This window comes from Coregonus clupeaformis, chromosome 8 (genome assembly GCF_020615455.1).
Source record: "Coregonus clupeaformis isolate EN_2021a chromosome 8, ASM2061545v1, whole genome shotgun sequence".
In the NCBI taxonomy this organism is placed as follows: Eukaryota; Metazoa; Chordata; class Actinopteri; order Salmoniformes; family Salmonidae; genus Coregonus; species Coregonus clupeaformis.
The window spans coordinates 16,327,261-16,395,990 of NC_059199.1; the positions used below are offsets into that span (position 1 = coordinate 16,327,261).

At 43.6% G+C, this 68,730-nt stretch overlaps 3 protein-coding genes and 2 long non-coding RNA genes across 5 annotated transcripts; all 5 read left to right on the forward strand.

Annotated features, from left to right (window-relative positions):
* Positions 1 to 11,832: 11,832 nt before the first annotated feature.
* Positions 11,833 to 12,871, forward strand: LOC123491362. The gene is made up of 3 exons (XR_006661298.1): positions 11,833 to 11,904; positions 12,144 to 12,407; positions 12,634 to 12,871. It is a non-coding gene; the product is annotated as an uncharacterized LOC123491362 (long non-coding RNA).
* Positions 12,872 to 13,012: 141 nt separating this feature from the next.
* On the forward strand, positions 13,013 to 17,934 carry LOC123491441 (low affinity immunoglobulin gamma Fc region receptor II-c-like; the record flags this gene model as incomplete). Its single annotated transcript, XM_045222221.1, has 11 exons — positions 13,013 to 13,109; positions 13,205 to 13,483; positions 15,837 to 16,085; positions 16,320 to 16,436; positions 16,545 to 16,569; positions 16,655 to 16,752; positions 16,918 to 16,968; positions 17,292 to 17,354; positions 17,481 to 17,555; positions 17,690 to 17,752; positions 17,915 to 17,934. Coding segments are annotated over 11 exons (1,125 nt in total), but the record flags the coding sequence as incomplete, so codon positions are not given.
* On the forward strand, positions 16,917 to 17,354 carry LOC121561943. Its single transcript, XR_005999357.2, has 3 exons — positions 16,917 to 16,968; positions 17,101 to 17,181; positions 17,292 to 17,354. It is a non-coding gene; the product is annotated as an uncharacterized LOC121561943 (long non-coding RNA).
* Positions 17,935 to 24,657: 6,723 nt separating the features above from the next.
* LOC121559972 (CD48 antigen-like) lies at positions 24,658 to 28,996 on the forward strand. The gene is made up of 7 exons (XM_045222222.1): positions 24,658 to 24,730; positions 26,758 to 27,063; positions 27,303 to 27,572; positions 27,762 to 27,881; positions 28,098 to 28,153; positions 28,238 to 28,315; positions 28,450 to 28,996. Exons 1-7 carry the CDS (start codon positions 24,658 to 24,660, stop codon positions 28,522 to 28,524), a joined length of 978 nt encoding a protein of 325 aa, XP_045078157.1. The 3' UTR covers positions 28,525 to 28,996.
* A 5,334-nt stretch (positions 28,997 to 34,330) lies between these two features.
* Positions 34,331 to 53,880, forward strand: LOC123491442 (low affinity immunoglobulin gamma Fc region receptor II-like). Its single transcript, XM_045222223.1, has 8 exons — positions 34,331 to 34,481; positions 39,856 to 39,930; positions 40,757 to 41,035; positions 43,169 to 43,417; positions 43,494 to 43,613; positions 53,213 to 53,268; positions 53,371 to 53,515; positions 53,768 to 53,880. Exons 1-8 carry the CDS (start codon positions 34,331 to 34,333, stop codon positions 53,878 to 53,880), a joined length of 1,188 nt encoding a protein of 395 aa, XP_045078158.1.
* The last annotated feature ends 14,850 nt before the right edge of the window (positions 53,881 to 68,730 follow it).

The window sequence follows — 68,730 nt, forward strand, 5'->3', positions numbered from 1 at the left end:
GGCAGGGTCCACATGTACCATCAGGTCCACACTTAAAAAGGACAGTGGAGTTTACTGGTGTGAGTCTGCATCAGGAGAGTACAGTAATGCTGTCAACATCACAGTGGATGGTACGTTGTCACGTTCGTTTAATGACGGGACAGACCAAGGCGCAGCGTGATATACGTACATGTTTATTAAACCAATAAATACTCGACAAAACAATAAACGAAACGAAACGTGAAGTCCAAGGTAGCACACAAAACATACCTTACAAGGAACAAGATCACTACACGGACAAGTTCTGGCCTGGTTTAGATCTTACCTGTCGGAAAGATATCAGTTTGTCTCTGTGAATGGTCTGTCCTCCGACAAATCAACTGTACATTTCGGTTGTTCCTCAAGGTTCCGTTTTAGGACCACTATTGTTTTCACTATATATTTTACCTCTTGGGGATGTTATTCAAAACATAATGTTAACTTTCACTGCTATGCGGATGACACACAGCTGTACATTTCAATGAAACATGGTGAAGCCCCAAAATTGCCCTCGCTAAAAGCCTGTGTTTCAGACATAAGGAAGTGGATGGCTGAAAACTTTCTACTTTTAAACTCGGACAAAACAGAGATGCTTGTTCTAGGTCCCAAGAAACAAAGAGATCTTCTGTTAAATCTGACAATTCATCTTGATGGTTGTAAAGTCGTCTCAAATAAAACTGTGAGAGGACCTCGGCGTTACTCTTGACCCTGATCTCTCTTTTTGACGAACATATCAAGACTGTTTCAAGGACAGCTTTTTTCCATCTACTGTAACATTGCAAAAATCAGAAATTTTCTGTCCAAAAATGATGCAGAAAAATTAATCCATGCATTTGTTACTTCTAGGTTAGACTACTGCAATGCTCTACTTTCCGGCTACCCGGATAAAGCACTAAATAAACTTCAGTTATTGCTAAATGACGGCTGCTAGAATCCTGACTAGAACCAAGAAATTTGATCATATTACTCCAGTGCTAGCTTCCCTACACTGGCTCCTGTTAAGGCAAGGGCTGATTTCAAGGTTTTACTGTTAACCTATAAAAAAAAGCGTTACATGGGCTTGCTCCTACCTATCTTTCCGAGTTGGTCCTGCCGTACATACCAATACGTACGCTACGGTCACAAGACGCAGGCCTCCTAATTGTCCCTAGAATTTCTAAGCAAACAGCGGGAGGCAGGGCTTTCTCCTATAGATCTCCATTTTTATGGAACAGTCTGCCTACCCATGTGAGAGAGCGCGAGACTCGGTCTCAACCTTTAAGTCTTTACTGAAGACTTATCTCTTCAGCTAGGTCATACGATTGAGTGTAGTCTGGCCCAGGAGTGTGAAGGTGAACGAAAAGGCTCTGGGAGCAACGAACAGCCCTTGCTGTCTCTGCCAGGCCGGTTCCCCTCTCTCCACTGGGGTTCTCTGCCTCTAACCCTGTTACAGGGGCTGAGTCACTGGCTTGCTGGTGCTCTTTCATGCCGTCCCTAGGAGGGTTCGTCACTTGAGTGGGTTGAGTTACTGACGTGATCTTCCTGTCTGGGTTGGCGCCCCCCTTTGGTTTGTGCTGTGGTGGAGACCTCTGTGGGCTATACTCGGCCTTGTCTCAGGATTGTAAGTTGGTGGTTGAGGATATCCCTCTAGTGGTGCGGGGGCTGTGCTTTGGCAGAGTGGGTGGGGTTATATCCTTCCTGTTTGGCCCTGTCCGGGGGTTTCTTCGGATGGGGCCACAGTGTCTCCGGACCGCTCCTGTCTCAGCCTCCAGTATTTATGCTGCAGTAGTTTATGTGTCGGGGCTGGGGTTAGTTGGTTATACCTGGAGTACTTCTCCTGTCTTATCCAGTGTCCTGTGTGAATTTAAGTATGCTCTCTCTAATTCTCTCGTTCTCTCTTTCTCTCTGAGAACCTGAGCCCTAGGACCATACGTCAGGACTACCGGGCATGCTGACACCTTGCTGTCCCCAGTCCGCCTGGCCTTGCTGCTATTCCAGTTTCAACTGTTCTGCCTGCGGTTACGAAACCCCTACCTGTCCCAGACCTGCTGTTTTCAACTCTTAATGATCGGCTATGAAAAGCCAACTGAGAGACCTGAGCCCTAGGACCATACGTCGGAACTACCGGCCGTGGTGACTCCTTGCTGTCCCCAGTCCGCCTGGCCTTGCTGCTATTCCAGTTTCAACTGTTCTGCCTGCGGTTATGGAACCCCTACCTGTCCCAGACCTGCTGTTTTCAACTCTTAATGATCGGCTATGAAAAGCCAACTGAGATTTATTCCTGATTATTATTTGACCATGCTTGTCACTTATGAACATTTTTGAACATCTTGGCATGGTTCTGTTATAACCTCCACCCGGCACAGCCAGAAGAGGACTGGCCACCCCTCATAGCCTGGTTCCTCTCTAGGTTTCTTCCTAGGTTTTGGCCTTTCTAGGGCGTTTTTCCTAGCCACCGTGCTTCTACACCTGCATTACTAGCTGTTTGGGGTTTTAGGCTGGGTTTCTGTACAGCACTTCGAGATATTAGCTGATGTACGAAGGGCTATATAAAATAAAATTGATTGATTGATTGATCACACAACCCACTAGTGCCAATAGGCTGCCTAAGTATGAACCCCAATCAGAGACAACGAGCTACAGCTGCCTCTGATTGGGAACCACACCGGCCAACATAGATCTACACATAATAGATCAAAACATAGAAAACACTACAAAGAATATACACACCCTGACTCAACATATAAGAGTCCCCTGAGTCAGGGCGTGACATACGTCTATTGTACAATATTCACTAACCTTTTTTACATTTCAATGTATGATAATGATGTTCAATTCTGAAACTGAACGAATGTATCTCATATAAAATGCAAGCTCATAAGACATTAATATATTGTGAGTGATTACTCTTGATTTACAGTTTTATTTATATATTATGTTACACAGCTGGTGCTGTGATCCTGGAGAGCCCTGCCCATCCCATGACTGAGGGAGACTCTGTGACTCTGCTCTGTACAAATAGAAATCAGGAAACAAACCCAAACCCCAAGGTTGATTTCTACAAAGATGGAGTACTCATCAGGAATGAGACCACAGGAGAGATGACCATCCCTGCAGTATCCAAGTCAGATGAAGGCTTCTATAAGTGTAAATCTAATGAAGGAGAATCACCAGAGAGCTGGGTGACTGTGAGAGGTGAGAAGAGCAGTGTGTGTGTGTGTGTGTGTGTGTGTGTGTGTGTGTGTGTGTGTGTGTGTGTGTGTGTGTGTGTGTGTGTGTGTGTGTGTGTGTGTGTGTGTGTGTGTGTGTGTGTGTGTGTGTGTTGATGGTAAAACATGTGTTTTGATAGTCCCTCCAGGTTCGGTTGTCTCCATCTCTCTGCTGTCCAGGCTGCTGTGTGGTCTACTGGTGGTGTCTCCCTTTCTACTGGTGTCTTTCATTCTGATGGTGAAATGCTGCAGGGCTCAAGGTGACCACTTTATTTCAGTGCGTATCTACAAGAAGCTTATCCAGCTTGATATTCTCCTTCTTTATGTCATGCTCTTGTATTACTGTTATCAAGTAATGTTGACTCAAATTGTTCATTTCAAATGTAAATAGACAAAGTGCCCAGTGGCAGCTATTTCTGTTAAATGTCTTCTATGGAAATGTTCTTCCCCCAGAAAAGGCAAACTAACATTTTCATTACTTCTGAAGGATTACATTTTAGTGCTGTGCAGTTGAACGAGCAGTTGAATCAGTTTAACTCTAATGCTACTCTCCATCCGTTATATTCCTATAGGCATGTGTTCAACAACCAAATCTCCTCAAGATGAGTTACGATCTGATGATATCATCGAACAGGCCGAATCATCCGTGTGATCATTACAGTATGAACTGTGAGCTGAATGACCATTTTTATGATTTTAAAGTTTTTGCCATTGCCTTGCCATTGATTTATGATAGCGTTTACTGAGTCAAATATCATTGAATGAAATTTTACAAATACTAAATGCTATGATTTAGCAAGTTGACGTTTTCAGCTTTTTGGGATCTTGTATGCTTTGTTATTGTTGATTGTTGTTAATATTCTTGAAATATTACACTTACCCCTCTTTGATTTCAGTTTGTTGATTGAAAAAGAGTGTAGTGCCTGTTTTGTTTAAAGTAGAATTTGTTGTATTTTTTAATATGTTGTATTTTAGATAATGTCATGCTTTTTACATGCAGGTGCATATATGCTATATGTGAATATTTTCTGGGACTAAAGGTGGGTTTATACTTGGTTGGCTTCGACCTACTATAACAACTTTAACAGTTATGTTGGAACATGTATAATTTGTTTTTAATTCAATGAATGCTTATTTTCATTTACATTTTCCATACTTTTCTACTTCTATGTCTATATGTTTTTATAAAATGTTATTTCTTCAGTAGTTGTTATAGGAGCCAGATGAGTGTTCCACTATTGAACTTGAATAAAGAGGGTGCGCATTGACTTACATCAGATAGCACGACGATTCTGCCTGACGAGAGTCGCATAGGAGTGACGCCACCTGACGTAAGACAATGGAGGTTGTGTTGCATTTTATATTTTGTATTAATTCTCATTTGTCAAATAAAAAGTGATAAAAAGATGATTCCCCACATCGTTGTATTGCTTTGAAATATAATTTAATTTAAGGACATATTCCTTTAACTCTCTGTATTGCTGAGTTGAAACAATGCATTTACATCTTGAACATTCCTATACATTTCTTATTCTGTAAACAACACTTTTTAACAAAATCTCTATACACCATATTGCTGTCAGTCTTCTTAAACCACTTTCAGATTTGACTTCTACTGATATGAACCCATACAGAAGTGGTCCATGTCTGTACTAATATGATGACATAGAGAGAGGAAGGAATAAGAGGGCAGACCCAGTAGACTGAGGGGTTATGTTGTTGCTATGTGACCAAGGTTATGGCGGTTTTGGAGCAGTGGCTTCTTCCTTGCTGAGCGGCCTTTCAGGTTATGTTGAAATAGGACTTGTTTTACTGTGGATATAGAAACGTTGTGTGTTTTTTTATCATACAAATGGACGCTATTTATATTGAGTCAATGATGTAGACATGATCCATGTACAGTTGAAGTCGGAAGTTTACATACACCTAAGCGATATACATTTAAACTCAGTTTTTCACAATTCCTGACATTTAATCCTAGTAAAAATTCCCTGTCTTAGGTCAGTTAGGATCACCACTTTATTTTAAGAATGTGAAATGTCAGAATAATAGTAGAGAGAATTATTTATTTCAGCTTTTATTTCTTTCATCACATTCCCAGTGGGTCAGAAGTTTACATACACTCAATTAGTATTTGGTAGCATTGTTCTGTCCACACATTTTCTATAGGATTGAGGTCAGGGCTTTGTGATGGCCACTCCAATACCTTGACTTTGTTGTCCTTAAGCCATTTTGCTACAACTTTGGAAGTATGCTTGGGATCATTGTCCATTTGGAAGACCCATTTGCGACTAAGCTTTAACTTCCTGACTGATGTCTTGAGATGTTGCTTCAATATATCCACATACTTTTCCTTCCTCATGATGCCATCTATTTTCTGAAGTGCACCAGTCCCTCCTGCAGCAAAGCACCCCCACAGCATGATGCTGCCACCCCCGTGCTTCACGGTTGGGATGGTGTTCTTCGGCTTGCAAGTGCCCCCATTTTCCTACAAACATAACGATGGTCATTATGGCCAAACAGTTCTATTTTTGTTTCATCAGACCTGAGGACATTTCTCCAAAAAGTATGATCTTTGTCCCCATGTGCAGTTGCAAACCATAGTCTGGCTTTTTAATGGCGGTTTTGGAGCAGTGGCTTCTTCCTTGCTGAGCGGCCTTTCAGGTTATGTCGAATATAGGACTTGTTTTACTGTGGATATAGATACTTTTGTACCTGTTTCCTCCAGCATCTTCACAAGGTCCTTTGCTGTTGTTCTGGCATTGATTTGCACTTTTCGCACCAAAGTACGTTAATCTCTAGGAGACAGAACGCGTCTCCTTCCTGAGCGGTATGACGGCTGCGTGGTCCCATGGTGTTTATACTTTGTACAGATGAACATGGTACCTTCAGGCGTTTGCAAATTGCTCCCATGGATGAAACAGACTTGTGGAGGTCTACCATTTTTTTTCTGACGTCTTGGCTCATTTATTTTCATTTTCCCATGATGTCAAGCAAAGTGGCATTGAGTTTGAAGGTAGGCCTTGAAATACATCCACAGGTACACCTCCAATGGACTATGCATATATGCTATATGTGAATATTATCTGGGACTAAAGGTGGGTTTATACTTGGTTGGCCGACCTACTATAACAACTTTAACTGTTATGTTGGGACATGTATAATTTGTTTTTAATTCAATGAATGCTTATTTTCATTTACATTTTCCATACTTTCTACTTCTATGTCTATATGTTTTTTATAAAATGTTATTTCTTCAGTAGTCGTTATAGGAGCCAGATGAGTGTTCCACTATTGAACTTGAATAAAGAGGGTGTGCATTGTCTTACATCAGATAGCATGACGATTCCGCCTGACGAGAGTCGCATAGGAGTGACGCCACCTGACGTAAGACAATGGAGGTTGTGTTGCATTTTGTATTTTGTATTAATTCACATTTGTCAAATAAAAAGTGATGATTCCCCACATCGTTTTATTGCTTTGAAATATAATTTAATTTAAGGACATATTCCTTTTACTCTCTGTATTGCTGAGTTGAAACAATGCATTTACATCTTGAACATTCCTATACATTTCTTATTATGTAAACAACACTTTTTAACAAAATCTTTATACACCATATTGCTGTCAGTCTTCTTAAACCACTTTCAGATTTGACTTCTACTGATATGAACCCATACAGAAGTGGTCCATGTCTGTACTAATATGATGACATAGAGAGAGGAAGGAATAAGAGGGCAGACCCAGTAGACTGAGGGGTTATGTTGTTGCTATGTGACCAATGACCATATTAGTTTCTATATTGCGATCCCCAAGGATGTGGAGTAGTTACAGGCCTGTCCTGAAGGGGGCGATAAGGAACCCCAGATGTTTACATTAGTATACACACTAAAGGTGAAGTCTCTAACTGCTTTCACCTGTAACCTTTCTCTCCACATGTTTGTTTCTTCACACATGTTGTACGTGTCCCACACTCTACACTCTACAACATATTTTTAGAGGTAAATAGTTGACAAAAATGGATTCATGTATTCAACATGTAATGATGTGAAGCAAAATGAAACTATACACTTTAACCTGGAAACCCGGTTACCCAGTTCCAGCTTTGAAACTCCTCCAATCTCTGGTCAGTGGTAATACATTCCACACAGCTCTGCCTCTGATGTACACATACACACAAACAAATGTGTGTGTGTGTGTGTGTCTGTATGAAGTTCTGTCTGTGTGAAGAAGTCAATTTCCATTGTGGCACAACTGAGGTTAGCTGGCTAGGCTTGCCACCTGACAGCTGAGCACAGGTTTGAGAGGAGGCCTACACTATCTATCTATCTATCTATCTATCTATCTATCTATCTACTATCTTTCTATCTAATATAATATGAATAGACTATAAACCGCTACTCTTTTTTCTCAGACATTTTACATTCCTCTTGAATCTTTCTCTCTCAGTTTTTCTGTGTGACTGTGAAGAGGCGTGATCTAAGCAGACTGTCATCATATAGGAAGTAGAGGGGTTTGTCAGAAGGACTATAGTTCTAGAGAAAGTCACTTGTCAGTGGGGACAGAATGGAGAGCACCTTGCTCTGTTTGCTACTAGGTAAGTACTGAGTTAGTGTGTGTTTGTGTGAACACTAATTACCTGATTTACTAAGCCCTTAAGGTAAAAAGGAATAAGACATTCATGGAAATGAAGACAGTTTCAAGCTTTAACTTTGTTTTTTTGTATCCCTTATTGAGAAAACATTAGTAAACGGCACTAAAAGGAAATTGCAGCAAAATATGGTGTAGATATTGTGACCATACTACATTGATGTTGCATCACGGTGAGAACCTGAGCTTATAGAGATGATGCCATGCAGACATGGTTAGTGTTTGTGGTGTGCGTTTAGCCAGGTCATCACTCAGGAATTAAAGATTGATGCTAACTCAGTGCTTGCAAAATGTGCTGTCAATGACAATGAATACAAAATGCAATATTTGTTGTATGTGTTGCAGTATCAAGTTGTGATTATTGTAAATGGTTGTGGTTTCCTTCGCTACAGTTATAGTAAACTGTGTTAAGAGATGAATGAGTGGTGTTTTGGTGTTTTTGGTCTCTGTACTCTCACTGTGTGCAGAACATGGGAAGTCAGTGGCCATTTATAGCTGCAGTCTGTAATTCAAACTACCTTAAAATGGACACCCTGCCACTTGTTGTGGTATTCGGCTGAGGGAAGGGACTAAGGAAATTCATTAATCTACATTGTTGTCACGAGGGTCTATGTCGTCCAAGTATGACCAAGGCGCAGCGTGTCCAAGAAACATGACTTTATTAAATAAACGTTATCGGACTACAAACAAAAGACGACTCAATGAAGTCCACGGTACACTGACCAAAAGGAACAAAAACCCACAACCCACATGAGAACACAAACAGTTTAAATATGGCTCCCAATCAGAGATAACGAGCCGACAGCTGACACTCGTTACCTCCGATTGGGAGTCACACGACACTACAAAACACTCACCCAAAACACAACCAAACGAATACACCCTATACAACAAAACCCCACAACAAAACCCAACAAAACAAATACACCCTGGCTCAAATACAAAAGTCCCGGAGCCAGAGTGTCACAGTACCCCCCCCCTAAAGGTGCGACCTCCGGGCGCACCAGCATACAGTCTAGGGGAGGGTCTGGGTGGGCGTCTGTCCACGGTGGCGGTTCTGGCCCTGGTCGTGGTCCCCACCCCACCTTAGTCACCACCCGCTTCCCTAGCCTCCTCCACATGACCACCCTCCAACTTACCCCACCTGGATTTAGGGGCAGCACCGGGCTAAGAGGCAGCACCAGGATAAGGGGCAGCACCGGGCTAAGGGACAGCATCGGGCTAAGGGACAGCACCGGACTCAATGGCGGATCCTGGCTGGCTGGCTCTGGCGGATCCTGGCTGGACGGCTCTGGCGGATCCTGGCTGGACGGCTCATGGCTGGCTGAAAGATCTGGCTGCTCATGGCTGGCTGACGGATCTGGCTGCTCGTGGCTGGCTGACGGATCTGGCTGCTCATGGCTGGCTGACGGATCTGGCTGCTCATGGCTGGCTGACGGATCTGGCTGCTCATGGCTTGGCTGACGGATCTGGCTGCTCATGGCTGGCCGACGGATCTGGCTGCTCGTGGCTGGCTGACGGATCTGGCTGCTCGTGGCTGGCTGACGGATCTGGCTGCTCGTGGCCTGGCTGACGGATCTGGCTGCTCGTGGCGCTGGCTGACGGATCTGGCTGCTCATGGCTGGCTGACGGATCTGGCTGCTCATGGCTGGCGGAAGGCTCTGGCTGATCCTGTCTGGCGGAAGGCTCTGGCTGATCCTGTCTGGCGGAAGGCTCTAGCGGCTCCGGTCTGGCGGACGGCTTTGAAGGCTCATGGCAGACGGGCGGCTTTGCAGGCTCAGTACAGATGGCCAGTTCAAGCGCCTTAGGGCAGACGGGCAGTTCAGGCCCCGTTGGGCAGACGGCAGACTCTGGCCGTCTGAGGCGCACCGTAGGCCTGGTGCGTGGTGCCGGAACTGGAGGTACCGGGCTGAGGACACGCATCTCAGGGCTAGTGCGGGGAGAAGCAACAGGGCATGCTGGACCCTGGGGACGCACATAAGGCCTAGTGCGGAGAGCAGGAACAGGGCATGCTGGACCCTGGGGACGCACATAAGGCCTAGTGCGGAGAGCAGGAACAGGGCATGCTGGACCCTGGGGACGCACATAAGGCCTAGTGCGGAGAGCAGCAACAGGACGCACAGGACTCGGGGAACACACAGGAGGCTTGGTGCGTGGTGTAGGCACTGGTGGGAAAAGGCTGGAGACACGCACCATACAGCTAGTGCGTGGAGGAGACACAGGGCTCTGCAGACGTACAGGAAGCCTAGTGCGTGGTGTAGGCACTGGTGGTACTGGGCTGGAGCGGGGAGGTGGCGCCGGAAATACCGGACCGTGCAGGCTTACTGGCCCCCTTGAGCACTGAGCCTGCCCAACCTTACCCGGGTTGATGCTCCCCGTCGCCCGACCAGTACGGGAGGTGGAATAACCCGCACCGGCCTATGTGGGCGAACCGGGGACACCATGCGTAAGGCTGGTGCCATGTAAGCCGGCCCGAGGAGACGCACTGGTGGCCAGATACGTTGGGCCGGCTTCATGACATCCGGCTCAACGCTCAATCTAGCCCGGCCGATACGTGGAGCTGGAATGTACCGAACCGGGCTATGCCTGCGTACAGGAGACACCATGCGCTCTACTGCGTAACACGGTGTCTGCCCGTACTCTCGCTCTCCACGGTAAGTCCAGGGAGTAGGCGCAGGTCTCCTACCTGACTTTGCCACACTCCCTTTAAGCCCCCCCCCAAGAAATTTTTGGGTAGTACCCACGGGCTTCCAGCCTTGACTCCGTGCTGCCTCCTCATACCGCCTCCTCTCGGCTTTAGCTGCCTCCAGCTCTTCACGAGGGCGGCGATATTCTCCTGGTTGTGCCCAAGGACCCTTTCCATCCAGTATCTCCTCCCATGTCCATGAATCCTTGATAGGCGTCCATAAATCCTGTGTAGGTAGGTCCTGTTGCCGCTTGACACGCTGCTTGGTCCTTTTACGGTGGGTTTTTCTGTCACGAGGGTCTATGTCGTCCAAGTATGACCAAGGCGCAGCGTGTCCAAGAAACATGACTTTATTAAATAAACGTTATCGGACTACAAACAAAAGACGACTCAATGAAGTCCACGGTACACTGACCAAAAGGAACAAAAACCCACAACCCACATGAGAACACAAACAGTTTAAATATGGCTCCCAATCAGAGATAACGAGCCGACAGCTGACACTCGTTACCTCCGATTGGGAGTCACACGACACTACAAAACACTCACCCAAAACACAACCAAACGAATACACCCTATACAACAAAACCCCACAACAAAACCCAACAAAACAAATACACCCTGGCTCAAATACAAAAGTCCCGGAGCCAGAGTGTCACAATTGTTCACAATAATTGTCATAAAATAAACATACATTTTGGGTTATGATGGAATAAGACTTGAATTGCTGTGATTCATTTAGTAGTGTAGAAATCCATGTAGAAAACGCAGATTGCATCTTTAAAATAAAGTACAGGATGGATTTGGTCATCAGTAACATGAATATGGCATGTTGTTATTTATTTCAAGCTAAAATTGGAGCAATGTGACTTTCTTTGTTGTAGTGCTGAGTATACACATCTACTCTGGACACTCTGAAGATGATTATGGTAGATATTTGTACACTTGATCAAGCCTTCATCTCTTAATGCTTCATTATGTTTCTTTGTGATGTTTAAAGCTGCTTTTGGATAGACATATTTTGTGTTTTGAGTGTCTCAAAATAACATTTGTAAAGCAATTTTATCATGCTGGTTTTATTTTGAGCAGGACAGGCAAAGGCTGTTCTGACCATACACTCCAAATACTCCCAGATATTCAGTGGAGAGTCTGTTACTCTCAGATGTAACATACAGAGAGGAGAAGTCACTGACTGGAAATACACATGGCGCAAGGATGTTGTAGACTCCCACAGTAGGGAGCATGAATATGAGATCAGTGAGGTTAAGATGTCAGATAGTGGTGACTACAGGTGTCTCGGTACACATATTGATCAGAAGAAGCATTCTAAGTGGAGTGATACAGTCAGACTGACGGTGACAGGTAAGTCATCTTATATCTCATTCACATCAGTGCCTCCATGCCCATAACCACTTGACATTTGGCCCCATTTTAAGGATGCTATTTTGTCGTTTAAAAAATGTCAGCCTACCATTGCTGTTCAGATTCCTCCATTAATTCTTCCTCATTTCATTTGATAATTGAAGAAATATGGGGTAAGAGCATACTTTTAACTGATTGGTGCACTAATTGCATTTGTCTTCATTTAATTGTTTCCTCAGCTCTGCCTACAGCCTCAGTGAAGATAGTCACTACCCAGGAACCACTGTACTCCGGAGACACAGTCAAGCTGCAGTGTGACATATCAGACTACACAGACTGGACGTACCACTGGTTAATAAATAAAGAACGGCTTTCCAGTCACACCAGTAAAACCACCACCATCTTTCTCTCTGACCAGGCTGGTCAGTACCAGTGTGAGGGGACAAGGACAAGACGGCCCCAGAAGTTATATCTCAGCTCATCTCTCCACATCAGCGTCACTGGTGAGCTAATTATTTATCTTCAATCACTATCTGGACATTCAGAAATCTGAGCCAATGAGGGTTCATCTAATTACATATATACAGTATACACTGTAAATTGAAACTGAATAGAGTGAACATACCCCTAAAATCAGCTTTTATCAAAACTTAACTGCAACAGCTAAATAATTAAAAATGGCCAAGCATGTATCCAGATGTTTTGATATTCTGCTATCTGTTTTCTTAGCTCTGCCTGAAACTACACTGACCGTAAATCCAAACCCTGCATACACTGGAGAGATAGTAACTCTGACATGTTCAGTGGGGTCTGACAGTGACTGGAGCTATACATGGTACAAAGACAAAACTAAGAAAGTAGTGACCTTGTCTGGCAGACACACTACAACAGGAGCCACCTTCACCATCAGTAGAGCTGCTGAGTCTGACCAGGGTCTCTACTGGTGTCAGGGAGAGATCCAGTCCAGATCCATTTCATCAATCATCAGTGATCCTGTCAATATCACTGTGATTGGTGAGGAATTGTGTGTGTGTGTGTGTGTGTGTGTGTGTATCTGTGTGTGTGTAAACATCACTGTATATGTCAGTATTCTGATTAGGACCCTGCTGGTCCTAATCACACAGGAGGATATGTGTGTAGAGCTGGGAGAGGAGACCCAGTCTATGACACACTCTACAGTGAACCTCAGTTTCTCTGGTCAGGAGGTAACTAACTGCATTGAAACTGCATTTAACCACATTTAAGTCATCCTCATGTGTGTATATATAACTATAAGTTTGACTTTTCCTCTTTGTTTCAGACCTGCATCCTTCAGTGTCTCTCAGAATAAGACCCAACAGAACTCAACACTTTACATCAAAGTCTCTCTCACTGAGCTGTGAGGAGAAGGGGAACTCTACTGGATGGAGACTGAAGAGATACAGAGAGAGAGGAGTGGAGTCAGGGTGTGGCTCTAACTGGGGATCAATAGCAGGGTCCACATGTACCATCAGGTCCACACTTGAAAAGGACAGTGGAGTGTACAGGTGTGAGTCTGCATCAGGAGAGTACAGTAATGCTGTCAACATCACAGTGGATGGTACGTTGTCACGTTAGTTTAATGACGGGACAGACCAAGGCGCAGCGTGATATACGTACATGTTTATTAAACCAATAAACACTCGACAAAACAATAAACGAAACGAAACGTGAAGTCCAAGGTAGCACACACAACATACCTTACAAGGAACAAGATCCCACAACCCACTAGTGCCAATAGGCTGCCTAAGTATGATCCCCAATCAGAGACAACGAGCTACAGCTGCCTCTGATTGGGAACCACACCGGCCAACATAGATCTACACATAATAAATCAAAACGTAGAAAACACCACAAAGAATATACACACCCTGACTCAACATATAAGAGTCCCCTGAGTCAGGGCGTGAGAGTACCCCCCAACGAGTGCGGACTCCGACCGCACCAACCTGACATGACAGGGAAGGGTCCGGGTGGGCATTCCGCCTCGGAGACGGATCCGTCTCCGGGCGTGAAGACCACAATCTCTCCTCCCTCCCATTACGCCCCTGGTCCGGTCTGGACCTCAGCGCGCTGCTTCCCCTCTCCTTCCTCTGACGATACACCAGACCCTGTCTGGACCCTGGTGTGAGAGACCCCGAACCTGGAGAGGGGCTGACGTCAGGCTCTGGACTGGAGCCGCTGACCGGAGCTGGACTAGGCACCGGTGGAGCGGACTGCTCTGGCTCCGGAGTGGAGCCGCTGACCGGAGCTGAATCAGGCACCGGTGGAGCGGACTGCTCTGGTTCTGGAGTGGAACAGCTGACCGGAACTGGATCAGGCACCGTTGGAGCGGACTGCTCTGGCTCCGGAGTGGAGCAGCTGACCGGTGCCGGACCAGGCACCGGTGGAACGGGCACGGGCCGTGCCGGACTGGACAAACGCACCACTGGTCTGGTGCGAGGCGCAGGCACGGGCCGGACCGGACTAGGAACACGCAACACTGGCTTGGTGCGAGGGGCAGGAACGGGCCGTGCCGGACTGGCGACGCGCACCACTGGCTTGGTGCGAGGAGCAGGAACAGGCCGGGCCGGACTGGCGACGCGCACCACTGGCTTCGTGCGCGGAGCTGGAACAGGCCGAGCCGGACTGGCGACGCGCACCACTAGCTTGGTGCGAGGAGCAGAAACAAGCCGGGCCGGACTGGCGACGCGCACCACTGGCTTTGTGTGAGGAGCAGGAACAGGCCGGGCCGGACTGGCGACGCGCACCACTGGCTTGGTGCGAGGAGCAGGAACGGGCCGGACCAGACTGTGAAGGCGGACTGGAGGTCTGGTGCGAAGAGCTGGCACAACCCGTCCTGGCTGGCTGCCCACTTTCGAACTACACGTGCGGGGCGCTGGCACAGGACGCACTGGGCTGTGCATGCGCACTGGCGATACCGTTCTCAGAACTGGCGCAGGATATGCAGGACCGAGGAGGCGTACTGGAGACCAGGAGCGTTGAGCCGGCACACCCCGTCCTGGCTGGATGCCCATCTTCGCACGGCACGTGCGTGGTGCAAGCACAGGACGTACAGGACTGTGCCGGCGCACTGGCGACACAGTAAGTAGCTCCGCATAACACGGAGCTTGCCCAGTCATACGCTTCCTCGCGTGAGTACGGGGAGTTGGCTCTGCTCTAACCCTAGGCTCCGCCAGCCCCCCCAATTTTTTTTTATTGGGGCTGCTTCTTGGGCTTCCTCCTCGACCGGCCTCCTCCGTGTTGCCGTTGCTCCTCTCCTGCCTGGGCATCTACCTTAGCCCATGGTCCTTTCCCCGCGAATATCTCCTCCCATGACCACAAATTGGCCACCTGTGACATGGCCATCCGCTCCGCCTGAACACGCTGCTTGGTCCTCGTTTGGTGGGATCTTCTGTCACGTTTGTTTAAGGACAGGACAGACCAAGGCGCAGCGTGATATACGTACATGTTTATTAAACCAATAAACACTCGACAAAACAATAAACGAAACGAAACGTGAAGTCCAAGGTAGCACACACAACATACCTTACAAGGAACAAGATCCCACAACCCACTAGTGCCAATAGGCTGCCTAAGTATGATCCCCAATCAGAGACAACGAGCTACAGCTGCCTCTGATTGGGAACCACACCGGCCAACATAGATCTACACATAATAGATCAAAACATAGAAAACACTACAAAGAATATACACACCCTGACTCAACATATAAGAGTCCTCTGAGTCAGGGCGTGACATACGTCTATTGTACAATATTCACTAACCTTTTTTACATTTCAATGTATGATAATAATGTTCAATTCTGAAACTGAATGAATGTATCTCATATAAAATGCAAGCTCATAAGACGTTAAGATATTGTGAGTGATTACTCCTGATTTACAGTTTTATTTATATCTTATGTTACACAGCTGGTGTTGTGATCCTGGAAAACCCTGCCTATCCCATGACTGAGGGAGACTCTGTGACTCTGCGCTGTACAAATAGATATCAGGAAACAAACCCAAACCCCAAGGTTGATTTCTACAAAGATGGAGTACTCATCAGGAATGAGACCACAGGAGAGATGACCATTCCGGCAGTATCCAAGTCAGATGAAGGCTTCTATAAGTGTAAATCTAATGAAGGAGAATCACCAGAGAGCTGGGTGACAGTGAGAGGTGAGAAAATAATTATGATCACCTTACATTTGTATAATATCTGTGGTCATCAGTGATTTGTATTGTTAAAAAGCATACTGTAGGTTTGGAGTTGCAAGCTCAGGCTGGTCATCTGATCTCAAGTTAGATGTCAAATATATAATGTATCTACAGAATTGTTTCACTTTTCCACTACTTTATTTATTTTCTATAACTACCTCAGAGTCTGATGGTGATTTGCTGTTCTCTCTCCAGGCATAACTCCTGGACCCTCTACATCAGTCCTAGTAGTAGTGGTTGTGGGCCTGGTTGTTGCTGGTGTTCTAATGGCCATTCTCCTGTTACTGCTGTGTCGATATAAAAACGCCAAAGGTGAGACTTTTATCAATTCTCATTTAACTTGTTTAAGAGAAAAATGTCTAATTACAAAAGATCAAAACAATAATGTCCTGATATAATAATATGCATTTTTCATTACAGGTTCCTGTTGTAACAGGATATTCTCGTGAGTACATCTGTCTTTCAACTACGTTCCTTTTCATACAGTAAAATATCATCTGTGTGTTTCATGAGTATCTCTCTCCGTGTAGGCCCCCCCAGCCACACAGCACCAACCTGGACCCCCAACAGGACCAAGGATCTACCCAGAGCCAGGCTCTTGATGCTGGGTATACACACCTGCAGCATGGTCAGTCTCTCAGCCCAGATCACTATCACTCTCCTCTCTCTGTAACTTCATCCGCTGACCTTTCACTATCCACTTTGTGTTAAACATGTTACTGTACTCTATGTCCCTAGGCAATCTGAGGGATAACCAACCAATTAATATTTCTCTCTCTTCTTTGACCAACAGGTGGCGCTAACATCTACGATACAATCACTCCCTCAGACAATAATGACAATGGTACTGTTACTCTATGTTAAGTTTAGCATGAATACAGTATAGCGTTGTTGTTGCAGTTGTTCTTCATGTGTTTAATATGACTAGCATACTAAGACTAAGTAGAGATATTAGTGTATTACCTGTATGTTTCAGATGTTGCTGCTGCTACTGCTGGACCAAGTGATGTGATGTACGCCCAGATTCAACTCAAAAAGTTGGACAAGAAAAAGAAAAGTAATTCTTAACTGTCACATAAATTAATACAAAATGTAGCAGTGTTTTTTACTCATCAAACTTACAAATTCTCTCCTCCTCCTCCTCTTCCTCCTCCTCCTCCTCCTTAGAAAAGCCAGCTGATCCAAAAGAAAGTCCAGTCTATTCTGAGGTCAAGACAGGGAAGGCCACAGGTAAGACCCATTCTACAGGTCGGCAGTCAGTGAAATCTAAATGTACAATTTTGGAATTTCAATGAAGATGCAGAATATGGAATAAGCTAATTCCATCATTTGTTGACTGGATATTTCCATTTTCAGCAGGAACTGGACCTGTTGATGTGACCTATGCTGAGGTTGACCTTAAACAGAAGGCCAAAGCCAAGAAGAAGAAAGGTAAGACTATAAATCTCTCCTTCCATATTCCCCCTATCATAACCTCACACCTCTTTGACCCCTTATTGACTAGCTGTATATTATTATGTATATAACTGTTATATTATTCTGATGTTTATCCTCACCCCTTAAAGAAACAGAAACCCCACCTGAGGCAGATTCGGTCTATTCTCAAGTGAAGCCAGTCACAGCCCCAGGTAAGACTAATAGCCATATGCTATTGATACTTAATATGATACTAATATGGAACTATTTCTCTGAAGTATAATGTATGTATTTAAAGTATGTATTTTTGTTTGATTCTTAAGAGTTTGTTTGACTGCATGTCCTCAACAACTTTGTTTGGTGATATGTTTCAGGACCTTGAGGGGGGCAGGGATTGACGGATGGAAGGATGGAGTGATGGAGGGATGGATGGGTGGAAGGATGGAGGGATGGAGGGATGGAGGGATGGAAGGATGGAAGGATGGAAGGATGGAAGGATGGAAGGATGGAGTGATGGAGGGATGGAGGGACACACCATCAGAGGAGGAGCGGAAGGATATGCGGGAACATGGATTATGCACGCTCAACACACGCAAGCAAACAGACACACACACACAATAACACCTTGTACTTTAAGGATTTTTTTTCGTATTTTATTTACCAACAGATACAGTGGGGAGAACAAGTATTTGATACACTGCCGATTTTGCAGGTTTTCCTACTTACAAAGCACGTAGAGGTCTGTAATTTTTATCATAGGTACACTTCAACTGTGAGAGACGGAATCTAATACAAAAATCCAGAAAATCATATTGTATGATTTTTAAGTAATTAATTTGCATTTTATTGCATGACATACAGTGGGGAGAACAAGTATTTGATACACTGCCGATTTTGCAGGTTTTCCTACTTACAAAGCATGTAGAGGTCTGTAATTTTTATCATAGGTACACTTCAACTGTGAGAGACGGAATCTAAAACAAAAATCCAGAAAATCACATTGTATGATTTTTAAGTAATTAATTTGCATTGTATTGCATGACATAAGTATTTGATACATCAGAAAAGCAGAACTTAATATTTGGTACAGAAACATTTGTTTGCAATTACAGAGATCATACGTTTCCTGTAGGTCTTGACCAGGTTTGCACACACTGCAGCAGGGATTTTGGCCAACTCCTCCATACAGACCTTCTCCAGATCCTTCAGGTTTCGGGGCTGTCGCTGGGCAATACGGACTTTCAGCTCCCTCCAAAGATTTTCTATTGGGTTCAGGTCTGGAGACTGGCTAGGTCACTCCAGGACCTTGAGATGCTTCTTACGGAGCCACTCCTTAGTTGCCCTGGCTGTGTGTTTCGGGTCATTGTCATGCTGGAAGACCAAGCCATGACCCATCTTCAATGCTCTTACTGAGGGAAGGAGGTTGTTGGTCAAGATCTCGCGATACATGGCCCCATCCATCCTCCCCTCAATATGGTGCAGTCGTCCTGTCCCCTTTGCAGAAAAGCATCCCCAAAGAATGATGTTTCCACCTCCATGCTTCACGGTTGGGATGGTGTTCTTGGGGTTGTACTCATCCTTCTTCTTCCTCCAAACACGGCGAGTGGAGTTTAGACCAAAAAGGTATATTTTTGTCTCATCAGACCACATGACCTTCTCCCATTCCTCCTCTGGATCATCCAGATGGTCATTGGCAAACTTCAGATGGGCCTGGACATGCGCTGGCTTGAGCAGGGGGACCTTGCATGCGCTGCAGGATTTTAATCCATGACGGTGTAGTGTGTTACTAATGGTTTTCTTTGAGACTGTGGTCCCAGCTCTGTTCAGGTCATTGACCAGGTCCTGCCGTGTAGTTCTGGTCTGATCCCTCACCTTCCTCATGATCATTGATGCCCCACGAGGTGAGATCTTGCATGGAGCCCCAGACCGAGGGTTATTGACCGTCATCTTGAACATCTTCCATTTTCGAATAATTGCGCCAAAAGTTGTTGCCTTCTCACCAAGCTGCTTGCCTATTGTCCTGTATCCCATCCCAGCCTTGTGCCGGTCTACAATTTTATCCCTGATGTCCTTACACAGCTTTCTGGTCTTGGCCATTGTGGAGAGGTTGGAGTCTGTTTGATTGAGTGTGTGGACAGGTGTCTTTTATACGGGTAACGAGTTCAAACAGGTAGAGTTAATACAGGTAATAAGTGGAGAACAGGAGTGCTTCTTAAAGAAAAGCGAACAGGTCTGTGAGAGCCGGAATTCTTAATGGTTGGTAGGTGATCAAATACTTATGTCATGCAATAAAATGCAAATTAATTACTTAAAAATCATACAATGTGATTTTCTCCATACAGACCTTCTCCAGATCCTTTTGGCAACACAGACTTTCAACTCCCTCCAAAGATTGTCTATGGGGTTGAGATCTGGAGACTGGCTAGGCCACTCCAGGACCTTTAAATGCTTCTTACGAAGCCACTCCTTCGTTGCCCGGGCAGTGTGTTTGGGATCATTGTCATGCTGAAAGACCCAGCCACGTTTCATCTTCAATGCCCTTGCTGATGGAAGGAGGTTTTCACTCAAAATCTCACGATACATGGCCCCATTCATTCTTTCCTTTACACGGATCAGTCGTCCTGGTCCCTTTGCAGAAAAACAGCCACAAAGCATAATGTTTCCACCCCCATGCTTCACAGTAGGTATGGTGTTCTTTGGATGCAACTCAGCATTCTTTGTCCTCCAAACACGACGAGTTGAGTTTTTACCAAAAAGTTGTATTTTGGTTTCAACTGACCATATGACATTCTCCCAATCCTCTTCTGGATCATTCAAATGCACTCTAGCAAACTTCAGACGGGCCTGGACATGTACTGGCTTAATCAGGGGGACACGTCTGGCACTGCAGGATTTGAGTCCCTGGCAGCGTAGTGTGTTACTGATGGTAGGCTTTGTTACTTTAGTCCCAGCTCTCTGCAGGTCATTCACTAGGTCCCCCCGTGTGGTTCTGGGATTTTTGCTCACCGCTCTTGTGATCATTTTGACCCCACGGGGTGAGATCTTGCGTGGAGCCCCAGATCGAGGGAGATTATCAGTGGTCTTGTATGTCTTCCATTTCCTAATAATTGCTCCCACAGTTGATTTCTTCAAACCAAGCTGCTTACCTATTGCAGATTCAGTCTTCCCAGCCTGGTGCAGGTCTACAATTTTGTTTCTGGTGTCCTTTGACAGCTCTTTGGTCTTGGCCATAGTGGAGTTTGGAGTGTGACTGCTTGAGGTTGTGGACAGGTGTCTTTTATACTGATAACAAGTTCAAACAGGTGCCATTAATACAGGTAACGAGTGGAGGACAGAGGAGCCTCTTAAAGTCTTAACTCTTAAGTCTCCCGAGTGGCGCAGTGGTCTAAGGCACTGCATCGCAGTGCTAGCTGTGCCACTAGAGATCCTGGTTTGAATCCAGGCTCTGTCGTAGCCGGCCGCGACCGGGAGACCCATGGGTCGGCGCACAATTGGCCCAGCGTCGTCCAGGGTAGGGGAGGGAATGGCCGGCAGGGGATGTAGCTCAGTTGGTAGAGCATGGCGTTTGCAACGCCAGGGTTGTGGGTTCGATAAAATAATGTATGTGCTAACTGTAAGTCGCTCTGGATAAGAGCGTCTGCTAAATGACTGAAATGTAAAATGTTAAAGAAGAAGTTACAGGTCTGTGAGAGCCAGAAATCTTGCTTGTTTGTAGGTGACCAAATACTTATTTTCCACCATAATTTGCAAATAAATTCATTAAAAATCCTACAATGTGATTTTCTTTATTTTTTTCTCTCAATTTGTCTGTCATAGTTGACGTGTACCTATGATGAAAATTACAGGCCTCTCTCATCTTTTTAAGTGGGAGAACTTGCACAATTGGTGGCTGACTAAATACTTTTTTCCCCCACTGTATATCTGTCATTCAGATGATACAATAACATATTTGTATATGAATTTCCAAAATATTATAGGTATTATTCACATTTTCTTCTAATGAGCTGTACTTTTACAATATCTTTGTATTGTGCTTTTTTAATAAACTATTTTTTATCCACCAGATGGCATGAGTGCTTTCTTACAGTAAATGGATATTGTCATCATCATCAACTTTTCCATATAACCTGCTTTGGTCAAACTTCCTTTCAGCCTAATATAGATCTTAGGCTCTTTAATGTGTGAGTTAAAGTAAAAATGCCGTACCCCATCAGTGGAAGACCCATTGAGATTTTCAGAATGACTTTTTGGGGAAGAGTGTGCCTTCTCAGTTTTATGATGTCATATTCAAACAGACCACCATAGTCCCTGTGCCCAAGAAAGCGAAGGTAACCTTCATAAATGATTAGTCCTCTCCTGTACTCCTTGTTCACCCACGACTGCGTGGCCAAGCACGACTCCAACACCATCATTAAGTTTGCTGACGACACAACAGTGGTAGGCCTGATCACAGACAACAATGAGACAGCCTATAGGCAGGAGGTCAGAGACCTGGCAGTGTGGTGCCAGGACAACAACCTCTCCCTCAATGTGAGCAAGACAAAGGAGCTCATCGTGGAATGTAGGAAAAGGAGGGCCGAACAGGCCCCCATTAGCATCGACGGGGCTGTAGTGGAGTGGGTCGAGAGTTTCAAGGTCATTGGTGTCCACATCACCAACAAACTATCATGGTCCAAACACACCAAGACAGTCGTGAAGAGGGCACGACAACACCTTTTCCCCCTCAGGAGACTGAAAAGATTTGGCAGGGGTCCCCAGATCCTCAAAAGGTTCTACAGCTGCACCATCGAGAGCATCCTGACCGGTTGCATCACCACCTGGTATGGCAACTGCTTGGCATCTAACCGTAAGGCATTACAGATGGTAGTGCGTACGGCCCAGTACATCACTGGGGCCAACCTTCCTGCCATCCAGGACCTATATACTAGGCGGTGTCAGAGGAAGGCCCAAAGAATTTTCAAATACTCCAGTCATCCAAGTAATTGACTGTTCTCTCTGCTACTGCACGGCAAGCGGTACCAGAACGCCAAGTCTAGGTCCAAAAGGCTCCTTAACAGCTTCTACCCCCAAGCCATAAGACCGCTGAACAATTAATCAAATGGCCACCTGGACTGTTTACATTGACCCCCCCCCCACCCCCTTTATTTTTACACTGCTGCTACTCGCTGTTTATCATTTATGCATGTTCACTTTACCCCTACCTACATGTACAAATTATCTTGACTAACCTGTACCCCCGCACATTGTCTCGGTACCAGTACCCCCTGTATATAGCCTCGTTATTGTTATATAATTTTCTTGTGTTACTTAATTTTTTACTTTAGTTTATTTAGTAAATATTTTCTTAACTCTATATTTTGAACTGCATTATTGGTTAAGGGCTTGTAAGTAAGCATTTCACAGTAAGGTCTACACCTGTTGTATTTGCGCATGTGAAAATGTATGCACTCACTAACTGTAAGTCGCTCTGGATAAGAGCGCCTTCTAAATGACTAAAATGTAAAATGTAATGTGACAAATACAATTTGATTTGATATGATTTGATATCCTGTCTGCAGGAGTTCTGAGGAGCTGGTCAGTACTGGTACTGTGTATCACATCCTTTTAATATTGAAATGTGGACATGCAAGTCTATGATGGCAAAGGGGTCTTCCAAGTAAGCAAAGCTCAGACTCATGGGCCAGGGTCTGGTATTTACATGGAAACAATATTGAATATTTGAATTACTGTGTTGAATTCCAGGTAGTAACCTACGGATGCATGATTACCAGTTCTCCCATATTGCCTCCTCATCCTAAAGATAGGTCATGCCGAATAATTACGTTAGTGGTGTATGACTATTTTCAGTATCCCTGCATGGTCTGGAAGGTCACTGTTCCAGTTAGGGGGTTTCTGTGTCTATGTGTTTATGTCTATGTGGTCAGGCAGACAGCCAGCAGCCATGTCATTGTCACTGCTCCTGAGAAACAGAAACTGGAAATGACATCACCAAAAGATGTTACCTGAAACGTAGAAGTGGGGCCTTTGTCAGAAACCTTGGACCCAATACCTTCTGAAAAGGTTGGCAGGTGTTTCATATCCCTCAGCCACACTGTCCTATGACCATGCTGAATAAGTCATACAAACACTTCTCCAGACATATGAAGCCTAGATGAAAATGCACACACACTGTTATGATATTTTCTCTCTCTCTGGCCTCTCTCTCTATAACCCCCTCTCGCTCGCTCTCTCTCCCTCTCTCCTCTCTCTCTCTCTCTCTCTCTCTCTCTCTTTCTCTTTCTTTCTCTTCTCTCTCTCCTCCCCGACCCCTCCCCTCTATCTTTCTCTGCAACTTTGAGTGGTCTGCTCATAAAGTAACAAAGCTACCGGTGTCTGTGAAACACCATGACCATTAACAACACAACCAGCATCAGCTAGGAAACACACGTTCCAAAACCACCCCCACCAGACTGGTCAGCACAGTGACAGACCCCAAACACACCCACACCTCATCGTCTAACTCTCAAACTGAGTGAAGGGTTATTTTCAGAGAACAACTATAGAATGTGACTTCCTTTTCAACTAACATACAGTATTTTTTTATAGAACAGCAGCCCTCATCAAAAGGAAGTCTCTGCTCTTTCTCTACTGTAGTATCTGAGGAATTATGACTTTGCTAATGTATTCAAATGGAACCTGAGAGGAGGTTTATTCAGCTTAGAGGGAGCATCTGGGGAGTAGTTTTATGGGGACACCCCATAGAACAGAGGAAGTCTGTTGTGTGGAGACAGGTGATTGGTCTGTAGGGAAAACACCCATATCAGATTACATAGGATATATATCACAGTTAAGACAAAAGAAGACAAAATAATCATATTTGAGATGGGGCGATTATTCTCCAGGTATCTGCAGGTATCTGTAAATCGACGCTGTAACCCTTTGTTATGAATAAACCTTTATGATGAAAATACAGCGTCAGCGGTTCTCCTTGATCACACAGCATAATTAGCAACGTTTTCTCGACACAACACTACTCTTTCTTCTCTGTGTGTTTTGGTTAGTCAACTGCTTGCTACCAGTGACAGTGATAGATAAGGACATAAAGCCAGAGGAAACAGTCATACAACGCCTTAAAGAGATGTCTGGTGGTTCCTTCTCCTGCTTCTCCAAACAGGGAATACTCCTTCTCCTACTCTCCAACCTCCACTATGGTAAGTTTTGTGACAATTTTTATTCATTTGAACATTTTAAACACAATACAACAACAATACAACCATCGCCGAGGATGACACAAAAAAGTTTTTAAAATGTATCCCCATTGTGGACCTCAAGAAAATACATGAAAACAAAAATATACACAAGATAACATGAAAGCAAAAAACACCTAAAATACATCTCATCAATATGGAGGAAACCGTAAAAGGAATAAAATAGATTACCAAGTAACGTTCATTGAAACAATTATACTTTGTTGTGCAGTTTTAAAGCATTTTGCCCATAAACTATTTCTTAGGGTTTATCTTAAAACTCCCTAGCGTATATTGATGGATTTTATATGGTTTGGCACACCATTCCATTCCTCTGCACCAGTGTTAAGGAAATAGCTTTTTCCAGCCATGCTCCTATAGAGCAGCAGTCTCATACTGGCAACACTGGCTCTGGTGTGATGACTATGAGAGTCTCTAATGAAATTAAAATAACCAGAAAGGTAACTGGGGGCAAGGTCATGTATCATTTTAAAAACCATCAACAGTTTAATCTGCACCACCAGGAGATTAACTGGAAGCCAGTTCAGTTCCCTGAAATGATTAGGACCAACGTGCGTCCCAATGGCTGAGCTTGAGTATAATTCTCATTAGTTTGTTTTGGTCCATTTGAAGTTTGTCCTTCAGATTCTTTGTTATGCCACTGAACCATGAGATAGAAGCATAGTCATAGTGGCACCGTATCAGAGATGTTGCCAGGGTCATCATAGTCTCTGTATACAGGAACTTGGCTACCTTGCCAGGAACTTTGTCCTGCAGTGAACCTTTCCAATGGCCTTCAGAGCCATAAGTTTGCATGTCATGTGATGGTCCAGTTCACATCCCAATGTATGTAACATAGCATTTTTCCTTCACCACTACACTGGACCGAGAAGTTGGAAGAGTTTCTCACTTTGTTTTCGGAACCAAACAGGATACATTCTGTCTGCCTAAATGGATAACCACTTACTGACTTTAGTCAGTTGGCTGCTTAGGGTCTTTTCAATGGTCTCCTTAGTCTAATGTGAAACCAAGAGGGTAGAATACCTCTCATGTGCATGTGTTTGATGGTATGATAAAGTTTGGAAAACCGTTAGCTTTCTCTAAATTCATTGTTGGTCTTTGCATGGTGTGTTGACTGTAGAATGCCTAGTCATCAGTGATTGGTTGGATATCTCGAAACGTTTGCTTTATTACTGTGTGATAACACCTACATAATACCTATATTCAGCAACATATCATGATGTATTGATTCTGCAGTGCTTCTAGAACGCAAGAGATCTTATGACCCTGTGCTAGATGCATGTCATTCATTACATTTAAGGTGATATGGGACTGTATGTAATTATTGTTTGTATTACATAATAAGATACATTGCATGACTAGGATAACTGCAGTTCTGCCATAAATTCTTCAATTAACTGTAACTGTATTTATTTCTTAATTCATGACTGATGTTTTTTTGTGTAAGGGTTTATAAAACATCACTTCAGACTGACATGTATTTATAATGTTGCCCATGCAGTATATGATGCATTTCTGGGGAATAATTACTCAGTAAACACAGTGGGATTTGTATTTGTGAGCTGAGGAGGAGTTATCAGATCCACCCCCAATTCTCTTTTCCTGTCATCTCATACTGTTCTGCTGAATGTGGGCGAGGAGCGGACTTTAATAAAGTAAAGATGGACCCACACACTCAGTTACTTAAAGATATAAAGTGCAAATATGTAAAGTGCCACGTACAGTATAAATGAAACCTGGAAATGCTCTATATAAATCCAATCCATTATTATCTATTATTGATTAGGTAACACTTTGCATTGTAGAGTATTATTGTGTAATTAGTCATGTAGGCACACTGTAACAAGTATTACATTGTAACAATGAGTAATTGCAATACTTGCTACACCATACTTACATTAATAATTACACAGCAGTAAGTGTAACCATTGATTGATGTCAGAATGCCAATGTCAATTTTTGTGTTTCAGGTGTGGGTGTTTCTTCATACCTGTCATTCCACAAGACAGTAGGGGACTCTGTGGAGATGCCTGCAGGCTTAGAGGGGCAGAATGTCACCCTAATTATGTGGAGGTATAGCGAAAAGGATATTGCAGAATTCAACTCAGAAGGTTTATATTTCCATGGATCCCAGTTCAAGGGGAGACTAGAAATGAATGCCAAAGACTTCAGTTTAACAATTAGGAAACTGACTCTGCAAGACTCAGGGGAATATCTAGTTATTACTGAAACAGACAAGCAGATTCCCAGTAAGGCTGTCACTCTGCAGGTTCACGGTAGGAAGCCATCACCTTCTTTACATAGTTTACTTTTCTATGACTATAGTGTTGATGACATATTCCATCCTTTGTCTTACACTCTGGTAACATCTTGTTGATGACTGATTACAACTCTCTCTCTCTCTCTCTCTCTCTCTCTCTCTCTCTCTCTCTCTCTCTCTCTCTCTCTCTCTCTCTCTCTCTCTCTCTCTCTCTCTCTCTCTCTCTCTCTCTCTCTCTCTCTCTCTCTCTCTCAGAGCCTATATCCAAGGTGGTGATCCAGACAGACATCACGCTATTAGCCAACCACTCCTGTACGGTGCGGCTGGTGTGCAACGTGTCCTGCTACTCCAACCTTACATACACCTGGGAGAGAGACAATGAGATGTACGCAGACGCCCAGCAGATTCACCTCTCTCTCTCTCCTGCAGAGAGAGACATCATTGTAACATGCAATGCCTCCAACCTAGTCAGCTGGAAATCTGCCTTTGCAACAGTAAAGTGTAGTAATGACACAACCACACCAGGTACCTAGATATCATAATAATCCCTTCCATACACTTTTCAGCGTGCTTCTATGCTTATTTACATTTACGTCATTTAGCAGACGCTCTTATCCAAATATAATATATAATACATGTGATTACATTGGATGTATATGACATAGTGCCATTTAGTTTTTATCATATTGTGTAGTCTAATCATGTGTGTTGTACAATATTTGACAGGACTGGTGTGGTATAACATCTATGTCGGAGTATCAGTAGGAGGCGCTGTGGTGCTGATCCTCACTGTAGCTGTGGCAGTGTGCTACTGCAGGGTCCGCCGTAACACAGGTATGTACTGCTTAGGGCCCTTAACTACATTTAAAGTGACATTTCAGGTGGTTCTAGAATTATTCTTCAGCTGATATTATTTTTTTTGTGTGGATTTGCTAGGAATTGGGAAAAGAGTGAGACCCCTCAGAAGTGTTGTTTATTAATTCCTGGGTATGTTTGTTGATATCCTGTTTAAAAGGTATCTGATTGGTTAATATTTTGTTCTTATCAAAGACAGCACTGTCAACACAATATATGCTGATGTTATGATCAACACAATCATTAAAGATGTAAGTATGCATTGCCGTTATTATGTATCTGAATGTGTGGAAGCTGTATGTACTGTATTGTAATGGGCTGTATTTTGATTCCAGACAAGATCAAACAGTCAGGTAAACCCAATGTCCATCTATGAGACTGTCAATGATCTGGCTATCCCAAGATTGAATGAGGTAAGATATAAATAGTCATAATGTTAAAATGTCTGTGATTGAATGGAAGACTATGTACGGTAGTCTACTTTGAAAATAGTCAATACATTTCTTGATGCTAAAACAGTTTTTTCTTGATTATCTGTCACATGTAGCCGCAGACTCTGTATGACAAGATCGCATTTGGATGCCCAGAGCCCCCCACCTCTCCCTACCAGAAAGTACTGTGAGCTGAACAGGATGTGGTCAAAGGCTGGGCCTTTCATAGATATAGAACACTCTGCATCCTCTGCATCTTGCATGTGTATGTAGTTAGGCCAAGATGTTACTGGTTAATTTCATCACGACCTACACTATTTGCTTACTTTTTCATGATTGGAATCTTCTCCCTTTGTTGATTCTCATATATACAGTGTATCATAAGGCCTTATGTCTTTCTTTGAGGCCCTAGTTACAATTAGGAGATTCTGAAATGTGTAACATGCAGTTGTAGGAGTGGTGATCAAACAAGCTCATATGTCGAATTTCTATTTTCTTGATTAAAGAGAAGAGTTGTAGATAATAGTATGACATTGATTTGTGAGAATGATTTATGCCTGTGAGTAGAAAGTATACTCTTTTGCATTAGGATTAAGTGCTTGCCAGGCATCAATGAGGTTGTAATCACAGAGTATATGCTGGAGAGCCTTGGTTGCGTGTGGATTGTTGTTAGTCTTATTTGATTTGTCCGCATGTCCAAAATGGCATGCATGTCTGTCCCAATATCCAGATGGAATTCAGTTAATAAAAAAAAATAAAAAATGCTGTTCACAGAATAAAAAAATTATTCTACCTTTTTGCATACCCTGAGTGCCTTGTATTTAGAGTGAATTGTAGATACCTCCCATGACTGTATTTGTTAGCCACAGAGACATGGTTGTTGTATTGAATGGTTTTCAGTACTGTAGCCTTCACCAAGTGAGTGTCTAAGTGAATATGTTATCTTTAAAATTAAACTCATTATGACAACACATTACATATATCATAAAGCCTTTGAGGGCCTAGTTACACCCTAACACACTGGTCTGAAACTCCTGGTTTACAGGCCACATCAAGCCTGCAAGTCACATTATGCTGGCTTGGAATGTGATGTGTAATTCCTATTGGAATCCAGCCAGAGTTAGGATATCCAACAATTTGAACTTTTAATCACATGCAACCTGCATTCAGAATGAATGTTGCGGTAGGGAAGATTGATTAGTTTGATTGGTTGATTAATCTTATGCTACACAAACACAGATAACATACATTTTTCTAAAGTGCATGCAAATACACAGGTATTGAAACAAACCATTCTGAAAATCAACCTGTAAGAGAGCATGCTGGAATAATGATCATGATAATGATTGGCGTGGTTTTGAGTTGTTTTCAGCAAACAGGAATTTGTAATTTTACTCAACAAGCTTATTCAAATACAACTGACTTCAAGCAGAGTTTGTTGATTGAAGACACTAACACATTGGCTCAAATTCTTGTCCTTTTTAAGTCCACTCAACTTGCATAATAACGCTAATTAATCAGTTGGTTAAGTTTGATTTTTTCTAGAGCGCAGTGTATGAAATTAAAAGGCTGAGGAACATTACATTAGGACACTTGTTTGTCATAGTTGAGTGGTCATGGTTTGCTGTCTTCGTCTTTAGCAGTGTGTGTTTGTGAAGGAAGGCACTGTGTGAAGCTGTCTTTTCCCTCTGTGATCAGAGAGAGACAAATAGAGAATGGTTGTAGTCATATACAAAAACCTAGTTGTTGGGATGATAAGTACACATGAAAAGGTGTGCAGGGATTTACGTCCTTTTCAGAGAGAAGAATGACAATGTTCTTTCAGCATACAAATTCTGTAGTTCACTTATTAATTTCTCTTTTACATTCAATCTATCACTGTGATCACTACTTTCTTGGGTTATTACTTTGAACAGTTGACAGACCTACCTTGTTTGTGTTGTAACTCAAGAACATCTACATGCAGTTGACCTCCAAATAGCTACAACATAAACCAAATGATAAATATGCCATGAAGTCAAACCTTTGACACCTCTCCTAGTGACATTAAAGATTGGACTGAACATGTCAACATGACCAGGTATGGTATATGCAATATTTACTTCACTTTTTGCACAAATATGTTATTATCCACAAAATTCCTTCCTCAGATATATACAATAGTTCTCTCTTCCACCCACAGAAACACCACAGTGTTGATGTGTCCATTTATTTTACAGTAAGAGGAAGTTGTGTAAAGATGAACATGACATCAGATTCTATTTTTTTCTGTTTCTCTTTAAGCATCTGTACCTTTCTAATTCGGTCAAAGCCCCATTAACAAAATCTCTATGCACCATAGTGCTGTCAGTCTTCTGTAAAACACATACAGATTGGACTTCTACTGATATGAACCCATACAGAAGTGGTCCATGTCTGTACTAATATGATGACATAGAGAGAGGAAGGAATAAGAGGGCAGACCCAGTAGACTGAGGGGTTATGTTGTTGCTATGTGACCAATGACCATGTTAGTTTCTATATTGTGTCCTGATGGGCGATAAGAAACCCCAGATGTTTACCTTGTTTCTTCACGTAGAGTGTCTCACTCTACACTCTACAACAACAAATGTAATGATTTGAAGCAAAATGAAACTCTACACTTTAACCTGGAAATTCAGTTACCCAGTTACAGCTTTGAAACTCTTTCCATCTCTGGTCAGTGGTAATAAATTCCGCTTAGCTCTGCCACTGATGTACACACACACAAACCACACAACACACAAACACAAAACACACACACACACACAAAAACACGATACATTACATGAACAATAACCCTGAGGCACATCACATAAACAGACAAATTGAAATACAACCATAAACAAAATAATAACAAACCTATCTATGTAGACAGTATCTAACTAAACGTATTCCTCATAATTGAGGGGGTGGCAGAAGATGTCCATTTCCATTGTGGAACAACTGAGGTTAGCTGGCTAGGCTTGCCACCTGACAGCTGAGCAAAGGTTTGAGGGGAGGCCTACACTATCTATCTATCTATCTATCTATCTATCTATCTATCTATCTATCTATCTATCTATCTATCTATCTATCTATCTATCTATCTATCTATCTATCTATCTATCTATCTATCTATCTATCTATCTATCTATCTATCTATCTATCTATCTATCTATCTATCTATCTATCTATCTATCTATCTATCTATCTATCTGTGCATGGTGCAGCATAAAACAAACATCTACACATTCTGATATAAAACCACAAGCTCTGATCTCATCAATTCAGGTCTCTAAGGAGCGAGTGTGAGACCATGTAGCCAACCATAAGGAGAAGTTGGTCAGAATATAAACACACTATCAACTTATACTATTTTTTCTCACAATCTTTTGACATTTCTATTGACTCTTTCTCTCTCTGTTTTTCTGTGTGACGGTGAAGAGGTGTGATCTAAGCAGACTGTCATCATATAGGAAGTAGAGTGGTTTGTCAGAAGGACTGTATTTGTATAGAAAGTAACTTGTCTGTGGGGACAGAATGGAGCACACCTTGCTCTGTTTGCTACTATGTACAGCGCATTCAGAAAGTATTCAGACCCCTTGACTTTTTCACATTTTGTTACGTTACAGCCTTATTCTAAAATTGATTATATTGTTTTTTCCTCATCAATACCCCTTAATGACAAAGTAAAAACAGGTTTAGACATTTTTACACATTTATTAAAAATAAAAAACTGAAATATCACATTAACATAAGTATTCAGACCCTTTACTCAGTACTTTGTTGAAGCACCTTTGGCAGCAATTACAGCCTCGAGTCTTCTTGGGTAAGACGCTACAAGCTTGGCACACCTGTATTGGGGAGTTTCTCCCATTTTTCTCTGCGGATCCTCTCAAGCTCTGTCAGGTTGGATGGGGAGCGTCGCTGCACAGCTATTTTCAGGTCTCTCCAGATATGTTAGATCGGGTTCAAGTCCGGGCTCTGGCTGGGCCACTCAAGGACATTCAGAGACTTGTCCTGGAAGCCACTCCTGCGTAGTCTTGGTTGTGTGCTTAGGGTCATTGTCCTTTTGGAAGGTGAACCTTCGATCTGGAACAGGTTTTCATCAAGGATCTCTCTGTACTTTGCTCCGATCATCTTTCACTCGATCCTGACTAGTCTCCCAGTCCCTGCCGCTGAAAAACCAGGCCAGTACCATAAAGGCCTGATTGGTGGAGTGCTGCAGAGATGGTTGTCCTTCTGGAAGGTTCTCCCATCTCCACAGAGGAACTCTGGAGTGCTCTCAGAGTGACCATTGGGTTCTTGGTCACCTCCCTGACCAAGGCCTTTGTCCCCCGATTGCTCAGTTTGGCCGGGCGGCCAGAACTAGGAAGAGTCTTGGTGGCTCCAAACTTATTCCATTTAAGAATGATTGAGGCCACAGTGTTTTTGGGGACCTTCAATGCTGCAGAAATTTTTTGGTACCCTTCCACAGATCTGTGCCTCAACGCAATCCGGTCCTGGAGCTCTACGGACAATTCCTTCGACCTCATGGCTTGTTTTGCTCTGACATGCATTGTCAACTCTGGGACCTTATATAGACAGGTTTGTGCCTTTCCAAATCATGTCCAATCAATTGAATTTACAACAGGTGGACTCCAATCAAGTAGAAACATCTCAAGGATGATCAATGGAAACAGGATGCACCTGAGCTCAATTTCGAGTCTCATAGCAAAGGGTCTGAATACTTATGTAAATAAAGTTTTTATATATTTTTTATATACATTTGCAAAAATTTCTAAACCTGTTTCCACTTTGTCATTATGAGGATTTTTATTTATTTAATCAATTTTAGAATAAATAAACTGAGTTAGTGTGTTTGATTATGAACACTAATTACCTGATTTACTAAGCCTTTAAGAGAAAAAGGAATGACATAGTTTTTTTTTCCCTTTTTGAGAAAACAGTGTAATAGGAAGTTGCCTTAGGTATGGTTTAGATATGAAGTAAGAATGTGACCACCCTACATTGATGTTGTATCTCTGTGAGAACCTGAACTTGTTTAGCCGATGCCATGCAGACATGGTTAGTGTGGTGGTGTGCATTTAGCCAGGTCATCACTCAGGAACTAAAGATTGACGCTAACTCAGTGCTTGCAAAATGTGCTGTCAATGACAATGAATACAAAATGCAATATTTATTGGATGTGTTGTAGTATCAAGTTGTGTTTATTGTAAATGGTTGACGGTTCCTTTGCTACAGTTATAGTAAACTGTGTTAAGAGATGAATGAGTGGTGTTTTGGTGTTTTTGGTCTCTGTACTCTCTCTGTGTGCAGAACATGGGAAGTCAGTGGCCATTTAAAGCTGCAGTCCTTAATTCAAACTACCACAAAAAGCTCACAATGCCACTTGTTGTAGTATACGGCTGAGGGATGGCTCTTGGAAATTCATTCATCTACATTGTTTACAATAATTGTCATAAAATAAACATATATTTTGGGTTATGATGGAATAAGACTTGAATTTCTGTAATTCATTTAATAGTGTAGAAATCTATGTAGAAAACGCAGATTGCACCATTAAAATAAAGTACAGGATGGATTTGGTAAACAGTAACATAAATATGGCATGTTGTTATTCATTTCAAGCTAATATTGGAGGATTGTGACTTTCTTTGTTGTAGTGCTGAGTACACACATCTACTCTGGACACTCTGAAGATGATGATGGTAGATATCTGTACACTTGATCAAGCCTTCATCTCTTAATGCTTCATCATATTTCTTTGTTTGTGATTTTTAAACTGCTTTTGGATAGACATATTTTGTGTTTTGAGTGTCTCAAAATAACCTGTGTAAAGCAATTGTATCACGCCAGTTTTTATTTTGTGCAGGACAGGCAAAGGCTGTTCTGACCATACACCCCAAATACTCCCAGATATTCAGTAGAGAGTCTGTCACTCTCAGATGTAACATACAGAGAGGAGAAGTCACTGACTGGGAATACAAATGGCGCATGGATGTCATAGACTCCCTCAGTAGGAAGCATGAATATGAGATCAGTGAGGTTAAGATTTCAGACAGTGGTGACTACTGGTGTCTGGCTACACATATTGATCAGAAGAAGCATTCTGAGTGGAGTGATGCAGTCAGACTGACGGTGACAGGTAAGTCATCTTAGCTCTCGTTCACAACAGTGCCTCCATGCCCATAAACACTTGACATTGGGCCCCATTTTAAGGAGGCTATTTAGTCGTTTTAAAAAGGTCTGTCTACCATTGCTGTTCAGATTCCCCCATTAATTCATTCTAATTTCATGTAATAATTGTAAGAAATATGGGGTACGGTACTAAGATTATACTTTTAACTGATTGGTACACTAATTTCATTAGTCTTCATTTAACTTAATAAATAAATTATATATATATATATATATATAAAGTTACCAAGCATGTATCCAGATGTTTTGATATTCTGCTTTCTGTTTTCTTAGCTGTTCCTGGAACTACACTGACCTTAATTCAAACCCTGTGTACACTGGAGAGACAGTAACTCTGATGTGTTCATTCTGGCCTTACATTTACTGGAGCTATACGTGGTTCAAAGACAACAATGAAAAACTAGTGCCCCAGTCTGACAGACACACTACAACAGGAGCCACCTTCACCATCAGTAGAGCTGCTGAGTCTGACCAGGGCCTCTACTGGTGTCAGGGAGAGATCCAGTCCAGATCCATATAATCAGTGATCCTGTCACTATCAATGTGATTGGTGAATAATTGTGTGTGTGTGTGTGTGTGTCTGTGTGTGTGGACGTGTTTAACTATACTTGTGGGGACCAGAAGTCCCAACAAGAATAGTAAACCAAGAAAATGTTGATCAACTGAGGACATTTTGGTGGTCCCCACATGGTCAAATGCTATTTCTAGGGAGTTTAGAGTTAAGGTTAGAATTAGTGTTAGGGTTAGAATTAGGGTTAAGGTTTTTTGGGTTAAGGTTAGGGTTAGGGTTAGGGTAATGGTACGAATTAATGTTAGGTTTGGTTAGGGGTTAGTACCCCCCCACCCCCCTTGACGCGCGGCTCCAGCTGCGCGCCGACACCGGCCTCGGGGATGACCCGGAGGACGAGGCGCAGGACGATCCGGGTGGAGACGGTGAAATTCCTGCAGTACGGCAGGGTCCAGGATGTCCTCCACCGGCGACCAGCATCTCTCCTCCGGACCGTACCCCTCCCACTCCACGAGGTACTGAAGGCCCCTCGCCCGATGTCTTGAGCCCGATGTCTTGGAACCTCCCGCACCTCAGTCTGCTGGAGCGGACCTGCCACCACCGGCCTGAGGAGAGACACATGGAACGAGGGGTTAACACGGTAATCACGGGGGAGCTGTAACCTATAGCATACCTCGTTCAGTCTCCTCAGGACTTTATATGGCCCCACAAACCGCAGACCCAGCTTCCGGCAGAGCAGGCGAAGGGGCAGGTTTCGGGTCGAGAGCCAGACCCGTTCCCCCGGTGCATACACCGATGGCCCGTTGCAGGCGCACATGGGCAGCGTCCCATGTCTCCTCCGAGCGCCGAAACCATTAATCCACCGCAGGTGCCTCGACCGGCTGATTGTCTACTACACACTGAAACGGAGACATGTTTGTGGAGGAGTGGCGGAGGGAGTTTTGGGCCATCTCTGCCCAGGGGATGAAAGCCGCCCACTCACCCGGCCGGTCCTGGCAATAGGACCGCAGAAACCTACCCACATCCTGGTTAACTCTCTCCACCTGCCCATTACTCTTGGGGTGAAAACCTGAGGTCAGGCGGACCGAGACCCCCAGACATTCCATGAACGCCCTCCAGCCCCTCGATGTGAACTGGGGACCCCGATCAGACACTATATCCTCAGGCACCCCGTAGTGCCGGAAGACGTGGGTAAACAGGGCCTCCGCAGTCTGTAGGGCCGTAGGGAGACCGGGCAAAGGAAGGAGATGGCAGGACTTAGAAAACCGATCAACAACGACCAGGATCGTGGTGTTACCTTGTGACGGAGGAAGTCCACCGATAGGTGTGACCACTGCCGTTGTGGAACGGTTAGGGGGTGTAATTTCCCTCTGGGCAGGTGTCTAGGTGCCTTGCACTGGGCGCACACAGAGCAGGAGGAAACATAAACCCTCACGTCCTTAGCTAAAGTGGGCCACCAGTACTTCCCACTAAGACAGCGCACTGTCCGACCGATGCCAGCAAGACCAGAGGAGGGTGACGTGTGGGCCCAACAGATCAATCGATCGCGGACATCAGACGGAACGTACAGACACCCAACTGGACACTGTGTGGGAGTGGGCTCCGTACATAACGCCCACTCGATGTCCGCGTCAACCTCCCATACCACCGGTGCCACCAGGCAAGAAGCCGGAAGTATGGGAGTGAGATCCGTGGACCGCTCCTCTGTGTCATACATCCGGGATAGTGCGTCTGCCTTAGCGTTCAGGGAACCTGGTCTGTAGGATAGGGTGAAAACAAAACAGGTGAAAAACATTGCCCACCTTGCCTGGCGAGGGTTCAGTCTCCTCGCTGCCCGGATGTACTCCAGATTGCGGTGGTCAGTCCAAATGAGGAAAGGGTGTTTAGACCCCTCAAGCCAATGCCTCCACGCCTTCAGAGCCTTGACAACAGCTAACAGCTCCCGGTCCCCCAGATCATAGTTTCGCTCCGCCGGGCTGAGCTTCTTCGAAAAGAAAGCACAGGGGCGGAGCTTTGGTGGCATACCCGAGCGCTGAGAGAGCACAGCTCCTATCCCAGCCTCGGATGCGTCCACCTCTACTATGAATGCCAATGAGGGATCAGGATAAGCCAGCACGGGAGCTGAGGTAAACAGAGCCTTCAGGTGACCAAAAGCCCTGTCCGCCCCAGCTGACCACTGCAGTCGCACCGGTCCCCCCTTCAGCAAGGAGGTAATGGGAGCCGCTACCTGACCAAAGCCCTGGATAAACCTCCGGTATTAGTTGGCAAACCCTAAGAAACCGCTGCACCTCCTTTACCGTACGGCTGAAATGCAGTCATTCTCCATCTCCACCCCTTTGACGTGGACAGGCGGTACCCTAGGAAGGAGACGGACTGTTGGAAGAACAGACATTTCTCAGCCTTGATGTACAGGTCATGCTCCAACAGTCGACCAAGCACCTTGTGCACCAGGGACACATGCTCGTCGCGAGTAGCGGAGTATATTAGAATGTCATCTAAATACACCACTACACCCTGCCCGTGCAGGTCCCTGAAAATCTTGTCTACAAAGGATTGGAAGACTGATGGAGCATTCATCAACCCGTAGGGCATGACGAGGTACTCATAGTGCCCAGAGGTGGTACTAAATGCCGTCTTCCACTCATCCCCCTCCCGGATACGCACCAGGTTGTAAGCGCTCCTGAGATCAAATTTGGTGAAGAAGCGCGCCCCGTGCAATGACTCTGTCACACTGGCTATGAGAGGCAGTGGGTAACTGTACTTCACAGTGATCAGATTTAGACCTCGATAGTCAATGCACGGGCGTAAACCTCCATCCTTCTTCTTCACAAAAAAGAAACTAGAGGAGGCAGGTGAAGTGGAAGGCCAAATGTATCCCTGTCCCAGAGATTCGGAGACATATGTTTACATAGCCGCCGTCTCCTCCTGAGACAGAGGATACACGTGACTCCTGGGAAGTGCTGCGCCTACCTGGAGATTTATCGCACAGTCCCCCTGTCGATGGGGTATGTTGAGCTCCTGAGTCTTTTTACAGAAGGCGAGAGCCAAATCGGCATATTGGGGGGGGAATGTGCATAGTGGAGACCTGGTTTGGACTCTCCACCGTAGTTGCACCTATGGAAACACCTACACACCTCCCTGAGCACTGCCGTGACCATCCCTTGAGAGCCCTCTGTTACCACAAAATAGTGGGGTCATGAGAGGCCAACCAGGGAAGCCCCAACACCACAGGAAACGCAGGAGCATCGATCAGGAAGAGACTAATTCTCTCCTCATGACCCTCCTGCGTTTTCATACATAGTGGAGCTGTGACCTCCCTAATCAGGCCCGACCCTAAAGGACGACTATCTAAGGCATGTACAGGGAAGAGCACATCAACAGGAACAATAGGGATCCCTAATCTACGTGCAAATGAACGGTCAATAAAGTTCCCAGCTGTGCCTGAATCTACTAGCGCATTATGCTGGGAATGCGGGGAAAACTCAGGAAATTCTATGCATACCCACATGTGTACAACAGGGAGCTCTGAGTGAGTCGGGTGCCTACTCACCTGGGATGATCCACCAGTGCTGGGAACTTCCCCAGCACCGACCAGCAGTGTGCCCTCTGTGGCCTCAGTTGGTGCAGGAAACGGCCCCCCCTCCAGTCACCCTTCGAGCAGCACCTCCAAGCTCCATAGGGGTAGGGTCGGAGGTGCTGGGGGATGGAATGGACGGACCCTGACCCGGACGTCCGCGGGTGGCCAACAGGTTATCCAGCCGTTAAGATACATCCACCAGCTGGTCGAGGGTAAGTGCGGTGTCCCAGCATGCCAGCTCCAGACGAACGTCCTCACGTAGACTACACCGGTAATGGTCGATCAGGGCCCTCTCATTCCATCCCGAGCTGGCAGCCAAGGTCCTGAAGTCCAGTGTGAAGTCCTGTGCGCTCCTCTTCCCCTGTCTGAGCTGGAACAAGCATTCCCCCGCCACTCTCCCCTCAGGTGGATGACCGAAGACCGCCCGGAAGCGGCGGGTGAAATCCTCATAGCGAACCAACGCTGTGTCTATTCCTCCCCATTCGGCGTTGGCCCACTCAAGCGCTCTCCCCGACAGACAGGAGATGAGGGCGGACACGCTCTCGTATCCCGAGGGAGCCGGGTGGATGGTGGCCAGGTAGAGCTCCAGCTGGAGCAGGAACCCCTGGCACCCGGCAGACGTCCCATCATATGCCCTCGGGATCGAGAGCCGAATCCCACTTGGTCCAGGTGACGGAGTGGTGGACATCGGTGTGGGTTGATCTGAAGTTGATGGTCAATGTGCAGCGGTAGGACTGAGTCAGGCGCAGGACACAGAACTGAGTAAACTACGTACTTACCTCGAAAATTAAACAACACTAATTTCCACGCAGGGAAAACACACCAGCTCACATAAGTCTTAGACACAAAACAAAGAACAAACACGCACAAAACCATGTGGGAACCAGAGGGTAAAATAGGGAAATAATATAATGTAATGGGAACCAGGTGTGTACAATCAAGACAAAACAAATGGAAAAAGAAACGTAGATCGGTGGCAGCTAGAAAGCCAGTAACGACGAAGTCGTGACAATGTCCCCACAAAGTCAGCCCTGCAAGACTGTGTGTGTGTAGACATGACTGTATATGTCAGTATTCTGATGACTATATCTTGGTAAGTCAGACAGCTCAGACTGCATACTGTATGCTCAGAAATGGCAACTTATGATATGGTCATATTGTGATAAATGCTGATCAACATTATTTTACATTCTAAGGTGTGTGATAATGTTAATTTTCTGTGGTGTGTCTGTGCAGAGAGACCTGTGACTGTTCTGACCCTCCAACCCAACTGGCCCCACGTATTCAGCGGAGAGACTGTCACTCTCAGATGTGACTTGCAGGGAAGAGAAGAGATTGAGCTTTTATAACAATTTTCGGAAGTTGGTCTACGCGAATATAGAACCTGAGTACAGAATCAGTCCTGCAAAGAATGGTCTATATACCTGTGAAGATCTTCAAAAAAACAATTGCTTAAAACACTCAGAGTCAACTAATGCTATACAATTGACTGTGTTAGGTAAGTCTGTTTTTATGGGATTGCAAGAGAAAGAGACAGAATTGTGAGGAAAAGACTAAAGGGATGAGGTCAAATAGCAGACAGTGAGATCAATGATGGAACTAAATTATTGTTTGATTTTGGGGTAAGGTACAATATCATGATAACAAATGGGGTAAATATTTTATTCTAAAATAATTTAATTAAAGAACAAACATTTTAATTGTGTCATCTCCTTTATAACAAATAAACCCCAAGCTGTCCTGAGTGTCTCTCCTCAGTGGCTGAACCCTGGAGACTCAGTTACTCTGAGCTGTGGGGTTAAAGAGTCATCTAGAGGCTGGAGGTTCTTCTGGTACCGAACTGTTCCCTACAGAGCTGGGTTACCCTCCCTATTGGACAAATCCTACTCTGTAGAGCCTCTATCTGGCAATGGGACTACTGAAGACTCCTACACTCTGATCCCTGCTGGTCCTAATCACACATGAGGATATGTGTGTAGAGCTGGGAGAGGAGACCCAGTCTATGACACACTCTACAGTGAACCTCAGTTTCTCTGGTCAGGAGGTAACTAACTGCATTGAAACTGCATTTCACCACATTTAAGTCATCCTCATGTGTATATATAACTATAAGTTTGACTTTTCCTCTTTGTTTCAGACCTGCATCCTTCAGTGTCTCTCAGAATACGACCCAACAGAACTCAACACTTTACATCAAAGTCTCTCTCACTGAGCTGTGAGGAGAAGGGGAACTCTACTGGATGGAGACTGAAGATATACAGAGAGAGAGGAGTGGAGTCAGGGTGTGGCTCTAACTGGGGATCAATAGCAGGGTCCACATGTACCATCAGGTCCACACTTGAAAAGGACAGTGGAATGTACTGGTGTGAGTCTGCATCAGGAGAGTACAGTAATGCTGTCAACATCACAGTGGATGGTACGTTGTCACGTTCATTTAATTACGGGACAGACCAAGGTGCAGCGTGATATACAGTGAGGGAAAAAAGTATTTGATCCCCTGCTGATTTTGTACGTTTGCCCACTGACAAAGAAATGATCAGTCTATAATTTTAATGGTAGGTTTATTTGAACAGTGAGAGACAGACTAACAACAAAAAAATCCAGAAAAACGCATGTCAAAAATGTTATAAATTGATTTGCATTTTAATGAGGGAAATAAGTATTTGACCCCTTTGCAAAACATGATTTAGTACTTGGTGGCAAAACCCTTGTTGGCAGTCACAGAGGTCAGACGTTTCTTGTAGTTGGCCACCAGATTTGTACACATCTCAGGAGGGAATTTGCCCCACTCCTCTTTGCAGATCTTCTCCAAGTCATTAAGGTTTTGAGGCTGACGTTTGGCAACTCAAACCTTCAGCTCCCTCCACAGATTTTCTATGGGATTAAGGTCTGGAGACTGGCTAGGCCACTCCAGGACCTTAATGTGCTTCTTCTTGAGCCACTCCTTTGTTGCCTTGGCCATGTGTTTTGGGTCATTGTCATGCTAGAATACCCATCCACGACCCATTTTCAATGCCCTGGCTGAGGGAAGGAGGTTCTCAACCAAGATTTGACGGTACATGGCCCCGTCCATCGACCCTTTGATGCGGTGAAGTTGTCCTGTCCCCTTAGCAGAAAAACACCACCAAAGCATAATGTTTCCACCTCCATGTTTGACGGTGGGGATGGTGTTCTTGGGGTCATAGGCAGCATTCCTCCTCCTCCAAACACAGCGAGTTGAGTTGATGCCAAAGAGCTCCATTTTGGTCTCATCTGACCACAAGACTTTCACCCAGTTCTCCTCTGAATCATTCAGATGTTCATTGGCAAACTTCAGACAGTTATGTATATGTGCTTTCTTGAGCATGGGGACCTTGCGGGCGCTGCAGGATTTCAGTCCTTCACGGCGTAGTGTGTTACCAATTGTTTTCTTGGTGACTATGGTCCCAGTTGCCTTGAGATCATTGACAATATCCTCCCGTGTAGTTCTGGGCTGATTCCTCACCGTTCTCATGATCATTGCAACTCCACGAGGTGAGATCTTGCATGGAGCCCCAGGCCAAGGGAGATTGACAGTTATTTTGTGTTTCTTCCATTTGCGAATAATCGCAACAACTGTTGTCACCTTCTCACCAAGCTGCTTGGCGATGGTCTTGTAGCCCATTCCAGCCTTGTGTAGGACTACAATCTTGTCCCTGACATCCTAGAAGAGCTCTTTGGTCTTGGCCATGGTGGAGAGTTTGGAATCTGATTGATTGATTGCTTCTGTGGACAGGTGTCTTTTATACAGGTAACAAACTGAGATTAGGAGCACACTCTTAAAGGGAGTGCTCCTAATCTCAGCTCGTTACCTGTATAAAAGACACCTGGGAGCCAGAAATCTTTCTGATTGAGAGGGGGTCAAATACTTATTTCCCTCATTAAAATGCAAATCAATTTATAACATTTTTGACATGCGTTTTTCTGGATTTTTTTGTTGTTATTCTGTCTCTCACTGTTCAAATAAACCTACCATTAAAATTATAGACTGATCATTTCTTTGTCAGTGGGCAAACATACAAAATCATCAGGGGATCAAATACTTTCTTCCCTCACTGTACGTACATGTTTATTAAACCAATAAACACTCGACAAAACAATAAACAAAACGAAACGTGAAGTCCAAGGTAGCACACACAACATACCTTACAAGGAACAAGATCCCACAACCCGCTAGTGCCAATAGGCTGCCTAAGTATGATCCCCAATCAGAGACAACGAGCTACAGCTGCCTCTGATTGGGAACCACACCGGCCAACATAGATCTACACATAATAGATCAAAACATAGAAAACAGCACAAAGAATATACACACCCTGACTCAACATATAAGATTCCCCTGAGTCAGGGTGTGACATACGTCTATTGTACAATATTCACTAACCTTTTTTACATTTCAATGTATGATACTGATGTTCATTTCTGAAACTGAATGAATGTATCTCATATAAAATGCAAGCTCATAAGACATTAATATATTGTGAGTGATTACTCCTGATTTACAGTTTTATGTATATATTATGTTACACAGCTGGTGCTGTGATCCTGGAAAAACCTGCCTATCCCATGACTGAGGGAGACTCTGTGACTCTGCTCTGTACAAATAGATATCAGGAAACAAACCCAAACCCCAAGGTTGATTTCTACAAAGATGGAGAACTCATCAGGAATGAGACCACGGGAGGGATGACCATCACTGCAGTATCAAAGTCAGATGAAGGCTTCTATAAGTGTAAATCTAATGAAGGAGAATCACCAGAGAGCTGGGTGAAAGTGAGAGGTGAGAAGAGCAGTATGTGTGTGTGTGTGTGTGTGTGTGTGTGTGTGTGTTGATGGTAAAACATATGTTTTGATAGTCCCTCCAGGTTCTATTGTCTCCATCTCTCTGCTGTTCAGGCTGCTGTGTGGTCTACTGGTGGTGTCTCCCTTTCTACTGGTATCTATCATTCTGATGGTGAAATGCTGCAGGGCTCAAGGTGACCACTTTATTTCAGTGTGTATCTACAAGAAGCTTATCCAGCTTGATATTTTCCTTCTTTATGTCATGCTCTTGTATTACTGTTATCAAGTAATATTGACTCAAATGGTTCATTTCAAATGTGAATAGACATAGTGCCCAGTGGCAGCTATTTCTGTTAAATGTCTTCTACGGAAATGTTCTTCCCCCAGAAAAGGCAAACTAACATTTTCATTACTTCTGAAGGATTACATTTTAGTGCTGTGCAGTTGAACGAGCAGTTGAATCAGTTTAACTCTAATGCTACTCTCCGTCCGTTATATTCCTATAGGCATGTGTTCAACAACCAAATCTCCTCAAGATGAGTTACGATCTGATGATATCATCGAACAGGCCGAATCATCCGTGTGATCATTACAGTATGAACTGTAAGCTGAATGACCATTTTTATGATTTTAAAGTTTTTGCCATTGCCTTGCCATTGATTTATGATAGCGTTTACTGAGTCAAATATCATTGAATGAAATTTTACAAATACTAAATGCTATGATTTAGCAAGTTGACGTTTTCAGCTTTTGGGATCTTGTATGCTTTGTTATTGTTGATTGTTGTTAATATTCTTGAAATATTACACTTACCCCTCTTTGATTTCAGTTTGTTGATTGAAAAAGAGTGTAGTGCCTGTTTTGTTTAAAAGTAGAATTTGTTGTATTTTTTTAATATGTTGTATTTTAGATAATGTCATGCTTTTTACATGTAGGTGCATATATGCTATATGTGAATATTTTCTGGGACTAAAGGTGGGTTTATACTTGGTTGGCCGACCTACTATAACAACTTTAACAGTTATGTTGGAACATGTATAATTTGTTTTTAACTCAATTAATGCTCATTTTCATTTACATTTTCCATACTTTCCACTTCTATGTCTATATGTTTTTTATAAAATGTTATTTCTTCAGTAGTTGTTATAGGAGCCAGATGAGTGTTCCACTATTGAACTTGAATAAAGAGGGTGTGCATTGTCTTACATCAGATAGCACGACGATTCCGCCTGACGAGAGTCACATAGGAGTGACGCCACCTGACGTAAGACAATGGAGGTTGTGTTGCATTTTGTATTTTGTATTAATTCTCATTTGTCAAATAAAAAGTGATGATTCCCCACATCATTGTATTGCTTTGAAATATAATTTAATTTAAGGACATATTCCTTTTACTCTCTGTATTGCTGAGTTGAAACAATGCATTTACATCTTGAACATTCCTATACATTTCTTATTATGTAAAGCAACACTTTTTAACAAAATCTCTATACACCATATTGCTGTCAGTCTTCTTAAACCACATTCAGATTTGACTTCTACTGATATGAACCCATACAGAAGTGGTCCATGTCTGTACTAATATGATGACATAGAGAGAGGAAGGAATAAGAGGGCAGACCCAGTAGACTGAGGGGTTATGTTGTTGCTATGTGACCAATGACCATATTAGCTTCTATATTGTGATCCACAAGAATGTGTAGTAGTTACAGGCCTGTCCTGAAGGGGCGATAAGAAACCCCAGATGTTTCCCTTAGTAAATCCACTAAAGGTGAAGTCTCTAACTGCTTTCCCCCTGTAACATTTCTCTCCCCATATTTGTTTCTTCACATATGTTGTACATGTGTCCCACACTCTACACCCTACAACAAACCACACATTTTTAGAGGTTAAAAGTTTTAAAAAATGTATTAATGTATTCAACATGTATTTAAACTCTACACTTAAACCTGGAAACCCAGTTCCCCAGTTACAGCTTTGAAACTCACATCTCTGGTCAGTGGTACTAAATTACACACAGCTCTGTCTCTGATGTACACACACTCACAAAACACACACACACACATACAGTGCATTCGGAAAGTATTCAGACCCCTTGACTTTTTCCACATTTACAGCCTTATTCTAAAATGGATGAAATAAAACATGTTCTTAATCTATGTACACACAATACCCCACATTGACAACGTGAAAACAGGTTTTTAGACGTTCTTGCACATTCATAAAAAATAAATAAACATAAATATTACATTTACATAAGTACTCATACCCTTTATTATGAGACTCGAAATTGAGCTCATTGATTGGACATGATTTGGAAAGGCACAAACCCGTCTATATAAGGTCCCACAGTTGACAGTGCATGTCAGAGCAAAAACCAAGCCATGAGGTCAAAGGAATTGTCCATAGAGACAGGATTGTGTCGAGGCACAGATTTGTGGAAGGGTACCAAATAATGTCTGCAGCATTGAAGGTCCCCAAGAACACAGTGGCCTCCATCATTCTTAAATAGAAAAAGTTTGGAACCACCATGACTCTTCCTAGAGCTGGCCGCCCGGCCAAACTGAGCCATCGGGGGCAGAAGGAGAAGGGCCTTGGTCAGGGAGGTGACCAAAAACCCAATGGTCACTGACAGAGCTCCAGAGTTCCTCTGTGGAGATGGGAGAACCTTCCAGAAGGACAACCATCTCTGCAGCACTCCACCAATCAGGCCTTTATGGTAGAGTGGCCAGACGGAAGCCAATCCTCAGTAAAAGGCACATGACAGCCCTCTTGGAGTTTGCCAAAAGGCTCTCAGACCATGAGAAACAAGATTCACTGGTCTGATGAAATCAAAATTGAACTATTTCGCCTGAATGCCAAGCATCATGTCTGGAGGAAACCTGGCACCATCCCTACGGTGAAGCACGGTGGTGGCAGTATCATGTTGTGGGGATGTTTTTCAGCGGCAGGTACACTAGTCAGGATCGAGGGAAAGATGAACGGAGCAAAGTACAGAGAGATCCTTGATGAAAACCTGCTCCCGAGCACTCAGGACCTTAGATTGGGGCGAAGGTTCACCTTCCAACAGGACAACGACCCTAAGCATACCACCAAGACAATGCAGAGGTGGCTTCGGGACAAGTCTCTGAATGTCCTTAAGTAGCCCAGCCAGAGCCCGGACTTGAACCCGATCTAACATCTTTGTAGAGACCTGAAAATAGCTGTGCAGCGACACTCCCCATGCAACCTGACAGAGCTTGAGAGGATCTGCAGAGAAAAATGGGAGAAACTCCCCAAATACAGGTGTGCCAAGCTTGTAGCGTCATACCCAAGAAGACTTGAGGCTGTAATCGCTGCCAAAGGTGCTTCAACAAAGTACTGAGTAAAGGGTCTGAATACTTATGTAAATGTAAACTATAGTTTGTTAACAAGAAATTTGTGGATTGGTTGAAAAAATAGTTTTAATGACTCCAACCTAAGTGTATGTAAACTTCCGACTTCAATTGTAACTAAACGTATTCTTCATAACAGAACCATCTGAGGTTATGTGCGTGTGTGTGGGTGTGTGTGTGTGTGTGTGTGTGTGTGTGTGTGTGTGTGTGTGTGTGTGTGTGTGTGTGTGTGTGTGTGTGTGTGTGTGTGTGTGTGTGTGTGTGTGTGTGTGTGTGTGTGTGTGAATTGACGGGGTGCCTGAAGATGTCCATTTCCATTGTTGATCAACTGAGGTTAGCTGGCTATGTTTGCCACCTGACAACTGAGCCAAAGTTTGAGGGGAGGCCTACTCTATCTATCTATCTATCTATCTATCTATCTATCTATCTATCTATCTATCTATCTATCTATCTATCACTATCTATCTATCTATCTATCTATCTATCTATCTATCTATCTATCTATCTATCTATCTATCTATCTATCTATCTATCTATCTATCTATCTATCTATCTATCTATCTATCTATCTATCTATCTATCTATCTATCTATCTATCTATCTATCTATCTATCTACAGTGAGGGAAAAAAGTATTTGATCCCCTGCTGATTTTGTACGTTTGCCCACTGACAAAGACATGATCAGTCTATAATTTTAATGGTAGGTTTATTCGAACAGTGAGAGACAGAATAACAACAACAAAATCCAGAAAAACGCATGTCGAAAATGTTATAAATTGATTTCCATTTTAATGAGGGAAATAAGTATTTGACCCCTCTGCAAAACATGACTTAGTAGTTGGCCACCAAAACATGACGTTTCTTGTAGTTGGCCACCAGGTTTGTACACATCTCAGGAGGGATTTTGTTCCACTCCTCTTTGCAGATCTTCTCCAAGTCATTAAGGTTTTGAGGCTGACGTTTGGCAACTCGAACCTTCAGCTCCCTCCACAGATTTTCTATGGGATTAAGGTCTGGAGACTGGCTAGGCCACTCCAGGACCTTAATGTGCTACTTCTTGAGCCACTCCTTTGTTGCCTTGGCCATGTGTTTTGGGTCATTGTCATGCTGGAATACCCATCCACGACCCATTTTCAATGCCCTGGCTGAGGGAAGGAGGTTCATGGCCCTGTCCATCGTCCCTTTGATGCGGTGAAGTTGTCCTGTCCCCTTAGCAGAAAAACACCCCCAAAGCATAATGTTTCCACCTCCATGTTTGACGGTGGGGATGGTGTTCTTGGGGTCATAGGCAGCATTCCTCCTCCTCCAAACATGGCGAGTTGAGTTGATGCCAAAGAGCTCGATTTTGGTCTCATCTGACCACAACACTTTCACCCAGTTCTCCTCTGAATCATTCAGATGTTCATTGGCAAACTTCAGACGGGCCTGTATATGTGCTTTCTTGAGCAGGGGGACCTTGCGGGCGCTGCAGGATTTCAGTCCTTCACGGCGTAGTGTGTTACCAATTGTTTTCTTGGTAACTATGGTCCCAGTTGCCTTGAGATCATTGATAAGATCCTCCCGTGTAGTTCTGGGCTGATTCCTCACCGTTCTCATGATCATTGCAACTCCACGAGGTGAGATCTTGCATGGAGCCCCAGGCCGAGGGAGATTGACAGGTCTTTTTTGTTTCTTCCATTTGCAAATAATCGCACCAACTGTTGGCACCTTCTCACCAAGCTGCTTGGCGATGGTCTTGTAGCCCATTCCAGCCTTGTGTAGGTCTACAATCTTGTCCCTGACATCCTTGGAGAGCTCTTTGGTTTTGGCCATGGTGGAGAGTTTGGAATCTGATTGATTGATTGCTTCTGTGGAAAGGTGTCTTTTATACAGGTAACAAGCTGAGATTAGGAGCACTCCCTTTAAGAGTGTGCTCCTAATCTCCGCTAGTTACCTGTATAAAATACATCTGGGAGCCAGACATCTTTCTGATTGAGAGGGGGTCAAATACTTATTTCCCTCAATAAAATACAAATCAATTTATAACATTTTTGACATGCGTTTTTCTGGATTTTGTTGTTGTTATTCTGTCTCTCACTGTTCAAATAAACATACCATTAAAATTATAGACTGATCATTTCTTTGTCAGTGGGCAAACATACAAAATCAGCAGGGGTTCAAATACTTTTTTCCCTCACTCTATCTATCTATCTATCTATCTATCTATCTATCTGTCTGTCTGTCTGTCTGTCTGTCTGTCTGTCTGTCTGTCTGTCTGTCTGTCTGTCTGTCTGTCTGTCTGTCTGTCTGTCTGTCTGTCTGTCTGTCTGTCTGTCTGTCTGTCTGTCTGTCTGTCTGTCTGTCTGTCTGTCTGTCTGTCTGCCTGCCTGTCTGTCTGCCTGTCTGTCTGTCTGTCTGTCTGTCTGTCTGTCTGTCTGTGAGTGTGAGAGTTCCTTCGCTACAGTTATAGTAAACTGTGCTAAGAGATTAATGAGTGGTGTTTTGGTGTTTTAGGTCTCCATATTCTCTCTGTTTGCAGAACATGAGAAGTCAGTTTCCATTTAAAGCTGCAGTCCGTAATTCAAACGGCTGAGGGATGGGGCTAAGGAAATTCAAATCAAATCGAATTGTATTGGTCACATACACATTTTTAGCAGATGCTATTGCGGGTGTAGAGAAATGCTTTTGTTCCTAGCTCCAACAGTGCTGTAGTATCTAACCATTCACAACAATACACACAAATCTAAAAGTAAAACATTGGAATTAAGAAATATATAAATATTAGGACGAGCAATGTCAGAGTGGCATTGACTAAAATACAGTAGAATAGAATACAGTATATAAATATGAGATGAGTAAAGCAGTATGTAAACATTATTAAAGTGACTAGTGTTCAATTATTAAAGTGATTCCATGTCTATGTATATAGGGCAGCAGCCTCTAAGGTGCAGGATTGAGTAACCGGGTGTTAGCCGGCTAGTGATGGCTATTTAACAGTCTGATGGCCTTGAGATAGAAGCAGTTTTTCAGTCTCTCGGTCCCAGCTTTGATGCACCTGTACTTACCTCTTGAAGCTTTCCACCTTCTCCACTGCGGTCCCGTCGATGTGGATAGGGGAGTGCTCCCTCTGCTGTTTCCTGAAGTCCACAATAAGCTCATTCGTTTTGTTGACGTTGAGGGAGAGGTTATTTTCCTGGCTCCAGTCCGCCAGGGCCCTCACCTCCTCCCTGTAGGCTGTCTCGTCATTGTTGGTAATCAGGCCTACTACTGTTGTGTCGTCCGCAAACTTGATGATTGAGTTGGAAGCGTGCATGGCCGTGCAGTCATGAGTGAACAGGGAGTACAGGAGGGGGCTGAGCACGCACCACTTGTTGGGCCACTGTGTTGAGGATCAGCGAAGTGGAGGTGTTGTTTCCTACCTTCACCACCTGGGGGCGGCCCGTCAGGAAGTCCAGGACCCAGTTGCACAAGGCGGGATTCAGACCCATGGACCCGAGCTTAATGATGAGCTTGGAGGGTACTATGGTGTTGAAGGCTGAGCTATAGTCAATGAACAGTATTCTTACGAAGGTATTCGTCTTGTCCAGATGGGATGGGGTAGTGTGCAGTGCGATGGCGATTGCATCGTCTGTAGATCTATTGGGGCAGCAACCAATTTGAAGAGGGTCTAGAGCCAGGTAAGGTGGAGGTGATATGATCCTTAATAATGAAACATACACAACCGGCTTTCTTTCTTTATTCCTGTCTGCGCAATGTACTGACAACCCAGCTGGCTGTATGGAAAGGGACAGTATATCCGGAGAGAGCCATGATTCTGTGAAACAGAGTATGTTACAGTCCCTGATGTCTCTCTGGAAGGAGATCCTCGCCCTGAGCTCGTCTACTTTATTGTCCAGAGACTGAACATTAGCGAGTAATATACTCGAAGCGGTGGATTGTGTGCATGCTTCCTGAGTCGGACTAGAAGTCCACTCCGAAAACCTCTTCTCCGCCGGTGGCATCTTGGAGCAGCCTCTGGGATAAGTTCAATTGCCCTGGGGAGTACAAACAAAGGATCCAATTCGGGAAAGACGTATTCCTGGTCATAATGCTGGTGAGTTACCGCCGCTCTGATATCCAAATGTTTTTTCCGGCTGTATGTAATAATACAAAAAACATTCTGGCTAATAATGTAAGAAATACCACACAAAAAAACAAAATACTGCAAAGTTGCTTACGAGCTAGAAGCAGAGCTGCCATGTCTATCGGCGCCATCTTTGGCTCAACAATGTGTGTCAAAGGGGCAATCTGGGATTGCTACATTAATTTTTTGACTTAATTATATATACCCATTGAATCTTGAAGAATATAACATAAATGCCTTATTAGCAAAGTCCAAATGCCATACCCCATCAGCAGAAGACCCATTAAGATTCTCAGAATTACCTTTTGGGGAAGAGCGTGCCTGAAAGAACAGTTATTCTCAGTTTTATGATGTCATATACTCTGCAAGAGTTCTGAGGAGCTGGTCAGTACTGGTACTGTGTATCACTTCCTCTTTAATATTGAAATGTGGACATGCACGTCTATGATGGCAAAGGTGTCTTCCAATTAAGCAAAGGTCAGCAATTAAGCAAAGGTCAGACTCATGAGCCAGGGTGTGGTATTTACTTGGGAACAATATTGAATATCTCCATTACTGTGTTGAATTCCAAGAAGTAACCTACTTATGCATGACTACCAGCTATCCCATATTGCATTCTCATTCTACAGACAGGTCAAGTCACAGGAAGACAAGTCACAGGAAGTTGAAAATGCACACACTGTTATGATATTTTTGCGCTCGCTCGCTCTCTCTACCCCCCTCTCTCGCTCTCTTCCCCCTCTCCCCCATCTCTCTCTCTCTGTCTCTATCTCTCTGTCTCTCTCTCTCTGTCTCTCTATCACTTTCTCTCTTTCTCTTTCTCTCTCTCCCTTCTTTCTCTTTCTCTGCAACTTTGAGTGGTCTGCTCATAAAGTAACAAAGCTACATGTATCTGTGAAACACCATGACCATTAACCACACAACCAGCAGCAGCTAGGAAACACACGTTCCAAACACACATTATTTTCTTGACGCAATGGCTTTTTCTGGCCACTCTTCCGTAAAGGCCAGCTCTGTTGAGTGTACAGCTTAAAGTGGTCCTATGGACAAATACTCCAATCTCCGCTGTGGAGCTTTGCAGCTCCTTCAGGGTTATCTTTGATCTCTTTGTTGCCTCTCTGATATTTTTTTATAACCCAACCCTGATCTGTACTTCTCCACAACTTTGTCCCTGACCTGTTTGGAGAGCTCCATGGACTTCATGGTGCCGCTTGCTTGGTGGTGCCACTTGCTTAGTGTTGTTGCAGACTATGTGGGCTTTCAGAACAGGTGAATATATACTGAGATCATGTGACAGATCATGTGACACTTAGATTGCACACAGGTGGACTTTATTTAACTAATTATGGGACTTCTGAAGGAAATTGGTTGCACCAAATCTTATTTAGGGGATTCATAGCAAAGGGGGTGAATACATATGCATCACCACTTTTCCGTTATATAAATTTTTTAGACAAGTAATTGTTTAAATTTCACTTCACCAATTTGGACAATTTTGTGTATGTCCATGACATGAAATCCCCCAAAAAATCAATTGAAATTACAGGTTGTAATGCAACAAAATAGGAAAAACGCCAAGGGGGATAAATACTTTTGCAAGGCACTGTACCTCTTCTAGATTCTTAAATCACATCCCTATCTTAACAAAAATACTTTCTTCATTTTTCATATTACATGCACAAAGTATTGGATGGGCACTTCGATTTATGCAGTGGGTATACTTTCCAAGTTAAAGTATTTCCTTTATAACATTTTTAATGACATCACAAATAACAAACAAATTGACATTCGTTTTCTATAGATTGCCTCCGACCATTCCCCACGTTCTATATTAGAAATATTGATCCAGTATTTGCTTTAGAACGTGTCAGAGTTTCGGCGGGAAAAGTCTGTGGAAACAAAGGCACATTCCTCTGCAAAACATTGAATCGTCTCTCCTTGATTTACAACCAGGCGTCAGCTGTCAAGCCCCCCCACCCCACCAATTCCCTCCTCCTCCCCTCTGCAGGTGAGAGGGGGTCTGGTTGAAGTTATTCATTGCAAACCTGATCTGACCTATTTGGATCCTCACAGGACAGTCATGACAAAATCCAATCCATTATTATCTATTGATTAGGTAAGACTCTGCATTGCAGTGTATTATTGTGTAATTATTCATGTAGGCACACTGTAACAAGTCTTACAGTGTAACAATTAGCAATTCAAATAATTACTACACCGTACTTACATGAATAATTACACAGTAATAAGACCATTGTAATATAGTGTGCAACCATTGATTGATGTCAGAATAACATGTGTATTTGTGTGTTTCAGTTGTGGGTGTTCCTCTGTTCATCAACAAGAGAGTGGGGGACTCCGTGGAGCTGATGGCAGGCTTAGAGAGGGGACATTTCAAATAATTGGAGTGGAAGTATAGGGGAAAGGATATTGCAAAATTCAACTCAGAAGTTGTATATTCACCTGGATCCCAGTTCGAGGGGAGACTAAAGATGAACACCAAAAACTTCAGTTTAACGGTCAGAGAACTGACACTGCAAGACTCAGGGGATTTTCTAGTTACAGGCGAAGGGGACAAAGGTCAGATTGGCGGTAGGACCATCACTCTGAAGGTCAACGGTAGGCTGTTATCACCTTTTTGCATCCTATTTTGATATCATTCTAATTTATATCCATGACCACGGCTGATGATCTTTAAACTATAACGAAGATTTGTTGGTTTTATACTGACCTTACTCACCATGCTTTGATACATTTCCATCACATTAACAAGTTTTATCCTCTGTCGTCTTTCTCCTGGTGGTATGGCTATGGTAGGGATCATTTAGAAGACTGATTATGAGTCTCTCTCTCTCTCTCCTGGTTGGTCAGAGCCTATATCCAAGGTGGTGATCCAGACAGACATCACGCTATTAGCCAACCACTCCTGTACGGTGCGGCTGGTGTGCAACGTGTCCTGCTACTCCAACCTTACATACACCTGAAGAGAGACTATGAGATGTACGCAGACGCCCAGCAGATTCACTTCTCTCTCTCTCAGCAGCAGAGGGAGACATCAGTATAACGGTGCAATGCTTCCAACCTAGTCAGTTGGAAAACTGTCTTTGCAACAGTAAAGTGTACTAATGACACAACTACCCCACGTACCTAGATATCATAATAATCCCTTCCAAAAACTTTTCAGTGTGCTTATATGCTTATGTTGTCAAATATAATATATAATGCTTGTGATTACATTGGAAGTGTATGATATAGAGCCATTTAGTCTTTATCATATTGTATAGTCTAACCATGTGTGTTGTGCAATATGTGACAGGACTGGTGTGGTATACCATCTACATCAGAGTATCTGTTGAAATTTGATATCTGTCACGATCGTCGGGTACAGAGGACCAAGGCGCAGCGTGGAAGGTGAACATATTTATTAAATAATGATTACACGAACAAAACAACAAACGATAACGTGACGTCCAAAGGTGCAAAACACAAACCTATACAGGAACAAGATCCCACAAACACTGTGGGAAAACTGGCTGCTTAAGTATGGTTCCCAATCAGAGACAACAAGCAACAGCTGATTCACATTGCCTCTGATTGAGAACCACACTGGCCAACATAGAAACACAATACTAGAACAAACACAAACGAAAACTCACACCCTGGCTCAACATACTAGAGTCCCCAGAGCCAGGGCGTGACAATATCAATTGGAAAAAGAGTGAGATGCCTCATGTGGAATGTATTAATTCCTGCGTATGTTTGTTGATTTCCTGTTTCAAATGTATCTGATTGGTTGATATTTTGTTCTTATCAAACACAGCAGATCTAACTGACAACCAGTGGTGTAAAGAACTTAAATAAAATACTTGAAAGTACTACTTAAGTAGTTTTTTAGGATATCTGTACTTTACTTTACTATTCATATTTTTGACAACTTTTACTTTAACTTCACTACATTCCCCCCCAAAAAATGTTTTACTTTTACTCCATACATTTTCCATGACACCCAAAAGTACTCGTTACATTTTGCGTGCTTAGCAGGACAGGAAATGGTCCATTCACACACTTTTCAAGAGAACATCCCTGGTCGTCCCTATTGCCTCTAGTCTAGCAGACTCACTAAACACATTCTTCATTTGTAAAGGATGTCTGAGTGTTGGTGTGCCCCAGGCTATCCGTAAATTAAAAAAACAAGGAAATCATGCCGTCTGGTTTGCTTAATATAAGGAATTTGAAATTATTTATACTTTTACTTTTAGTATATTTTAGCAATTCCATTTACTTTTGATACTTAAGTATATTTAAAACCAAAAACCTTTAGACTTTTACTCAAGTAGGATTTTACTGGGTGACTTTCACTTTCACTTGAGTCATTTTCTACTAAGGTATCTTTACTTTTACTCAAATATGACAATTGGGTACTTTTTCCTCCACTGCTGACAACACAATATATGCTGATGTTATGGAAAACACAAGAATTAAGGATGTAAGTATGCATTGCCGTTATTATGTATGAATGTGTGGAAGCTGTATGTACTGTATTGTAATATGCTGTATTTTGATTCCAGACAAGATCAAATAGTCAGGTAAAGCCAGTGTCGATCTATGAGACTGTCAATGATCTGGTTATCCCAAGATTGAACAAGGTAAGATATAAATGGTCATGATGTTAAAATGTCTGTTATTGAATGGAAGACTATGTAGTCTACTTTGATAATTGTCTATACCTTTCTTAATGCTGAAACAGTTTCTTCTTGATTGTCTGTCACATATAGCCGCAGACTCTGTATGACAAGATCGCATTTGAACACACAGAATGCCCACCTTCTCCCTAGCAGAAAATACTGTGAGCTGAACAGGATGTGGTCATAGGCTGGGCCTTCCATAGATATATAACCCTCTGCATCTCTGCGTATTACACGTTTACATTCTGTAAATAGACCTAGATGTTACTGTTTAATTACACTATTTGCTTACTTTTTCATGAATGTAATCTTCTCCCTTTGTTGATTCTCATATATACAGTGTATCATAAGGCCTTAGGCCTTTCTTTGAGGGCCTAGTTACAATTAGGATATTCCTAAATGTGTAATTGGCAGAAGTAGGCATGGTGATCAGATAAGATCATATGTCGGATTTCTATTTTCTTGATTAAAGAAAAGAGTTATAGATAATAGTATGAAATTGATTCATGAGATTGATTTATGCCTGTGAGTAGAAAGTGTACTCTTTGGTATTAGGATTATGTGCTTACCAGGCATCAATGAGGTTGTAATCAGAGAGTATATGCTGGAGAGCCTTGGTTGCCTGTGGATTGTAGTTGGTCTTATTTGAATTGTCCCGCATGTCCAAAATGGCATTCATGTCTGTCCCAACAACCAAGAGCGCCTTGCATTTAGAGTGAATTGTATTTACCACCCATGACTGTATTTCTTAGCCACAGAGACATGGTTTGTCACGCCCTGGCTCTAGGGACTCTTTTATGTTGAGCCAGGGTGTGTTTGTTTTGTGTTCATTGTGTCAGTTTCTAGTTCATGTGTTTCTATGTTGGCCAGGGTGGTTCTCAATCAGAGGCAACGTGAATCAGCTGTTGCTTGTTGTCTCTGATTGGGTCCCATACTTAGGCAGCCGTTTGTGCATTTGGTATTCGTGGGATCTTGTTCCGTGTTGGTTTGTGTTGTTAACCAAGGACGTCACGTTATCGTTTGTTGTTTTGTTATTTTGTTCGTGTGGTGTACTCTAAATAAAAGAGATGTACGCATATCACGCTGCGCATTGGTCTACTCCTTTCGACGATCGTGACAGAAGATCCCACCAAAACAGGACCAAGCAGCGTGTCCAGGAGCAAACGCCGGGTAAGGAGCTGGAGAGGTTGGCGATGGCCCAGGTGGGCCAATGGTGGTCCTGGGAGGACATGCTCGCGGGAAAAGGGCCATGGGCTAAAGTTAAGGCCCTGGCGAGAGAGGAGGTACGGCGCCAACAGTGCCGTCGTCGGACAGGCGAGAGGCAACCCCAAGACATTTTTTGGGGGGGGCACACGGCATGGACGACGGGGCAGCAGGAGGCAGCTACAGGGCGAATCAGGAGAATAGGAGAGGAGGCCACCAGGTTAAGGGGGCTATTGGTCATGAGAGAGCAGGAATTAGTGAGTCAGAGGGAGGAGCTACTGGAGGCGATAAGGGAGAGGGAGAGAGTAGAGGCACGGCGAGAGGAACTGATTAGGCAGCAGAGGGAGCGGAGGGTTATTAGGAAACCCAGTCCCACTCCTCGCACCAAGCAAGTGGTGTGTGTCACCAGTCCGGTCCGGCCCGTTCCTGATCCCCGCACTAAGTTAGTGGTGCGTGTTCCCAGTACGGCCCGACCCGTTCCTGCCCCTCGCACCAAGCCAATGGTGTGCGTCGCCAGCCCGGCTCGGCCTGTTCCTGCTCCCCGCACCAAGCCTATGGTGTGCGTCGCCAGCCCGGCCCGGCCTGTTCCTGCTCCCCGCACCAAGCCAATGGTGCGCGTCGCCAGCCCGGTCCGGCCCATTCCTGCTCCCCGCACCAAGTCAGTGGTGCGCGTCGTCAGCCCGGTCCGGCCCATTCCTGCTCCCCGCACCAAGCCTATGGTGCGCGTCGTCAGCCCGGTCCGGCCTGTTCCTGCTCCCAGCACCAAGCCAGTGGTGCGCTCTCGTCAGCCCGGTTCGGCACGTCCCTGCTCCCCGCACCAAGCCAATGGTGCGCGTCGTCAGCCCAGTCCGGCCCGTCCCTGCACCCCGCACCAAGCCTGTGGTGCGCGTCGTCAGTCCGGCACAGCCCGTGCCCGTTTCACCGGTGCCTGGTCAGCTGCTCCACACCGGAGCCTAAGCAAACCGCTCCACTGATGTCCAGTCCAGCTCCAGCCAGCGGGGCCAGACCAGACCAGGGCCGCTACGGGGGGGTTGTTAGAGGGTGGTGGTCAAGCCCGGAGCCGGAACCGCCTCCGAGGAGGAATGCCCACCCGGCCCCTCCCCTGTTGGGTTTATGTTGGCGCGGTCGCAGTCCGCGCCTTTGGGGGGGGGTACTGTCACGCCCTGGCTCTAGGGACTCTTTTATGTTGAGCCAGGGTGTGTAGAGTCATTGTTTTGTGTTCATTGTGTCAGTTTCTAGTTCATGTGATTCTATGTTGGCCGGGGTGGTTCTCAATCAGAGGCAACGTGAATCAGCTGTTGCTTGTTGTCTCTGATTGGGACCCATACTTAGGCAGCCGTTTGTGCATTTGGTAGTCATGGGATCTTGTTCCGTGTTGGTTTGTGTTGTTAACCAAGGACTTCACGTTATCGTTTGTTGTTTTGTTATTTTGTTCATGTAGTGTACTCTAAATAAAAGAGATGTACGCATATCACGCTGCGCATTGGTCTACTCCTTTCGACGATCGTGACATGGTTGTTGTATTCAATGGTTTTCAGCACTGTAGCCTTCACCAAGTTAGTGTCTAAGTGAATATGTTATCTTTAAAATTAAACTCATTATGACAATACATTGCATATATCATAAAGCCTTTGAGGGCCTAGTTAGACCCGAACACACTGGTCTGAAACTCCTGGTTTACAGGCCACATTAAGCCTGCAAGTCACATTATGCTGGCTTGCAAAGTGATGTGTAATTCCAATTGGAATCCAGCCTGAGTTAGGATATCCAACAATTTGAACTTTTCATCACATGCAACCTGCATTCATAATGACTGTTGGGGTAGGGAAGATTGATTACTGAGACTGCCTAAACTATACAAACTGGAACAGCCATATCAGTAATGGGTGCAAAAAGTCCAACTACATAACACATTGGATTAGTTTAGAAAAGTTTATGTTATCTATGTTTGTGTAGCATAAGATTAATCAACCAATCAAAGTACATGCAAATACACAGGTTTTGAAGCTGTCTTTTCCCACTGTAATCAGAGAGAGTCAAATAGAGAAATGGTTGATGAAAACCAGTGAAAACCTAGTTGCTCGGCTGATGAGTACACATGAAAAGGTGTGCAGGGATTTATGTCCTTTTCAGAGAGAAGAATGACGATGTTCTTTCAGCATACAAATTCTGTAGTTCACTTATTAATTTCTCTTTTACATTCAATCTATCACTGTGATCACTACTTTCCTGAGTTATTACTTTGAACAGTTGACAGACCTACCTTGTTTGTGCTGTAACTCAAGAACATCTACATGCAGTTGACCTCCAAATAGCTACAACATAAACCAAATGATAAATATGCCATGAAGTCAAACCTAGTGACATTAAAGATTGGACTGAAAATGTCAACATGACCAGGTATGGTAAATGCAATATTGACTTCACTTTTTGCACAAATATGGTTTTATCCACAAAATTCTTTCCTCAGATCTTTACTATAGTTTTTTTCTCTCTTCCACCCACAGAAAGACCACAGTGTTGATGTGTCCATTCCTTTTACAGGAAGAGGAAGTTGTAGAAATGAACATGACATCAGATCCTCTTTAAGCATTTGTACCTTTCTAATTCTGTCAAAGCCCCATTTGTGTCACAGCCGAAGGAAAAGTGGGGGTCCGGAGGACACGCTGGTGTCGACAGTCGCTTACAAGAAGCTCAGAATGGAGCACACTTCACTTTATGTGCTAATCTGTGAGTATGATTCATGTATTTATCAGTATTTTGAATATTGTTAGCTAACTATTTATTTTATTGGAAGAGAAAATGTTTCATTCATAGAACATGAAGTATGTCATATATAAACAATAAATGTGGCAACAGATGATGACATTGTTTGGTTACATTGTGTTTGCCGACTACACAGAAATGGAGTTGTTGGTCATTGCAGCTCAGGTTGTAGCATGAGCTGCAGTTGAGTCATCTACTTCTGAAATTGAAATCTCCATCTATCTATCTATCTATCTATCTATCTATCTATCTATCTATCTATCTATCTATCTATCTATCTATCTATCTATCTATCTATCTATCTATCTATCTATCTATCTATCTATCTATCTATCTATCTATCTATCTATCTATCTATCTATCTACAGTGGGGAGAAGAAGTATTTGATACACTGCCGATTTTGCAGGTTTTCCTACTTACAAAGCATGTAGAGGTCTGTAACAAAAATCCAGAAAATCACATTGTATGATTTTAAAGTAATCAATTTGCATTTTATTGCATGACATAAGTATTTGATACATCAGAAAAGCAGAACTTAATATTTGGTACAGAAACCTTTGTTTGCAATTACAGAGATCATACGTTTCCTGTAGGTCTTGACCAGGTTTGCACACACTGCAGCAGGGATTTTGGCCCACTCCTCCATACAGACCTTCTCCAGATCCTTCAGGTTTCGGGGCTGTCGCTGGGCAATATGGACTTTCAGCTCCCTCCAAATATTTTCTATTGGGTTCAGGTCTGGAGACTGGCTAGGCCACCCAGGACCTTGAGATGCTTCTTATGGAGCCACTCCTTAGTTTCCCTGGCTGTGTGTTTCGTGTCATTGTCATGCTGGAAGACCCAACCATGACCCATCTTCAATGCTCTTACTGAGGGAAGGAGGTTGTTGGCCAAGATCTCGCGATACATGGCCCCATCCATCCTCCCCTCAATACGGTGCAGTCGTCCTGTCCCCTTTGCAGAAAAGCATCCCCAAAGAATGATGTTTCCACCTCCATGCTTCACGGTTGGGATGGTGTTCTTGGGGTTGTACTCATCCTTCTTCTTCCTCCAAACAAGGCGAGTGGAGTTTAGACCAAAAAGCTATATTTTTGTCTCATCAGACAACATGACCTTCTCCCATTCCTCCTCTGGAACATCCAGATGGTCATTGGAAAACTTCAGACGGGCCTGGACATGCGCTGGCTTGAGCAGGGGGACCTTGCGTGCGCTGCAGGATTTTAATCCATGACGGCGTAGTGTGTTACTAATGGTTTTCTTTGAGACTGTGGTCCCAGCTCTCTTCAGGTCATTGACCAGGTCCTGCCGTGTAGTTCTGGGCTGATCCCTCACCTTCCTCATGATCATTGATGCCCCACGAGGTGAGATCTTGCATGGAGCCCCAGACCGAGGGTGATTGACCGTCATCTTGAACTTCTTCCATTTTCTAATAATTGCGGCAACAGTTGTTGCCTTCTCACCAAGCTGCTTGCCTATTGTCCTGTAGCCCATCCCAGCCTTGTGCAGGTCTACAATTTTATCCCTGATGTACTTACACAGCTCTCTGGTCTTGGCCATTGTGGAGAGGTTGGAGTCTGTTTGATTGAGTGTGTGGACAGGTGTCTTTTATACAGGTAACGAGTTCAAACAGGTGTAGTTAATACAGGTAATGAGTGGAGAACAGGAGGGCTTCTTAAAGAAAAACTAACAGGTCTGTGAGAGCCGGAATTCTTACTGGTTGGTAGGTGATCAAATACTTATGTCATGCAATAAAATGCAAATTAATTACTTAAAAATCATACAATGTGATTTTCATGCTTTGTAAGTAGGAAAACCTGCAAAATCGGCAGTGTATCAAATACTTGTTCTCCCCACTGTATATGTGCATGGTGGGTGCATTATGAAACACATTCTGATTTCAAACCACAAGCTCTGATCTCATCATTTCAGGTCTCTATTCTCTATTCTTCCAATAATGAGGAAGGAACCAGTGTGAGACAATGTAGCCAACCATAAGGATAAGTAAATCAGAGTATAAACACGACCTCAACTGCTACCATTTTTTCTCACAATCTTTTTACATTTCTCTTGAATCTTTCTCTCTCTGTTCTGTGTGACGGTGAAGAGGTGTGATCTAAGCAGTCTGTCATCATATAGGAAGTAGTGGGGTTTGTCAGAAGGAATGTAGTTGTAGAGGAAGTCACTTGTCTGTGGGGACAGAATGGAGCACACCTTGCTCTGTTTGCTACTATGTACAGTGCATTTAGAAAGTATTCAGACCCCAGACATATTTAGTTATGTTACAGCCTTATTCTACACACAAAACCCCATAATGACAATGTGAAAACAGGTTTTAGACATTTTTGCAAATTTATTAAATATAAAAAACACAGAAATACCTTATTTACATAAGTACTCAGACCCTTTGCTATGAGACTCGAAATAAAAAAGAAAGTACTGTATGGATTTGGTAATCAGGAACATGAATATGGCATGCTGTTATTTATTTCAAGCTAATATCGGAGCAATGTGACTTTCTTTGTTGTAGTGCTGAGTACACACATCTACTCTGGACACTCTGAAGATGATGATGGTAGATATTTGTACACTTGATCAAGCCTTCATCTGTTAATGCTTCATCATATGTCTTTGTTTGTGATTTTTAAAGCTGCTTTTGGATAGACATATTTTGTGTTTTGAGTGTCTGAAAATAACTTGTTTAAAGCAATTGCATCATGCTGGTTTTATCTTGTGCAGGACGGGCAAAGGCTGTTCTGACCATACACCCCAAATCATCCCAGATATTCAGTGGAGAGTCTGTCACTCTCAGATGTAACATACAGAGGGGAGAAGTCACTGACTGGAAATACACATGGCGCAAGGATGTCATACACTACCTCATTGGGAAGCATGAATATGAGATCAGTGAGGTTAAGATTTCAGACAGTGGTGAATACAGCTGTCTGGGTACACATATTGATCAGAATAAGCATTCTGAGTGGAGTGATGCAGTCAGACTGACGGTGACAGGTAAGTCATCTTATCTCTCGTTCACATCACTGCCTCCATGCCCATAACCACTTGACATTGGTCCCCATTTTAAGGAGGCTATTTAGTCATTTTAAAAGGGTCTGTCTACCATTGCTGTTCATATTCCTCCATTAATTCATTCTCATTTCATGTAATAATTGAAGAAATTTGGTGTATGTTACTAAGATCATACTTTAAACTGATTGGTACACTAATTTCATTAGTCTTCATTTAACTTCATAAATATATATATATATATATATATATATATATATATATATATATATATATATATATATATATATATATACACAGTTGAAGTCAGAAGTTTACATACACCTTAGCCAAATACATTTAAACTCAGTTTTTCACAATTCCTGACATTTAATCCTAGTAAGAATTCCCTGTTTTAGGTCAGCTGGGATCACCACTTTATTTTAAGAATGTGAAATGTCAGAATAATAGTAGAGAAAATGATTTATTTCAGCTTTTATTTATTTCATCACATTCCCAGTGGGTCAGAAGTTTACATACACTCAATTAGTATTTGGAGCATTGCCTTTAAATTGTTTAACGTTTCGGGTAGCCTTCCACAAGCTTCCCACAATAAGTTGGGTGAATTTTGGCCCATTCCTCCTGACAGAGCTGGTGTAACTTAGTCAGGTTAGTAGGCCTCCTTGCTCGCACACTCTTTTTCAGTTCTGCCCACAAATGTTCTATAGGATAGAGGTCAGGGCTTTGTGATGGCCACTCCAATACCTTGACTTTGTTGTCCTTAAGCCAACTTTGGAAGTATGCTTGGGGTCATTGTCCATTTGGAAGACCCATTTGCAGTTTTTGAGCAGTGGCTTCTTCCTTGCTGAGCGGCCTTTCAGGTTATGTCGATATAGGACTCGTTTTACTGGGGATATAGATACTTTTGTACCTGTTTCCTCCAGCATCTTCACAAGGTCCTTTGCTGTTGTTCTGGGATTGATTTGCACTTTTCACACCAAAGTACGTTCATCTCTAGGAGACAGAACGCGTCTCCTTCCTGAGCGGTATGATGGCTGCGTGGTCCCATGGTGTTTATCCTTGTGTACTATTGTTTGTACAGATGAACGTGGTACCTTCAGGCGTTTGGAAATTGAACCAGACTTGTGGGGGTTTACAAATTTTTTTCTGAGGTCATGGCTGATTTCTTTTGATTTTCCCATGATGTCAAGCAAAGAGGCACTGAGTTTGAAGGTAGGCCTTGAAATACATCCACAGGTACACCTCCAATTGACTCAAATTATGTCAATTAGCCTATCAGAAGCTCCTAAAGCCATGACATCATTTTCTGGAATTTTCCAAGCTGTTTAAAGGCACCGTCAACTTAGTGTATGTAAACTTCTGATCCACTGGAATTGTGATACAGTGAATTATAAGTGAAATAATCTGTCTGTAAACAATTGTTGGAAAAATTGCTTGTGTCATGCACAAAGTAGATGTCCTAACCGACTTGCCAAAACTATAGTTTGTTAACAAGAAATTTGTGGAGTGGTTGAAAAACGAGTTTTAATGACTCCAACCTAAGTGTATGTAAACTTCGACTTCAACTGTATATATACAGTGAGGGAAAAAAGTATTTGATCCCCTGCTGATTTTGTACGTTTGCCCACTGACAAAGAAATGATCAGTCTATAATTTTAATGGTAGGTTTATTTAGACAGTGAGAGACAGAATAACAACAAAAAGATCCTGAAAAACTCATGTCAAAAATGTTATAAATTGATTTTCATTTTAATGAGGGAAATAAGTATTTGACCCCCTCTCAATCAGAAAGATTTCTGGCTCCCAGGTGTATTTTCTACAGGTAACGAGCTGCGATTAGGAGCACACTCTTAAAGGGAGTGCTCCTAATCTCAGCTTGTTACCTCTATAAAAGACACCTGTCCACAGAAGCAATCAATCAATCCGAATCCAAACTCTCCACCATGGCCAAGACCAAAGAGATCTCCAAGGATGCCAGGGACAAGATTGTAGACCTACACAAGGCTGGAATGGGCTACAAGACCATCGCCAAGCAGCTTGGTGAGAAGGTGACAACAGTTGGTGCCAACAGAAGGTGACAACAGTTGGTCAATCTCCCTCGGCCTGGGGCTCCATGCAAGATCTCACCTCATGGAGTTGCAATGATCATGAGAACGGTGAGGAATCAGCCCAGAACTACACAGGAGGATCTTGTCAATGATCTCAAGGCAGCTGGGACCATAGTCACCAAGAAAACAATTGGTAACACACTACGCCATGAAGGACTGAAATCCTGCAGCTCCCGCAAGGTCCCCCTGCTCAAGAAAGCACATATACAGGGCCGTCTGAAGTTTGCCAATGAACATCTAAATGATTCAGCGGAGAACTGGATGAAAGTGTTGTGGTCAGATGAGACCAAAAATCGAACTCTTTGGCATCAACTCAACTCGCCGTGTTTGGAGGAGGAGGAATGCTGCCTATGACCCCAAGAACACCATCCCCACCGACAAACATGGAGGTGGAAACATTATGCTTTGGGGGTGTTTTTCTGCTAAGGGGACAGGACAACTTCACCACATCAAAGGGACGATGGACGGGGACATGTACCGTCAAATCTTGGGTGAGGACCTCCTTCCCTCAGCCAGGGCATTGAAAATGGGTCGTGGATGGGTATTCCAGCATGACAATGACACAAAACACATGGCCAAGGCAACAAAGGAGTTGCTCAAGAAGAAGCACATTAAGGTCCTGGAGTGGCCTAGCCAGTCTCCAGATCTTAATCCCATAGAAAATCTGTGGAGGGAGCTGAAGGTTTGAGTTGCCAAACGTCAGCCTCGAAACCTTAATGACTTGGAGAAGATCTGCAAAGAGGAGTGGAACAAAATCCCTCCTGAGATGTGTGCAAACCTGGTGGCCAACTACAAAAAACGTCTGACCTCTGTGATTGCCAACAAGGGTTTTGCCACCAAGTACTAAGTCATGTTTTGCAGAGGGGTCAAATACTTATTTCCCTCATTAAAATGCAAATCAATTTATAACATTTTTGACATGCGTTTTTCTGGACTTATTTGTTGTTATTCTGTCTCTCACTGTTCAAATAAACCTACCATTAAAATTATAGACTGATCATGTCTTTGTCATTGGGCAAACGTACAAAATCAGCAGGGGATCAAATACTTTTTCCCTCACTGTATATATATGTATATATATATTTAGTCATAACCAATTGTGCAAGTTCTCCCACTTAAAAAGATGAGAGAGGCCTGTAATTTACATCATAGGTACACGTCAACTATGACAGCCAAAATGAGAAAATAAATTCAAGAAAATTTCATTGTAGGATTTCTTATGAATTTATTTGCTAATTATGGTGGAAAATAAGTATTTGGTCAATAACAAAAGTTTCTCAATACTTTATTATATACACTTTGTTGGCAATGACACAGGTCAAATGTTTTCTGTAAGTCTTCACAAGGTTTTCACACACTGTTGCTGGTATTTTGGCCCATTCCTCCATGCAGATCTCCTCTAGAGCAGTGATGTTTTGGGGCTGTCGCTGGGCAACACGGACTTTCAACTCCCTCCAAAGATTTTCTATGGGGTTGAGATCTGGAGACTGGCTAGGCCACTCCAGGACCTTGAAATGCTTCTTACGAAGCCACTCCTTCGTTGCCCGGGCGGTGTGTTTGGGATCATTGTCATGCTGAAAGACCCAGCCACGTTTCATCTTCAATGCCCTTGCTGATGGAAGGAGGTTTTCACTCAAAATCTCACGATACATGGCCCCATTCATTCTTTCCTTTACACGGATCAGTCGTCCTGGTCCCTTTGCAGAAAAACAGCCCCAAAGCATGATGTTTCCACCCCCATGCTTCACAGTAGGTATGGTGTTCTTTGGATGCAACTCAGCATTCTTTGTCCTCCAAACACGACGAGTTGAGTTTTTACCAAAAAGTTATATTTTGGTTTCATCTGACCATATGACATTCTCCCAATCCTCTTCTGGATCATCCAAATGCACTCTAGCAAACTTCAGACGGGCCTGGACATGTACTGGCTTAAGCAGGGGGACACGTCTGGCACTGCAGGATTTGAGTCCCTGGCGGCGTAGTGTGTTGCTGATGGTAGGCTTTGTTACTTTGGTCCCAGCTCTCTGCAGGTCATTCACTAGGTCCCCCGTGTGGTTCTGGGATTTTTGCTCACCGTTCTTGTGATCATTTTGACCCCATGGGGTGAGATCTTGTGTGGAGCCCCAGATCGAGGGAGATTATCAGTGGTCTTGTATGTCTTCCATTTCCTAATAATTGCTCCCACAGTTGATTTCTTCAAACCAAGCTGCTTACCTATTGCAGATTCAGTCTTCCCAGCCTGGTGCAGGTCTACAATTTTGTTTCTGGTGTCCTTTGACAGCTCTTTGGTCTTGGCCATAGTGGAGTTTGGAGTGTGACTGTTTGAGGTTGTGGACAGGTGTCTTTTATACTGATAACAAGTTCAAACAGGTGCCATTAATACAGGTAACGAGTGGAGGACAGAGGAGCCTCTTAAAGAAGAAGTTACAGGTCTGTGAGAGCCAGAAATCTTGCTTGTTTGTAGGTGACCAAATACTTATTTTCCACCATAATTTGCAAATAAATTCATTAAAGATCCTACAATGTGATTTTCAGGAAAAAAAAATATTTGGTGGCTGACTAAATACTTTTTTTCCCCACCGTATATACAGCTCTGAAAAAAATTAAGAGACCACTGCAAAAAAATAAGTTTCTCTGGTTTTACTATTTATAGGTATGTTGTTTGGGTGAAATTAACATTTTTGTTTCATTCTATAAACTACTGACAACATTTCTCCCAAATTCCAAATAAAAATATTGTCATTTAGAGCATTTATTTGCAAAAAATGACAACTGGTCAAAATAACAAAAAAGATGCAGTGTTGTCAGACCTCGAATAATGCAAAGAAATTAAGTTCATGTTCATTTTCAAACAACACAATACTAATGTTTTAACTAAGGAAGAGTTCAGAAATCAATATTTGGTGGAATAACCCTGATTTTCAATCACAGCTTTCATGCGTCTTAGCATGCTCTCCACCAGTCTTTCACATTGATGTTGGGTGAATTTATGCCACTCCTGGCGCAAAAATTCAAGCAGCTCGGCTTTGTTTGATGGCTTGTGACCATCCATCTTCCTCTTGATCACATTCCAGTGTTAGGCCTACTGCTGCTAGGTAGCTCTCTCTCTGCTCTCTCCCTCCCCTCTGTCTGTCCTTGATTGCAGGAGTGAAGTCTGGTGTGCGGGAGTCAGGGTTCCAGCTGCAGCTCATTCACCATAATCACCTCAGCCTTTAAGACCCGGTCAAACTTTCCACTCATCGTCAGATCATAGTCAAGACAACCATGTTAGTCTCGCTGCCGACTCAACCTGTCTGTTTTCGCTCTTGTGTTTTTTGGACTGTTTATTTACTTTTTCTCCTGTGCCACAGATATTTGGAACCTGACTCCTGCCTACGCTTCACTCCTGCCACCACCATCCTGCTCTCCACTATCGGGCCTCTCCTTTGGACTCACCACGGACACTAGGACATTACGGTACCACACCTGCCCTGACCTGGATCTGTACCCTCCCTGTAACCTGGACTTGCTCTTCCCCATTTATTGGAAACCTGGACTATTGAACATTATAATAAACCTGTTAAAACTTCTCTGGCTTGGTGTACTTGTCTGCATTTGGGTTCTATCCAGTTAAATCATAACAGTATGATCTGACCAACATGAACCCAGCAGACAGTAGCTCGGATACCACCCCAGAGTGCACTCAAATTTGGACTGCCATAGCCAATCAGGGCATTCTACTTGGCCAACATGATACCCTGTTTAAGACGATTGCTGAGGACAGTCAGGTGCTGCTTAATCAGGTTCAATTACTCACCAATCAAGTGTCTGCTCTTACTACCCCTTCAGCCCAGATCAGAGAGCCTTTTGTTCCTGCTCCAGAGCGCTATGACGGGAACATGGGAACCTGTGGCGATTTTTTGACTCAATGCTCGTTAGTGTTTGAACAACAGCCCCTCACCTACGCCTCAGAAAGAGCCCGTATTGCCTACCTTATCAACTCTACTAGCGGTTCCGCTCGTGCCTGGGGATCCGCGGTCTGGGAGAGTCAGTCGGACATTTGCAACG

Bases quoted from the DNA above. Each gene is read 5' to 3' on its own strand.
- LOC123491442 (XM_045222223.1), top strand. From the start codon at position 34,331: ATGGATGTCATAGACTCCCTCAGTAGGAAGCATGAATATGAGATCAGT. The intron at 39,931-40,756 runs GTGACTTGCAGG...TCTTTGTTTCAG, and splicing joins AGAGACTGTCACTCTCAGAT to ACCTGCATCCTTCAGTGTCT. The intron at 41,036-43,168 runs GTACGTTGTCAC...TATGTTACACAG, and splicing joins TGTCAACATCACAGTGGATG to CTGGTGCTGTGATCCTGGAA.
- LOC121559972 (XM_045222222.1), top strand. From the start codon at position 24,658: ATGTCTGGTGGTTCCTTCTCCTGCTTCTCCAAACAGGGAATACTCCTT. The intron at 27,882-28,097 runs GTATGTACTGCT...TTCTTATCAAAG, and splicing joins CAGGGTCCGCCGTAACACAG to ACAGCACTGTCAACACAATA. The intron at 28,154-28,237 runs GTAAGTATGCAT...TTTTGATTCCAG, and splicing joins TCAACACAATCATTAAAGAT to ACAAGATCAAACAGTCAGGT.